At 32.0% G+C, this 72089-nt stretch overlaps 1 pseudogene; it reads left to right on the top strand.

The window, feature by feature from the left end:
- The first annotated feature begins 17464 nt into the window (after nucleotides 1–17464).
- Nucleotides 17465–40901, top strand: LOC149569678 (metacaspase-9-like; annotated as a pseudogene).
- Nucleotides 40902–72089: the final 31188 nt, after the last annotated feature.

Genomic DNA, 72089 nt, shown 5'->3' on the forward strand with positions numbered 1-72089 from the left:
GTTTCTTTGTGGACTTGGCACTAGCTTAAGAACGGACGGCTTAAATATCACATATTAAGGTTTCATTCGTAGACTAAAAGAGATACGACTATCCTTCCTACAAATTGCAACACAAGAATTTTTTTGAAATTTTAACTCTTGATCTTCATGATCTATATATTTTGTGATGAAAAAAACAAAAATTTGAGAAAATTTGGTTTGTTTTCATGAATCTGAAAAAAAATCATGTTTGACTTTTTTTTTTGTCTTTGTGCATTTTGTCAGGCGATTAGCCAAGGTCCACTAAAAGTGTCAAGTAGTCAGAATTGAGTGTGTGATGTTTAAGAGTAGTCATGTATGAAACAAAATCATACAAATGGGTGACCACAAAATCAGGAGTCTCTCACGCATCTCAAAGAAAAAAAGGTAAATTAAAAATAAAATATTTTATTTTGACTGTCGTTTTAGGCATTTGGAAGCCCAACAACTCCCAGTTTCATAATTCCAAATTTCAATATGTAATGATAATATTGATCTGATATGATCATATGTGATACTCAGAAGTCGAATATTCAATGTGAATTTTGAACTATTTGACTCTGGGGGCACACAATTTTAAATGAATAAATGAAATTACTATTAGTCTTCAACTCTTTTGTATTTCCTTTAGTTTTAAATTTTAATGTTCAATATTCATATTTAAAACTTTAATTATTCTTCTTTTCAAAGCACTATGTTATGAATCTATGATAGTTCTTAGAAATTATTCAATTATATTTATTTTTAAAAAGAATTTGACATCTCCAAGCCCTGTCTCCTATTTCTGAAAAATAATCGTACCAATACCAAAGACATGCAAGTCGCTTCATCTCCTGGTAAGATTGGTATATAATAATAGTTAGATTCCAGATCAAGAGCATGCGCTATGGCTTCTCCAAAGGCTTGATTGGCAGTATTCTAACTGATTATCATTGGAATGTTTTGCATCTGCTTGTCAAGTGAAGTGCTGACCATTGGGTGCATTCAAGTAACATCTAAAGAAACCTAGTCCAAGAGTCCTCTGCTGAGCAACAAAAATGGATGACAGCTGTAACAATATTTTTTCTAAGAGCACTTTGAATCAAGTTCAGGAGTCCACTTCCTCAACTTGCCAAAGGAAACCCCTAATTTTTCACTTATGGCTACATATAGATTTTTGAAACCTTTTTTTCCTCTTGTGCCACCCATAACTATTCTAAGACTGGCCCCAACTTCATTTACAGCTTCAATTGTGTCATTTGAGGGATGTACGTTCCTTTCCTTAAAGACATTGATATTGCTTCTTTTACACATTGTGTTCTCACATTTATGTGTTTTTCAAATTTGTTGTTTTGCTGATTTAGTGTCTTCAGGTTGCATATAGGAAATGTATTAGTTGTTGATATTCCTTCTCGTCCTCATATTTGTTAGTAATTTCAAAACCACATAAATATATTAATACAATACTTTATATACAAATTTCTTAATAATCTCATATTATTGGTACCAAAAAAGTGTGCAATTGATCTAATTTTTAATTCTTTTTTCCAAAACAATAAACAATGCTTAACCCACTATAAAAATTTTGTAATATTTTTTAAATTAACAAAATCCAAGAAAACATAATGAAAAAATTGTCCCACTAAATCCCTAAAACCACCCTTGCTAGAAGCTCTAATAACTTTACCCTGACAATTAGACACCGAAGGCATGTGCATTATTATTGGTGGGTGAGGTCCACGAACACCAACAGACCAGGAAGTTCTCTTTGTATGAACAACTAAGCATGAAAGATAACAGACAAGATAAAAGCTGCCATATAAAAACGAAGTTATAAAGGAACCTACCATAAGACCATGGTCTAGTTGTCACTTTCTGACTACAATAATTAGATCCATAAAAGGTGTGGCACCCACTCATTCACAAGTAATGAAACCTCACTTCAATGTTTAGTTAGAATGTACTCGTTTGTTGCTCAGAATCTGTTTTAACAACAGCACAAACATTAACTTCATCTGATTTGTACAGCTATTACAGTAAACCTTAGCTCACTAGCTTAGAAAGAAAACACAGTACTATAAATATTCAATCTAAAGAGCCTGGACTACATATACCTTGCCTTTATTTCTCATCTCCTCAAATTTAATAATGGTGATTCTTATTAACTGTAATAGAGTTGGAAAATTTGCAATCCTACAGATTCATTGATGTCACCCATCTTGTGCCACATGGTACCAATTTATTTATTTCTATAGATGTAAGCTTTTATATTGCCCAAATCTTCTCATTCATCACAACATTCAAATGTGTTCACTTCAAAATAATTAAGTCGATTAGATTGTTGTAACAATCCAGTAGTCTTACACAGGAAACCAGCCATCTGAAAAAGCAGACAACCATCAGAAAAAATTCTATATTCTGGTGGCTGTCTGCTTTTAACAAATGCTGGTTGGCTGGTACCCATTGTGTAAGACAACCACCAACAATCTGGCCAAAGTCTTCGTAAGAGAAAAGCCTATTGACTTAATTATAGGCAGTGAAAAGCATACAACTGTACCAACAAAGCGATGTGAACAGTAGAACTGTAGCAGAAGAAAGCCACAGTGGTCGTCCATGTTATAACAAACTATTTACAAAGTATCACCCTTGCGTTAAGCTGATTTACATGGAATGTATGAATCCTTGCTGTACAGAGATGTAATATGTAATGGATGCAGCTCTGGATGTGGCTCCCTACAAATTACACGATTGACTAAATTTCAAAAAAAAAAAAAATTTAAATTAAATTAACATTTGATCTTCACGATTCTGTATATTTTTGAGATCGAAAACAAAAAAGTGTTTTCAAGCATATTTAATTAAATAACTAGACTACCAGGCCATTTTGGTAATAATACAATATAACTAATAATAATAATAAGTAGTTTCAATGTATGAAATTGGCTATTAGAAACGCTCTCTTAAATAACATATCTATTCGTTTGTAAAGTATAAGTAGAAACGAGCCAAGTTTTCTTTTTATTTACTTCTTGTGCAATTTAGAACTAGAGTTTATACTTATTTTTATGTTATTATTAGTATTTGCTAATAGCTAATATTACTACAATCAGTTTTATTAATTCGTTATTAAAATAAATTATATTAATCAATTATAACTAAGTATTTTTTTCATTTTTAAATAAGATTTAATTATAAATTATTGGCTAAAAAGCTTAAGATGTTATATATAATTTTGTAATCATAAATGTGTAATCACTACATCCATTGCACATTTTGGCGCAACTTTTTTTTAAAATGGTACGTTATGTTTGAATTAGATGACATAAACACTATATTTACTTAAGTAACTATTTTTAATTTAATTGTAAAAATATGTAATAGTTATATTATAATTAAAATAATTTACGTTTCACAATTTTATATTATTATTTTTTATTATTTTATACAAATTATTTTATAAATAACTATTATAATTCAAAAAAAAAATCCATGTAAATTAATTATTATTAAATTATTCTATTTTCATTAAATTATATTTAGTATTATTTTAATATTATAACTATAAGAGGCAAATACTGAAGTAGAATGCACTACAAGTTTTTAAAATAAATATTTAGATCTTCCAAAACATTGTGATTTTTTTTCAATTTTTTTTGTTATTTTCAATTACAGAACATAACATGAAGAACAAATGTTGAAGTAAAATTTATTCTTTTTTCAATTTTGATCAAAGGTGCATTATAGTTGCATCCAGTTTTGAATTTGTGTGTAGTTTTCTTTAGGGACTCCATACAATCTAAATTAATAGACAAAAAACTCCAAAAATAAAGTTTAATTTTTATAAAATGTAGACAGCATTAAAAATCAAAGCAAAATACCAATGCTGCACAAATATATTCGTTTACAGCTTCTATGATTATTGACCTAACTCAATAATATTATAATGTTTTCTAATGTTTCTAAAATATTTTATGCTTGGTACAAGTTCACGGCTTTTCTTGCAGGCTTTCCTTCAGACGCCATCTAATCAGTTAACTATCTAATAGGCCAACCACATAAACTAATTAAACCATAAGCTTACACCCCAATTTGCTCAAATTTTTGGGCGGTCTGACACTGTGAACAAAGGTTTCACCGGCTGCAAGCATATTACGGGAGAGGTTCCGGTAGTTAATCATGTATGGATTGTTGTGAAGGTAGTTATAATTCTTTAGTTTAATTATTGTATCAAAATAGTCTATTAATTGAACAAAAAATATTGACTTTTATGTATTTATTTATAGAAGAAAATAAATCATTAACAATTTGTATTGCATGTATCTTTGATTTACTAAAAATGAAACAAGTTGTGAATGAGGTGCATTCATTATATACTCTAAAATAAAGGAAATAAGATGTTAGTTCAAGAAAATAAATCATTATCAATTTATATTGCATGTATCTTTGATTTGCTAAAAATGAAACAAGTTGTGGATGAGGTGCATTCATTATATACTCCAAAATAAAGGAAATAAGATGTTAGTTTTCATAAATTAAATTATTTTGTACACAATATATAAAAATATGTACAAAATATTATATATAATTTTGTTTCCTTTTACAAAACAAGTTGATCAAACACATGGACAAAACATACTTCATTACTTGGTTTGTAAGTAATAATTCTTGTACCCTTGTTCAACTTCCAATACCATTATAAATAAAAATATATAAACATCTCTTCTGGAAGCTCTCCAATTGATGACAATTTGTAACAAGGGCCAGTTAGTGGCTAAGTACTTGCTTGTAGTTATGTAGTGATGTAGATAAGTATAGTTATTAGAATTATTTTAATCAATATTGAATATAGTAACATGTTAATAATCTCTACTTATATAGATAAAGTATCTATCAGTCTACATATCACTAAGTGTATATTAATGTTAATTATATTTTTTAAATGAAATTCAAATTCCTTAAATTAGAAACATGGAAAAAATTAAAAATTAAATGACATTCAATTCTATTTATATATAATATACATCTTAATATTCTATATGATATTACATTATTACATTATTAAATATTTATATATAACAAATAAATCATAATTAATAAATAATTATTTTTAAGAATATCAATCAAAATATACATTATAATTAATTATATAATTAAAACAAAACATTGATCATTAATCTTAATTCCTTGGGTGTCTTTAATTTGGGTTCTTGTAATTTAGTGACATTTTATTGGTTAATTTTTTATATTGTGTACAATGAATATATATATAATGGCTACAAAAATGAAGTATGGTGTAACAACGTATTATTTTAAAAAATTCATGTCTCAACAACACATGATTCCACATATAAGATATCAAATCATTCAATCAATTAGATAATTAATAAATTAATAAAAGTTAAAAATTTGTCACGTAGCTTTTAAGAACGTGATATGTATTTAAAATAATCAATTGTAATAAATTTTAATTGATACATTAAAACCTATTTAATAACTATTTAACTTGAGAAATTCAAAAAATGTCACAATAGTACTTAACCTAATTGAAAAGTACTAATAATAAATGTACAACTTCATTACATAATGGAGAATGATCCACCTTTGGTGGACATGTGATTAAATATTGTATAGGTGATAGCTTATGTAATTTTTATCACTATCACTTATCGCCTTTCCTATAAATTTAGGCCTATTTTGTAAATATCATAACTATTAATTTATATTATCTATAATATCACTTTTGCATCTTAATCCAATTATCTTTTCATTCTCTTGTTGAAGTCATCTTGCTCCTTTATTTGGTTCTACGATGTTGTAGAGTCATCTAAAACTCTAAAACTGTATAAACAATATTACCATGGTACTAGAGCTCTCAAGAAGCGAAAAAATCTTCTCAAAAAGTAGCATCATTGTTCGATTCAATTATGGGTATAGAATTTGGTAATTTGGGCATCATAATTGTATAATCTATTTGAAGAAGAATTTGGTTTTGGATTTTATGACTTTCTATTGCAGGTCAAAATTAGAACTTGTTGGCATAAATTAAAGGTTGGTATCATAATAAGGAGGTATAAAAATCCCTAAATTGACTATTATTTCATCCATGTCAGGCACCATAGACCAAATCTAGATCTATTTGGATTTTGGAGGTGAGACAGTGGTGATTCAAAAAAAAAAAAATTTGGAGACATTTTTCAAACAATGATATATGAATCATTCATACTCCTTTTTCAAGAATTTGTTTTATTTTTAGGGTAGAATTGCATGATCTGGACAGTGATGTAGGTGATTTGTAGTCAAGTTATTCCTATGTTTTAATGAAAATCAAAAATCCTAATTTTCATAACTTTCAAGGCGTCATTTGGGTTCATATGAACTTTTCAAGTATTATTTTTTTGAAAGTGAGTATTTTTTCAATTTTTTTAGATCTTCTATTAGTTTATAGTGACTATGATCAAAAATTGTAATTTTAGAACTTGGTTTAATTTTGCATTTGTAATGTATATAACCTAATTTGGTCATTTGTGTAGAGATCTAAGTCAACTATAGGATGATTGTGTGGTATAATCATTTGTGATCTCAATTTGTAAGATGAGAAGTCTGTCATTGATGTAAATATGAGATATGATAAATATCTCACTATAATATCTTTAACTAGGGATAATTATGAGTCATGGGAAAAGGGAATCATCACTTATTGTAGATTGCTTAATCTCTCACCTTATCTTTATGGACTTGTACCTGAGCCAAAGACAAAGTGAAAGAAGATAGCTTGGGAAGATAAAAATGATCATATTAAAGGAGAGATTAGTGTAAGTCTTGGTTCATATTTATACCATTCATTTTACTCCAAAATCAAGGGTATTTATTCCCCACACATAAGTTGGACCATTATTAGGGACCATTTTGGAGATCCACAATTTTCTCCACTCCTAGATGATTCTATTGCATATTGTCTCATTCAACCTAATGATGTAGATAATATTCCTTATGATGATGATACATTAGATGAGATTGAATATAATGCATAAATTGAGAGTAAGGATGGTCTGGTGACTCCACTCATAGCTCTTACTTCTCTAGTTGAGATCACACATTCATATTTTGTTGATGATTCTAGTGAGTCATTGATGGAGATATATATTAGTCTTTCTGATTGGGATTCTTTCTTGCTAGATATTGGCTCATTATGTATGGAGTCTTATATTTCAGATTTGGCAAACATATTTGAGACACTTTCTCTTCTCTTTGATGACAGATTCATCACAAATGGAGTTAGAGATACTTCTTCACCTTCTTTGGAGATTGGCATTGCCTAATTCTTCTTGTTCGCTTGGTTTTTCACATTTCATGTTTCAATTTGATGATGTGATAGATTATTTGAGTTTGGAGAGACCTATTAAATCTTTAGAGATGCATATTTGGATACCTTCTCTCTCCTTTAATTTGGATGTGGATTTGCTTTGTGGCATCAACACCATACTATAGATTTCACTTCCTAATTCCTACACAAAATGAGAATTTTTTCTATATATTTTTTTGGTATATCTTTTTCCCAAGGAAAAAAATGTTACTTGTAAACATTGGACTATGCTTTATCTTTGACCACTCCCAATTCTTGCAAGAGATTCTTCAATATAGGGGGATATCATTTCTATGATCTTCTTATGAGAGGTTCAATGCTTATCTACAATTCCAACTATATTAGTTAATAATTCATTTACCAAACTTAATACAACCCTTTCAACAACATTCTCTATTTCTAAATTACTTTTTTATTAATAAAAAATAAATTATAAATTGCAGCAGTTACGAATTCGATCAAAAGATAATTTTTGCTCACACACCTTTATTCTAAATTGCTTTATTTTATTATTAGAGAACAATCCATAGATTGTTGATTACAAATATTGAAACTTGTATAGATGAAAGTTTAGCTATGCCAATCCATCAATTTATAAAAGTTGACTGAATGATATCATTCACCTTATTGTATTTGTCGTAGGCTGATACTATTGCAATCACTTAGGTTAAGTAGTGATTAATATTTTGTATTTCAACAAATCAAATATAAGTTTTTTTTATTTTAAATTTTAGGTTTTAATTTTAATAATGTTTATATATGAAAAAATTTAATTATAAAATCATTTTTTTAATTGGTTTGTATAATTAGGGTGTCATAGAAAAGGATTTTCATGAAACACTACCCTATTTCTATGTCAATATTTTATATGCACATATCTATAAATTTTTTTAAAAATATTAAACATATTTAATAATTTTTCAGTTCAAACAAAAGTTTAATACAATTATAATAGTAACATGATAATTCAAGAATTTTTTTAAATTATAAATATTTTTTTAATTAAAGTAAAAATATTAATTTTTAAATTTTTAAATATACTTTTTAAAATATTAATTTTAAATATCATTATAAATAAATAAAAATTGTGAAATCTCCATATAAAAATATTACTAAATTTTAAAATATCAATGAAATATTAACTAAATGATATTACATAAAAAAATTCTTATAACTATTAAATTTTTATTTTTACTACTCTACTTTAAATACAAGTCACTATATACACTTGTTTACAAAGACCCTCACTATTAATTCCAACATGGCATAATTTCCTTATTCAAAACTTTGGACAATATCATATCACAAACTTCTACTACCGCTACCAATAACATACATGCATTCGTTGAGAATACTTAAACTAGTCATTAAAAGAGGTCTGATTGTGTTTGTTTTGTGGTGATTATGCATCGGCTGTTTTGAACCACAAATCTCTATTTCCATTTAAGCTCCGTTTAGAAAATTTTAGGGCTCAAAATTCTATGGTTCTTCTTCTCAGATAGTCATGGTGATTCATATATTATGCTTTTTAAGGTTCTTCTTAGCTACAAGTCAACACTGAAGGCCGATTTTCTTCTCCCAATTCCTTTAGCCTTTACTCAATCCCAATCCATCATCAATATCGGAAGACCTATTGGTTAATATCATATATATTAATAAAGAACAACATTTGATGTACTACAATCAATTAGAATAAATTACAAATCCCTTATTCCAACCAATTGTGTTGGGGTGCCTAAACGTGCACACCAAAGTGCCTTAATCTCTAAGAATGGGCTAAGAACTTAAGGATTTGACCTGAAGCTTCCGCCAAATGGGTTCAGTAAACCTTCTGAAATAGTCTGCATTGCATTTTCAGTGTTTCTTTGTGGACTTGGCACTAGCTTAAGAATGGACGGCTTAAACATCACATATTAAGGTTTCATTCGTAGACTAAAAGGGACATGACTATCCTTCCTACAAATTGCAACACAAGAATTTTTTTGAAATTTTAACTCTTGATCTTCATGATCTATATATTTTGTGATGAAAAAACACAAAAAATTGAGAAAATTTGGTTTGTTTTCATGAATCTGAAAAAAAAATCATGTTTGACTCTTTTTTTTTGTCTTTGTGCATTTTGTCAGGCGATTAGCCAAGGTCCACTAAAAGTGTCAAGTAGTCAGAATTGAGTGTGTGATGTTTAAGAGTAGTCATGTATGAAACAAAATCATACAAATGGGTGACCACAAAATCAGGAGTCTCTCACGCATCTCAAAGAAAAAAAGGTAAATTAAAAATAAAATATTTTATTTTGACTGTCGTTTTAGGCATTTGGAAGCCCAACAACTCCCAGTTTCATAATTCCAAATTTCAATATGTAATGATAATATTGATCTGATATGATCATATGTGATACTCAGAAGTCGAATATTCAATGTGAATTTTGAACTATTTGACTCTGGGGGCACACAATTTTAAATGAATAAATGAAATTACTATTAGTCTTCAACTCTTTTGTATTTCCTTTAGTTTTAAATTTTAATGTTCAATATTCATATTTAAAACTTTAATTATTCTTCTTTTCAAAGCACTATGTTATGAATCTATGATAGTTCTTAGAAATTATTCAATTATATTTATTTTTAAAAAGAATTTGACATCTCCAAGCCCTGTATCCTATTTCTGAAAAATAATCGTACCAATACCAAAGACATGCAAGTCGCTTCATCTCCTGGTAAGATTGGTATATAATAATGGTTAGATTCCAGATCAAGAGCATGCGCTATGGCTTCTCCAAAGGCTTGATTGGCAGTATTCTAACTGATTATCATTGGAATGTTTTGCATCTGCTTGTCAAGTGAAGTGCTGACCATTGGGTGCATTCAAGTAACATCTAAAGAAACCTAGTCCAAGAGTCCTCTGCTGAGCAACAAAAATGGATGACAGCTGTAACAATATTTTTTCTAAGAGCACTTTGAATCAAGTTCAGGAGTCCACTTCCTCAACTTGCCAAAGGAAACCCCTAATTTTTCACTTATGGCTACATATAGATTTTTGAAACCTTTTTTTCCTCTTGTGCCACCCATAACTATTCTAAGACTGGCCCCAACTTCATTTACAGCTTCAATTGTGTCATTTGAGGGATGTACGTTCCTTTCCTTAAAGACATTGATATTGCTTCTTTTACACATTGTGTTCTCACATTTATGTGTTTTTCAAATTTGTTGTTTTGCTGATTTAGTGTCTTCAGGTTGCATATAGGAAATGTATTAGTTGTTGATATTCCTTCTCGTCCCCATATCTGTTAGTAATTTCAAAACCACATAAATATATTAATACAATACTTTATATACAAATTTCTTAATAATCTCATATTATTGGTACCAAAAAAGTGTACAATTGATCTAATTTTTAATTCTTTTTTCCAAAACAATAAACAATGCTTAACCCACTATAAAAAATTTGTAATATTTTTTAAATTAACAAAATCCAAGAAAACATAATGAAAAAATTGTCCCACTAAATCCCTAAAACCACCCTTGCTAGAAGCTCTAATAACTTTACCCTGACAATTAGACACCGAAGGCATGTGCATTATTATTGGTGGGTGAGGTCCACGAACACCAACAGACCAGGAAGTTCTCTTTGTATGAACAACTAAGCATGAAAGATAACAGACAAGATAAAAGCTGCCATATAAAAACGAAGTTATAAAGGAACCTACCATAAGACCATGGTCTAGTTGTCACTTTCTGACTACAATAATTAGATCCATAAAAGGTGTGGCACCCACTCATTCACAAGTAATGAAACCTCACTTCAATGTTTAGTTAGAATGTACTCGTTTGTTGCTCAGAATCTGTTTTAACAACAGCACAAACATTAACTTCATCTGATTTGTACAGCTATTACAGTAAACCTTAGCTCACTAGCTTAGAAAGAACACACGGTACTTTAAATATTCAATCTAAAGAGCCTGGACTACATATACCTTGCCTTTATTTCTCATCTCCTCAAATTTAATAATGGTGATTCTTATTAACTGTAATAGAGTTGGAAAATTTGCAATCCTACAGATTCATTGATGTCACCCATCTTGTGCCACATGGTACCACTTTATTTATTTCTATAGATGTAAGCTTTTATATTGCCCAAATCTTCTCATTCATCACAACATTCAAATGTGTTCACTTCAAAATAATTAAGTCGATTGGATTGTTGGAACAATCCAGTAGTCTTACACAGGGAACGAGCCATCCGAAAAAGCAGACAACCATCAGAAAAAATTCTATTTTCTGGTGGCTGTCTGCTTTTTCCAAAGGCTGGTTGGCTGGTTCCCATTGTGTAAGAAAACCACCAACAATCTGGCCAAAGTCTTCGTAAGAGAAAAGCCTGTTGACTTAATTATAGGCAGTGAAAAGCATACAACTGTACCAATAAAGCGATGTGAACAGTAGAACTGCAGCAGAAGAAAGCCACAGTGGTAGTCCATGTTATGACAAACTATTTACAAAGTATCACCCTTGTGTTAAGCTGATTTACATGGAATGTATGAATCCTTGCTGTACAGAGATGTAATATGTAATGGATGCGGCTCCCTACAAATTACACGATTGACTAAATTTCAACAAAAAAAAATTAAATTAAATTAAATTAACATTTGATCTTCACGATTCTGTATAATTTTTGAAATGGAAAACAAAAAAGTGTTTTCAAGCATATTTAATTAAATAACTAGACTACCTGGCCATTTTGGTAATAATACAATATAACTAATAATAATAATAAGTAGTTTCAATGTATGAAATTGGCTATTGGAAACGCTCTCTTAAATAAGATATCTATTCGTTTGTAAAGTATAAGTAGAAACGAGCCAAGTTTTCTTTTTATTTTCTTCTTGTGCAATTTAGAACTAGAGTTGATACTTATTTTTATGTTATTATTAGTATTTGCTAATAGCTAATATTACTACAATCAGTTTTATTAATTCGTTATTAAAATAAATTATATTAATCAATTATAACTAAGTATTTTTTTTCATTTTTAAATAAGATTTAATTATAAATTATTGGCTAAAGAGTTTAAGATGTTATATATAATTTTGTAATCACAAATGTGTAATCACTACATCCATTGCACATTTTGGCGCAACTTTTTTTTAAAATGGTACTTTATGTTTGAATTAGATGACATAAACACTATATTTACTTAAGTAACTATTTTTAATTTAATTGTAAAAATATGTAATAGTTATATTATAATTAAAATAATTTACGTTTCACAGTTTTATATTATTATTTTTTATTATTTTATACAAATTATTTTATAAATAACTATTATAATTCAAATATATTCAAAAAATGTTTTATTTAGATAAAATAATCCATATAAATTAATTATTATTAAATAGATAAAATAATCCATATTAATTAATTATTATTAAATTATTCTATTTTCATTAAATTATATTTAGTATTATTTTAATATTATAACTATAAGAGGCAAATACTGAAGCAGAATGCACTAAAAGTTTTTAAAATAAATCTTTAGATCTTTCAGAATATTGTGATTTTTTTTTCAATTTTTTTTGTTATTTTCAATTACAGAACATAACATGAAGAACAAATGTTGAAGTAAAATTTATTCTTTTTTCAATTTTAATCAAAGGTGCATTATAGTTGCATCCAATTTTGAATTTGTGTGTAGCTTTTCTTTAGGGGCTCCATACAATCTAAATTAATAGACAAAGAACTCCAAAAATAAACTTCAATTTTTATAAGATGTAGACAACATTAAAAATCAAAGCAAAATACCAATGCCACACAAATATATTCGTTTACAAATATATATTATAATGTTTTCTAATGTTTCAGACGCCATCTAATCAGTTAACTATCTAATAGGCCACCCACATAAACTAATTAAACCATAAGCTTACACCCCAATTTGCTCAAATTTTTGGGCGGTCTGACACTGTGAACAAAGGTTTCACCGGCTGCAAGCATATTAGGGGAGAGGTTCCGGTAGCTAATCATGTATGGATTGTTGTGAAGGTAGTTATAATTCTTTAGTTCAATTATTGTATCAAAATAGTCTATTGATTGAACAAAAAGATATTGACTTTTATGTATTTATTTATAGAAGAAAATAAATCATTAACAACTTGTATTGCATGTATCTTTGATTTACTAAAAATGAAACAAGTTGTGAATGAAGTGCATTCATTATATACTTCAAAATAAAGAAAATAAGATGTTAGTTCAAGAAAATAAATCATTATCAATTTATATTGCATGTATCTTTGATTTGCTAAAAATGAAACAAGTTATGGATGAGGTGCATTCAATATATACTCCAAAATAAAGAAAATAAGATGTTAATTTTCATAAATTAAATTATTCTGTACACAATATAAAAAAATATGTACAAAATATTATAAATAATTTTGTTTCCTTTTACAAAACAAGTTGATCAAACACATGGACAAAACATACTTCATTACTTGGTTTGTAAGTAATAATTCTTGTACCCTTGTTCAACTTCCAATACCATTATAAATAAAAATATATAAACATCTCTTCTGGAAGCTCTCCAATTGATGACAATTTGTAACAAGGACCAGTTAGTGGCTAAATACTTGCTTGTAGTTATATAGTGATGTAGATAAGTATAGTTATTAGAATTATTTTAATCAATATTGAATATAGTAACATGTTAATAATCTCTTCTTATAAGATAAAGTGTTTATCAGTCTACATATCACTAAGTGTATATTAATGTTAGTTATATTTTTTTAATGAAATTCAAATTCCTTAAATTAGAAACATGGAAAAAATTAAAAATTAAATGATATTCAATTCTATTTATATATAATATATATCTTAATATTCTATATCATATCACATTATTACATTATTAAATATTTATATATAACAAATAAATCATAATTACTAAATAATTATTTTTAAGAATATCAATCAAAATATACATTATAATTAATTATATAATTAAAACAAAACATTGATCATTAATCTTAATTCCTTGGGTGTCTTTAATTTGAGTTATTGTAATTTAGTGACATTTTATTGGTTAATTTTTTATATCGTGTACAACATATATATATATATATATATATATATATATATATAATGACATGATAAATGAGAGATAATGAGGGATAATATCGTTAAAAAAATTATACTGAGAATTAAAATATTAGTTGAAGAAAATAATGGCTATAAAAATGGAGTATGGTGTAACAACGTATTATTTTATAAAAATTATATTTCAACAACACATGATTCTACATATAAGATATCAAATCATTCAACCAATTAGATCTTACAAAAGTAATAAATTAATTAATTAAAGTTAAAAAATTGTCACGTAGCTTTTAATAACGTGATATGTATTTAAAATAATCAATTGTAATGAATATTAATTGATACATTAAAACCTATTTAATAACTAGTTAACTTGAGAAATTCAAAAAATGTCACAATAGTACTTAACCTAATTGAAAAGTACTAATAATAAATGTGCAACTTTCAAAATGCAGGTAGAAAAAGCCATGGATCAACCAAATTTCAAAAATCAAATCAAAATGAAGATTTTCAAAAAAATCCATAGATGAAATAAAATTGAATAACTCATATTCAAATTGTTGGATGGAAAAAAGAACTATTAATATGCCATATGGTGAAAGGGTTAAATTGTTACAATAGCAATTACATTCTTTGTGATGAATATGTGCATAAACATTCTCTGTGAACACAAATTATCAGAGGGACTATAGAATAGTGAATATCAAAGTACTCAACATATCAGAGGACTCATTTAATCATCCAGGTATTTTATCACAAATTTAATGGTTGATTATCCATTGTTGTAGTTACTCAATATAGTATTGATTATTCAATCTTATAGTTGTTGAATATAGTAGCTTATAAGGCACTAGTAAATAAATCTTGTCATAATCCATACTTATATGTTATAAGCCATATAGTATGTTGTTATTCCTGAGAAAAAATTATATCAATAATAATAGTTATAATCCATATAGTATGCTATCATTTCTGAGAAAACAAATCTATCAAGAACAACATACTATTGTTTTTTGTAGCTATGAATGTTGTAATAGTTATAATCTATATAGTATGTTGTTATTTTAAGAAAACAAATCTATCAATAACAACATACTATACATACTATTTCATAACCCACTATAATATGTTGTTATTGATAGTACAAACTTTGTTTGTCCCCAAAATAACAAAATACTATATAAATTATGTCATTGTCTACAGTTAAAATCTATTCAAACTATCATTATTTCATCTATGAATGTTTTTTCTCCCAAAAATAACAACATATTATATAGATTATTTCAAAATCCACTATAATATGTTGTTATTACTAGTACAAATGTTGTTTCTCCTAGAAATAACAAAATACTATATAAATTATGTCACTGTCCACTATAAGACTATGTTCAAATTCATAAAGTACGTTGTTATGTCTACAAACAACTGTTGTCCAGGTATTTTACCATATATTTGTAGATCAACTTTTCAATGTTGTAGTTATAGAATATATCAGTGCATAAGCCACATATTATGAATAGTCTAAATTTTGTATGCATAGTCCAGATTTAAACAACATGCATTTATGATGTTAAATTTTATGCTATACTAATAATAGCATCGATTTGCATACTCCAAATTTGCTACTTGTATTCAAATTTATGCTATATTAACAACATCACCTGATGTTATGTCTGGAAAAAAATATTATCTAAATATTTTACCATATATTTCTAGATCAAATTTTCAATGTTCTAGCCACAGATTAAATAGGTTTATAAGCCACATACTATATCAAGTTTTATGCTATACTAATAGTTGTTTCTATTTCAAATTTATGCTTTACTAACAACATCTATGAATTTTATGCTATACTAACATATCAATTGTGTGAAGATAAATGTTCAATCTTAGGAATGTTATTTTCTTTACAAAACTATCTTTAATAATTCAAGAAGCAAGTGATCTCTCCAAAATATGTTTTTAGTTGATTAATATGTGATGCTTTGTATTTAGGCATTATGACAGCAGGAAAGAGAAGAAGCAAAAGAACTACTAGAAAATTGAAACCTCATTATCCATGAGGTGTTAAATTGTATGTGGTTGACTTTTTTGATGTGGATCATTCTGCCAAGCCAAGTCCTAATAACACAAATCAAGATCTTGTTGGCAAGAATACAGATAGTCTTGATGGAGTTGTCAAATCTTTTCAACATCAAAAAATAAAAGAAAAAATTCCAAGGCAACCAATGGACAAAAGAGGATATTGAAAATGTCATTGAAGGTGTTGAAGATAATTGTTTTTCAATAAAAGGGGCAACATAGAAGTGGGGAATCCCTATGAGAAGCTTATCGTATTGGCTAGGAAGACTCACAACAATAAAAACTAGGGGACCACCAACAATTTTGTCCTTGCAAGAAGAGCTAGAAATTATTTAGTGGTATAAAAATTTAGTTCAACTAGGTTGTGGATTATACGTTATTCATCTCAAGTCACATGTGGTCTAGATCTTCCAAACAAGGCCAAATCTATTCAAAGATGGCTTACCAGGTAGATCGTGGTGGGTTGGATTTTGCAAACACGATCTAGATTTGATAATAATGATTGTAGAGGGTGTAGATAGGGATGGAGCAGTTGTAATGCCTTACTTGGAGATCCTTGGAACAAATATCCAATACAAGAAAAAAAAATTATTTATTTTTATAAGTATGAATGCACATGACAACATCATACAGGGATCACAATGATCGCAATGGAAGACTTTACCAACTATCCTAGTAGCAACAAACAAATCTCCAGACACCACAACCAAACTAACATGCTCAAACCCAACAACAAAAATCCAAGATGAAAATAGAACCTAAAATCTCTAATCTATAGAAGCATGGAACCACTAGCATTCCTAACAGGTACTCAAAAGTCCAAATTGTGTTCTCTAAAAAACAACAACTCAATGCCCGCTATTTTTCACACTAGACAAAATCAACTAACAGTCTCACATGAGGAAGTACCTCTTCACATGAGAAAGTACACTAAACCATGCCAGGAAACACCATCTCATGTGAGGAAGTGTTGGGTTCTGCAGCCAAAAAGCTCTGCACTAGTGCTGAGGTTCGCATGAGGAAGTGCCAGGAGCCATGTGAGGAAGTGCAAGGCCCTATGAAAAACTTCCACAATCTCATGTGAGGAATTAAAATCTCACTCAAGGAACCATAACATCACACCAAAAAAATAAATGATACAAATCTAGAAAAGGAAATTCCTCCATATCAGGAAGTACTGGATCCACAAATCGAGGCTTGGATTCTCAAACACAAGAAATACACAACACCATTCAATAGGGAGTAGAATAAAACTATCCATCTAATCCATAACAGCATATGAAGGAACATGTGAAAAGCAACATTACAATGTAAAAACATGGTTCATAAACCAAACATCATAAGTAGGAAAACATAAACAATAAAGCACCAATACAAAAAAAAATTGTGTGTGGTTCCTCCCAACCATAATAGCATCATGAGACCTCAAAGGTCCTAGCCATCTCTTACACATAACATCCCAAACTATCAACTAGATCGTCAGAGCTATCTTATGAGGACGTCACTACTAAAATATACTACATCATAAGAATAAGGAAATCTAACATGCTAAAAAGAAAAGCATTAGGTATTCCAACTAAGAAAATCACATCATCTAATAATATGCTAAACATCATAATAAGGGAATGTGTCGATAAAACTAACATCATCTAAACATGATATCTAATCAAAAACCTATAAAACCTATTTATCTAATCAAAAACATAGATGTCTATGGCTAACACTTATGCCAAACAGTTAAGAGGATTGCAAAAAAGAACATGAGACAATGCAAGTACAATAGGTCCGGGTTAGACACTCTATGGGTCAACTATGTAGGGACTCTAGTGGAGAGTTGGTGAACATGCTAAAAAACCATTCTCCTTGGTACTCCCTCAGAAGGCTGACATGTTGTGTCCTCGCCTAAACTACAAGGACTAAGAATCGTTGACCATACCCGTCAACACCACCCTTGGGAAGTCGACTTTACTTTTCTTATCTTATTTAATTTTCTATCAATTAATTAAGTTATCACTTATTAGAAACTCCTTAATGCCAACCTGGGCTAGGACACCACAGTTGCAAGAGAAGCCCCTCCACCAACCTTACCCTACATACCCATACTCATCATGCGTGATGAGTGCCCATAGGCATGCATATTTTCGAACTCAACCACAAATGAACATAACTCCACCAAAATACAAATGGGAGATCGGGCCTCACAAGTTACCTAACAAATGCACGCACGCACGTGCTTGTGTGTGGTACACCACCATCATGAATATCATTACATAAGGGCTGGATGAGAACACAAGAAAAAATCACACTCAACTGAATACAATCTTTGAAGTATAGATTCTACATGAATCCTAACATGAACAATAAAACCATGTATCATGAACTCACTCAACCGACCTTAGTCTAGGAGTATGGATTCTACATGAATCCCAATAATGCAACAAAACCAAACATCATGAACTTACTCAACTAGCCTCAATCTAAGAGTATGGATTCTACATTGATCCTAGTGTCCACAAAATAATAACAAGGGTCCAAAAGAAACAATAACGCAAAGTATACAATCGCTCAACTGAACACAAAGTTGAAATTACATATGCAACACCCATCCCAATGCAAACATAAAAGTGCAAAAATGGTCTAACTAACATCCTACAAATTATTTAAGTCTACAACCAACATCATGCCAAGAAAACCAAAGAAAATTGAGCGACACATAAATTGAAGCAAAACCTCAAAAAACCCAACATTGACAAAAATCAACGAAAATAAAACCCATTCACCCCAAGGCTAAATAAGCCACAAAAATCAAATCAAATTTGGGTTCAAACAACATATGTAAAAAACAACCAGCATAACGGTGTGAAACCCCAAACCTACATCCCAAATATCAGGAAAATGCTCATACCTGCCCAACCGGGTAGAGCTAACATACAGATTTCGAGGGGACACTAGTTCTCAGCCTCCTAACAAATGGCTACCAAAAACATAAGTACAAATGGAGCTGAAAATATAAAATAGGAGAGCCCTACCTCATATCCAAAAGGACAAAATGGGAATCTAAACCATAAAATCAAAATCCCACAGAAGTAGCTGAAAATCACAACAATCTAAGGTCTCCCCAAGCTAGATCCAATGAGACTGGTCTTGTAATGATCCCACACCCATAGCTCCCACAACGAACAAAATAGTAATTCCTCAAGAAGATGATTTTGGGTTTTATTCTCAAATTTTTTAATTCAAAAGTGAGAAGTGAGGAATTAAATTCCTTTTTGGATACTTATTCACTTTTCGAGCGAATAATGAATTAGGGCAAATAACTAGGTAACTTGGTTAAACCTTGAATCAACTGAAATGAAAACAAACTATCTCAAGTGATTAGAATTCATCTATGGAAAAGCTACCAAAAATTAAAATTAAATTAAATTAAGCTTGAAAACCCAAAAACCAAAATCACCGAATCCTTAACAACTTCACAACAATGTGAAGCTCTAAATGCACAGACATGTTCACTGGTCTAATAACATAATGCAATTGAGTCTGGATTTATCAAATCATTGAAAGGTTTAATTTAATTATTTAAATAAGATACATTGAACATACAGGGATAACATTGGTAAAATATGAATAGTTGAATCACTTACTCCATGTGCCACTGCCAGGGATATAAATCCTACACACTAAAACACACGATCAAGTGCAATTGCATATAATAGTATAGCCAAAGCAAATAAAATTAAATATCCAATTTAAACATTTATTCCAATATATTGAAATAATTTATTTACATCACTCATGTTCGCATAAAGCACATCAAAACAAGAATGATTTAAATAACCATAGAAATAAATGCAAATCTAACATAATCAGAGATATGTTGAAATACCAAATAACTAGATATCATCATAAAACGCATTTTCATCTCAAAATGGCATCAACATGCAAACATGATCAACTGCATAGCATAGTAGTCTAACATCTATCATACTAAAATCAAAGTATAACATCTAACCCTCAAGTCATCTCAAATGTAAAACCTAACATGAGTAACAAGTATCTTTCAGATCAAAATATAAAAAGGTAAATATCCACAGCACATAACTAATGAATTGAACATGTACAATCCATTTCTAATTATTTAAGCATTTAATAATGGTTGTTTAAACAACATGAAAATGCACTTAAAACACATAAGCGAACATTTTCATATACATGACTAACCATTGCTACATGAACCTAGTCCAGTGTAGCTGGGTAATAGTACATAGTGCAATCTCTACACACATCTCAGGGTAATCATGGAACAACATAATGATACCACATCGATCCTACTAACCACTGGGACAAACCTCACTAAGCCATCTACCAAATCATGACCTCATAAATCAGCCATGAGCATAATCAAAGCAACTAATACAATAACATAAATCTAATCACCTCAAGGGTGTAGACCACTCATGGTCCCAATTATGATCCCTTTTCAAGGAGAGATCAACAAGGTTGCATCCATCAAGATGACTTACATAAATCAAATGGGAGAGGCACTATAGCAGTGATGCTATGACCAAGTATTGTGGCAGATTTTTATGATAACTTGAAAATAGTGTATGATGCTAATCATTATGAACAAACACACATATGGAATTGTGATGAAACAAGGGTTCAAGTAGGTAGAGATTTTGGTATGAAAGTGATGGCAAAGTTGGGAAGTAGGAGTATGCCTCAAATCTTATCAAAAAATAGAGAATGGATCACAGTACTCTGTTGTATCAATGCAATAGGTAAGAGCATTCCAAGTTTCTATCTTTTCAAAGCACAATGAAAACTTAAAAATTGCATTGCAAATTGTGAACTAGAAGCTTGCATGGTAGCACAGGAACATGCTTGGATGACAAAAGAGTTATTCTTAAATTGACTACATCATTTTGCTAGATCTATTCCAGGTGATGTTTCACCTACAAATAGGCATCTCCTCATTTTTTATGGACATGGAATTCATATTGCATTTTCCACAATTCAAGAGGCAAGATCTCTAGGCATTGATCTTCTTAAATCCCCTTCTCACACAAGTCATCAACTCCAACCTTTATATGTTAGTGTATTCTCTCCATCCAAAGGATATTTCAAATCTGAAAGGTCAAAATGGATAGCCAAACATCCACATAGAAATAAGGAGAATAAAATTGGTAGAACTTGTGAGCAAAGCTTTCAAACTTGCCCTTGTGTCTGGCAATATTATTGTTTGTTTTTGAAGGACTAGAATTTGGCCATTGAATAGAGATGCTCTTTGTAATGACATGAAGCCAAGTGATGCATTCAAAGATGAAGATGAAAATTATGCTACAAGAATTGAAAGTATTTTAAGGTTAGCTAGTTATGATGATGATGTCATTGAAAAATGTATGGCACAAATTGAAAAACAACAACAAGATGATCCAAATGAAAAAACAAGTTCACCAATAGATGATGTGTTCTCACCAACACATATTAGCCATACACAATTTGAAAATGACCTACATGATGAAATGAGTTTTTCAACACAGTTTGATCCACCTATTTGGATTAAAGAAGTACCTAAAAGAATTGGGAGAGCAAATTGAATTTCAAAATGAAGATATTTCATTATCCATTCCTTCTCCACCTTAAATGACAAGAGATAAGGTGGTTCATTATTATGCTGAAATAAAAAATTGAGAAACTTCTTATTTGGAACATAATGAAGATAAAGATGGCTACATTGAACATAATTTAGATGCATTGAAGACATCTATAGGTTTTGAGATAGAAGATGAACAAATGTTATGTATTCAAGGATCATTAGGAAGTTTTTTGAAGCTACCAATTGAAAGGGTTGCAAAGAGATCCATTTCATCTTGTACTACTACTCTTAGATTGGGAAGAAAGTCCCAAATATTAACATCTAATGAGTACATAACATTGCAAGAGTAGCAAGAAGCAAGGAAGGCTAAACTTAAAGAGTTGAAAGAAAGGAAAAATAAAACTATGGAGGAAAAGAAGATTCATCAAATTGAGTTGAGAAAAAAGAAAGATGACTAGAAAATTTAAAGATATCTTATTAAAAAAAGAAACAAGAGGGAAAAGTGCAACAACAGAAGGAGGAGTAGACAAAGAAAGAAAACTTGGATTCTAGAAAAGGAAAGCTAGGAAAAGATAAAGCCAATAAGGGACTTGCAAATATTGGGGAGGGGAGTTCTCCATTAATTACTTCTCTTGAACACCATTAGACTATAATTGACATATTCAACACTATACCCCTATATACCATACTGTAGATAACCAACAACTTGACCTTATGGTAGTGTTTCATAATCAAATGTAAACAGAGTAGGCTAACACAATACTCCATCAACCCTCTTACCTGAGCATCATCAAATTTTGAGGGATATGTACAACATTATATCCCATCACTATGATTCCCTTCACAACAATTAGGCAACTAGTAGCCAAAGCCCCCTTCATTCTACAATCAAACAATTTCAAATTGGTAGACTATTGGATCAAAACATGTTTAGGCATATGACTCCCATCACCCCACAAGTTGATTCAGCTATTCTAGAGAAACCTACAACATATAGTGTTGACGAGGAGCTAGAATATCATTCAACTGATAGTATTGAGGAGGGGTCAGAACCCTTCCCTGGCTTCTATTGGAAATAATTAATTAATTGTGTATTATTTTTGATGTTACAAAAAATTTCATATCATTGTCAGTCTATGTATGTCAAGCTCACTTAGGCATTGAAGATAGTTTTCTATGTCTGTTGAGCATTCCAAAGTTTTCCTGGTTTAGAAGACATAGTTTTCTATGTTTGTTGAGCATTCCAAAGTTTTCCTGGTTTAGAAGACATTGTCTACTGAGTTCACTTGGGCGACAAATGAAAGTTTGCAGAAGTTGAGTGTTAACTAAGCTCACTTGGTTAATGAAAGAAATTTTAGATGGAACCAATGTTAATCGAGCTCACTTAGTTACCAAAGGAACTTTGTGAATATGCAGTGTTAACCGAGTTCACTTGATTAACATAGGAAAATCACTTTGAGTTAGTATCTACCGAGCAGGGTTGGCTAACACAGAATTTTTTTGTTTTGGCATATTGAGTTCAATTGAATTGTTTGTTGGTTCTAGCCAACTAAGAAGATTAATATTAGTTATTCTAAGTTGTATTCAAGTTGACTTGATAATATATAAAGTATAAATATAAGGTAAAGTTGAAAATTGAATGTGTGGAACATAATTGAAGATTTGATGATGCTTAGAGGAAGAAAATTAAAAGGATAAGCATAATATCTTTGTTGAGCCGCAAAGATACATTTGATCGGGAAGGATCAAGTATACAAGCCAAAATTGAGATCTATAATCAACAATTTAGTTGCATCAAAAATTAGGCCATCTCATTGTTACCTTCTAACCATTGTAGCAGTGATCTAAATCTCTTAACAGAGTTGGCTTAACAACTATTTGTAAATCCTCTAAAAAGGTGGCACTTCTATTGAAGTGTCTAAAGACCTCTAACAAGGTCATTCCTAACAAGGTGATTAAATCCTCTAATAGGGTCACACCTAATAGTGTTTTTTATAACCTTAAACAAGATTTTCTCCTAATATGGCTCACTTCAGAAGAGTGAAAATCAGTAACTAGTTGCAATTGGTGGTTTTTTCCAAATTGGGTTTCCACGTTAAATCTTGGTGTCAATTATGTTCATGATACTCATTTTATGTGTATGAAACTAAGTTAAAGTAAGATTAACCATAGATAATATCTTAAAGATTTTTATGTTAATCATTTGCTGAGTTATGTTAGTGTTTGCCGAGTTATAGCATTTTACCTTTGTGTTTGTCAAGTTAGTTAACACATAGTTTTGATTTGTATTGACATCTAAGGGATCTGGGATTTATTTTTGTGGTAATTGATTCACCCCTCCCCTCTCAATTACTCCTCTTATATTTTCAACAATTGGTATCAAAGCTTTGGTTCTTGCAGAGAAGGTCTCAAGGACCTAAGCTAAAGATCGGGATGTCTTACAAAAGAGAGATTCCCAAGTTTAACAGAGAAAACTTTGCAACATGGAAAGGAGTTATGAGGTTACATCTGGCAACTATCAGTGATTCAAGATGTAAATATCTTAACAGTGAATACAAGACTCCTACTAGAACATTATTAGTTGAAGAAATTGTTGAAAAGAAAAATCATAACATCATGATGATTGACATTATTTTTGCTCTTAATTATGTTGAGAATTTGATGAAGTCAAAATTTTCACTATAGCTTATGATATGTGAACAAACTAAATGCCATCTATGGAGGAGATGATAATGTAAGAAGAGCTAAAGCTGAAAGTCTCAAAGGAAATTTTGATCAGAAAGTGAAGAAGAGGAAAAAAAGTTTAGACAATGATCTTGGAGTTGTTGAAGCCCTACTTCCAAGGAAATATTTCAAATGCAGAGGAAAGTACAAAGGTAAAATTCCTCTAATCTATTTCTCTTGTGAAGAAGTTAGACACATTGCTACTAGGTGCTCAAATAGAGAAGAAAATGATGAAAAGAAGCACAATAAATTCAAAGTCAAGAAGGAATTCAAGAACTACAAAGACTACAAGGACAAAGGTAAGAAATATTGTTTTATGACTAAAGATTCTAATAACAATGAAGATGAAATGGTATATATTGTTGTACAAGATGAATCTAATAATGAAGGAGATAAAATGACACTTATCTCTCATGTTAGTAAAAATGATACATGGATTATTGATAGTGGTTGCTCAAATCATATGACTGGTGATAAAACAAAATTTGAATACATGGAACATTATGATGGTGGTAGTGTGAGATTTGGAAATAGTGAAACATGTTGCATAAAGGGAAAAGATTGTATCTCACTAACCAGTAAACTTTGATGTGACAATACTTATTGGGTTGAAGAACTAAAGCATAATCTACTGAGTGTGGAACAATTGAATAACATTGGATTCAAAGTAAATTTCATGAATGGGAAAACCAAACTACTAGAAAGAAAAGGAAATCTGGTTGGGTCTGGCAAACAAACAAAAGGTAACATATTCTATCTAGATCTCAGTGAAAGTTCATGTTTTATTCCTCAAGTAGAAGAAAGTTGGTTATGTCATAAAAGATTATGTCATGTGAACTTTCATAATCTAGTCAAGATAAGAAAAAATAGAAGAGTAAGAGGTATTCCTAGCTTGAGGAAAACTGATATGGATCTATGCAAAAGTTGTCAAATTGGTAAGATGGGAAAAACTAGTTTCAAAAGCAAGAATTATCATTCTGAAGAAGTCTTAGAGCTTGTGCATGCAAACTTATGTGGACCTATTGAAATAGAGAGTTACAATGGAGATAAGTTTTTCATTCTTTTTATTGATGATTACTCTAGAATGATGGCTATAATGTATCTAAAAGAAATTTAAGTGGTATTTAGCAAGAGTAAAGAAGGAAACTAGAAAGAAACTAAAATTTTTGAGATCAGATAGAGGTCATGAATTCATTTCCAATGAGTTCAATGAATTCTACATTGAAAAAGGAATTAAAAGACAAGTATTAGCCCCTAGTACACCATAACAGAATGGTATAGCTGAAAGAAGGAATAGATCCATCATGAATTGCGCAAGAACATTGATGATAGAAAAGAATATTGCAATCAAATACTAGAAGTAAGCAATCAGTATTGCAGTGCATACGTTGAATAGAGTACAATTGAGAAAGATTCAAATCAAACTCCCTATGAACTATGGTATGGCTACAAACCTAATGTAAGTTACTTAAAACTATTTGGTAGAAAATGTTATATCTTGAAAGAATCTAGGAAAGAAAATTTTGATGTCAAATGTGATGAGGGCATATTCCTAGGATACTCATGTAGAAGTAAATCATGCAAATGTTTGAATTTTTCTACTCATAAAATCATAGAAAATGCACATATGAGAATTGATGAGTTTGCAAAAAAGAGTGAAGAAGAGAGAGAAAAAAAAGTCTAAGGATTAAAGAAGATTTTTTTACTTTGAACCTGATACAATGCCAAATCTATTTGGAAGTCAGGAGGCCTCACCTCTCGAGTCCCAAAAATCTCCAAAAGCTATTGAGTTGCAACTAGTGCAACCTGAGTCACAATCTGAAGGACCCGAGTTGTAGTTAGAAGCTACCAAGATGCTGCCACAGCAAACTGAGTCTGATGCACCTAAGTCACAGAGAGTGGGACCCAATCTTAATATAGAAGATCATGAAGAGGTTAGTAGAACAAAATCCAAATCCAAAGTACCCATGTTAACAAAATATGTCAGTAGGCATCATGCACCTAATCAGATCATTGGAACAAGACAGATGGAACAATGACAAGAAACAAATTGAAAGGTACATGTTTGCTTGCTGAATTTGAACCTAGAAATGTTAAAGATGTTTTGGATAATGAAAGTTGGATTGAAGCCATAAATGAAGAAATAGAAAAAATAGAGAAGAATAAGACTTGAACTCTTGTTCCAAGACCCAAGGATAAAAATGTAATTGGCGCAAATTGGGTATTAAGAAATAAGCTAAATGAAGATGGAGAAGTTTCCAGAAACAAAGCAAGATTAGTATGTAAAGGTTATTCTCAATAAGAAGGTATTGATTATGGGAAAACTTTTCCTCATGTTTCAAGATTAGAAGGTGTCAAAATTTTACTATCATATGCAGCACACAAAGGATTTAAAGTTTATCAAATGGATGTAAGATCTGCATTCTTAAATGGAATTCTTGATGAGGAAGTCTACATAGAACAACCTAAAAGTTTTGTAAATCCTATCAAAAGAGATATGGTCTGCAAATTACATAAAGCATTAAATGGTCTCAAGCAAGTTCCCAGAGCTTGGTATGAAAGAATTCATAACTACTTGATAAAGATTGGTTTTTAAAGAACAAATGATAACAACAATCTGTACATCAAAGAAGGACCATACAAGAAGACTGTGTTGGTAGAAATACTTGTGGATGACACTTTATTCATAGGAAATGATGACTTGTGCAAAGCATTTTCACAAGAAATGAGTAAAGAATCTAAGATGTCTATGTTTGGGGAGATAAAATTCTTTGTTGGATTATAGATCCAACAAAAGAAAGATGGTATCTACATTACTCAATCTAAATATATCAAGGAGATACTAAAGAAGTTTGGAATAGAAGATTCAAGACTAGTTGGAACTCCTATGTCTATTGGACATAAGCTTTCCAAAAATTATGATTCCAAAGAAGTAGACCAGACCACATACAGATCAATGATTGAAAAATTATAGTATGTAGTGCATACAAGGCCTGATATTGCATTAGTAGTTGGAATGGTGGCAAGATTCTCAGCAAATCTAAAGAAAATCACATGATGACAATCAAGAGAATCATGACGTATCTCAAAGGTACTGAAGGACATGGTTTATGGTAAAAAAAGGAGGCAATTTGGATTTGAAAGTATTCACAAATGTTGATTGGGTAGGAAGTGTTGATGACAGAAAGAGCACAAGTGGTAGAGTATTCTTTCTCAACAAAAGACTAGTATCTTGGACAAGTAAGAAGTAGAACTGTGTTTCTTAGTCCACAACAGAGGTAGAATATGTGGCAGTAGTAATTAATTGTTCTAATATTGTTTGGTTCAAGTAACTATTCGTAGTTATAAAGATAGAGATCAAGGATCTAATGGTTATATACTATGATAATACCAGTGCAATCAATATATCAAAGAATCTTGTGATGCATACCAAAACAAAACACATTTCTATAAAATATCATTTTTTGAGAAAATTGGTATGCCATTAAGAGGTAAGATTGGAATACGTGAATACTAAAGAACAAGTTGTAGATATATTAACTAAGCCATTACCTAAGGATGCATTTATGTATCTAAGAGGTAAGTTAGGGGTCATTCCCCTATCTAAAGGTCACTAAATTTAGTTTAGTGATGCATCAACCAAAGCATGTTGAAAATCAGTCAGTTGATGAAGTATTGACAAGGGCACACTGCAAATGAATTAGTACATAAGGTACATTGATATTTACTACATATTGTCTTTGGCATGAACTGTCAAAGAGGGAGAATTTTGCTATCATATCTCATAGAAATTTTATAAAGATATAGAGAAAGAAATGTTAAAGACGTAAAATGACCTTGGTCTAATATCAAACACAAAGTTTCTATTAGAAGAAGATATTGAAGGTGGAGTTTTGTTGACAGAAGGAGAAACTGAAGGCAAAGGGAGTTCTCATGGATGAGAATTAGAATGAAACTAAGGATATGTTCCTTATTTTATTCTTGCTCTAAAATTTCATTGCGATATGACATGTTATGTTGCCATTAATGCCAAAGAGGGAGATTGTTGGAAATAATTGATTAATTGTGTATTGTCTTTGACGTTATACACAATGTCATATCATTGCCAGTCAATCTATGTTGAGCTCACTCAGGCATTGATGATAGTTTTATGTGTCTGTCAAGCATTCTAGAGTTTGCCTAGTTCAAATGATAGTGTCTATAGAGTTCACTGGGGAGATAGAAGAAAGTATGTAGAAGTTGAGTGTTAACTAAGCTCACTTAGTTAATGAAGTAAATGTTGGATGGAACTAGTGTTAACCGAGCTCATTCAGTTACCAAAGGAACTTTGTGAATATGCAGTGTTAACTAAGTTCACTTGGTTAACATAGAAAAATCAATTTGAATTAGTATCTACTAAGTAGGGTTAGCTAACGAAGGATTTTCTTATTTTGGCATATTCAGTTCAATTAAATTATTTGTTAATTCTAGCTAACTGAGAAGATGAATATTAATTATTCTAAGTTGTACTCAAGCCGACTTGACAATATAAGGTATAAATATAAGTTTTGAGGATTGAATGTGTGGAACATAATTAAAGATTTGATGATTCTTAGAGAAAGTAAAATAGAAGGATAACCAAAATATTCTTATTGACCTGCAAAAGATACATTCGATCAGGAAGGATCAAGTATACAAGCCAAAATTTAGATCTCTAATCAGCAATTCAATTGCATCAAAAATGAGGTCATCAGTGTTGCCTTCTAACCATCGTAGCAGTAATCTAAATCTCTTAACAAAGTCGGCTTAACAGCTATTTGTAAATCCTCTAACAAGGTGGCATTTCTATTGAAGTGTCTAAAGACCTCTAACAAGGCCACTCCTAATAAGGTGATTAAATCCTCTAACAAGGTCACACCTAACAGTGTGTTTTGTAACTTTTAACAAGGATGGCTCCTAATAGGGCTCACTTTAGAAGAGTGAAAATCAATAACTAGTTGCAATTGGTGGTTTTTCTCAAATTGGGTTTCTATGTTAATATTGGTGTCAATTGTGTTGATTCTATTCCTTTTATGTATATGCAACTAAGTTAAAGAAAGATTAACAAAAAATAATATCTTAAATTTTTCCATGTTAAGCATTTGCTAAATTATTTCATTGCTTGTTGAGTTACAGCATTTTGCCTGTGTGTTTGTCGAGTTACAGTAGAGTTTAGCTTACTCTGAGTTTTGATTTGTATTGACATCTAAGAGATCTAGGATTTATTTTTGTGGTAACTGATTTAGCCCCTCTCAGTTACTCCTCTTATATTTCCAATAGCTTCATGGTGAACTAGTGATGCTACAATGAAGAATGACAAACTATTTCTTTTTTTTGGTGAGCCAATGATTTTGCATTAGAGACATAATTTTTTTGGATAGCAAAACAATACCTCTATAGACTGGTCATTTCACTATTTCATAATATGTAATTTCTTTTTCTATGGTTGTTGTCCAACTAATTAATGCTTGTGTTGTTTTTCAATATATCAATCAATAGAAATTTACTATAGCTCTATATTTTTGTATCTTGTAATGACTAAAATGGAAATGTTTAGAGATTGGTTATAGCTCTATAGATTTAGATCTTGTCATGACTAAAATGGAAATCTTTTCATGAATTACATCATTTGCATGTTAATACTACTATCCATTCATTCTATTTATTATAAGACTCTTCAAATAATTAGAAAACCAAAAAAAACTAAAGATTACAAATTTCTATAAATTTAATTAGAGAAATCAACAAAGCTTATACTTTAAACTACAAGACAAGACTCAAAAAAGAATGTACCAAACAAAATCCATTGTAAAAAACTTATGAATACCAAAAACAAGAGAAAAGAATGGAACAATCATTTCCCAATAAGGACTAAAAAAACCTTACCTACTCAAAAAAATCTCAAATTCTTCATAATACTTGTATCAATAAACACATTTTACACGTAACTGAAACCCTCTTTGCCAACATGCATGTGCAGAAAATATATCAGTGAAAATATATCAATTTACATTTTACTATTAACAAATTTTGTAATACAAAAGCCATATGATAAAAAGTGTGTGGATCTTTAAAAAAAAAATTGCATACTCAAAACAATTGTGGTAATGTATTCTCCTTCTTGTGACCATCTGAACATGTGAAGGGCCCAGTTAACCTGGCTCTCAATAGTTTCAAAGCGCTACAACTTGATTGATAGTGTCCATTCCATGTAGGTTTACAGTGATGACAAATGCCACACTCTTGAAAGCATGACCAGACCTAGGACAAAAATCCTCATAGAGGTTAATTATTTTATAACGGACTCTCTTCTAAATTTTTGTATAATCCATTGAAGACAAAACGTGAGTGACTAATTTGATTATTTGTTTGTTTGTTTAAAAAAACACTTGTGCTCTATCCAAGATTGAAAGTGAAGCACCAACATAGGGTTTTTCTTTTTGACCTTGAGTGGAGAATGAGGGCATTGTGAATCGATATCCTTGTGTGTAGAATGGTGGGATTCATTGGAATAGAAAAGGCAACATTCTCTGAAATTAATATCTACACCTTCAGTTGAGCATCCTCAGATTTTAGGGCTTGAAAAATGGCTCAGAAACCTTCCAACTATTGTTGTTTTTTTCCCTAAAAAACATCTGCACAAGATGAATTTGTATGAGAGAGACAAAATTATGGACTGTACAGGATGACAGCCATGACTAGTTTTTAAAAAATAATAATAACCACGAAGAAAATTTAATACTTTCCTCGCCATACCGAGATGAAGATCCCCTCTTTCGTGTCACTCCTAGTCGAATCCTAGTAGCCTTGATCACAAATTTGTCGAGGTTGTAAAGGATTTGGTAAGGGTTTTCTAAAAAATTGAAACCCACCCTTGCTAAGTTTTGGAGTTTTCTAAGTTTTCAATTACATGGGCCAATACCTAATACCCTAATATTTTATACTTTAAACATTGGCCCTTGAAAAACTTTAAATATACTTTCAATTATATTTTGCCTGAAACTTAGAAAATATTGTCCCATGTGATTTCAACTTCCTCACAGGTCGCTCATTTCAATTTCTCTCTTCACTCATCATAATGTTCAATTATATTTTGCCTTAAACTTTCAATTTTCAATGACTTGTATATCAAGTCATTAGGTTGTGTAAACTACTTCCATCTTCCACCTTGTTATTACAACTAATTTGATGATTGATGATGTATTAATGCAGACGAAGACTTAGGGAGATAGTGAATGGAGTAGCGGAAGGGGCGTCATTCACCATGGTCTCCGACTCGTGTCATACAGTGGAGGGCTCGTTGACAAGGAAAAAGAGCAAATCGGTCCTCATCATGTTGACGCGGCTGTAGCCACTTCTTCCACATCTGAAATTGAAGAAGAAGCTGTACCACTGAGAGAAAGGAGCAAGTTTTTGCCATTGGAATGTATCCTGCAAGTGTTAAGAGAGAAGACGGGGCGAGCCGAATTGGAGGCGGGAGACATAAAGAAGGCCCTGTTTGATATGTTTGGGAGAAACAGCAGCAGCAAAGTGAAGAGGCAGTTTAATGAAGGTGGTGGTGAGAGGGAATTGATGAAAACGGGGGAGGAGGGATGCGTAGATGAAGACGTGGGAATCCTGTTGAGTGGGTGTCAAACGGACGAGACATCAGCGGATGCGGGCCCATCTTGTAACTTGGAGGAGGCGTTTGGGGCATTCAGCAACGCAATTCAAAAGGTGTTGGCAGGGCATCCGAGGGACATAACAAATAAAGTACTTTAATATAGCTGAGGTCCACAAACACCAACAAACCAGGAAGGTCTCCTTGTATGAGCAAATAAGCATGAAAGGTAACAGACAAGGAAAAAGATGCCATATAAAAACGAAGTTATAAAGGAACCTACCATAAGACCATGGTCTAGTTGTAGTTCAGCGACTTTCTGACTACAATAATTAGCTCCATAAAAGGTGTGGCACCCATTCATTCACAAATAATGAAACCTCACTTCAATGTTTAGTTAGAATGTACTCGTTTGTTGCTCAGAATCTGTTTTAATTAACAACAGCACAAACATTAACTTCATCTGATCTTGTAGAGCTATTACAGTAAACCTTAGGTCACTAGCTTAGAAAGAACACACAGTACTTCAAATATTCACTCTAAACAGCCTGGACTACATATACCTTGCCTTTATTTCCTATCTCCTCAAATTTAATAATGGTGATTCTTATTAACAGTAAAAGAGTTGGAAAATTTGCAATCCTACAGATTCATTGATGTCACCCATATTGTGCCACATGGTACCACTTTATTTATTTCTATAGATGTGAGCTTTCATATTGGCCAAATCTTCTCATTCATCACAACATTCAAATGTGCTCGCTTCAAAATAATTAAGTCTATAAGCTTCTTCTCTTGGAAAGACTTTGGTTGGAACAATCCAGTAGTCTTACGCGGGGAACCAGCCATGAGAAAAAGCAAACAACCATCAAAAAAGATTCTATTTTTTGGTGGTTGTCTGCTTATTCTGAAGGCTGGTTGACCGTTTCCCATTGTAAAAGACAACCACCAACAATCTGGCCAAAGTCTTCCTAAGAGAAAAGCCTATCGACTTAATTATAGGCCGTGAAAAGCATACAACTGTGCCAATAAAGCCATGTGAACAGCAGAACTGCAGCAGAAGAAAGCCACAGTGGTCATCCATGTTATGACAAACTATTTACAAAGTATCACCCTTGTGTTAAGCTGATTTACCTGGAATGTATGAATCCTTGCTGTACAGAGATGCAATATGTAATGGACGAGTCTCCCCACAAATTGCACGATTGACTAAATTTCAGAAAAAAAAAATTTTGAAATTATAATTTGATCTTCATGACCCTGTATATTTTGTGATGGAAAACAATTTTTGTCTTTGATGCATTTTGTCTCGAGATTAGCCAGCGCCATATGTAATCAAGCATATTTAATTAAATAAGACTACCTTGCAACTGATAATGGAGAAGCAACCTAGCCCTTTTGGTAATAATACAATATAAATAATAATAATCAATTATAACTCAGTATTTTTTCATTTTTAAATTATATTTCATCATAAATTATTGACTAAAAAGCTTAAGATATTATATATAATTTTGTAATCACAAATGTGTAGTCACTACATCCATCTGCCGCAACATTTTTAAAAAAGGTAATTTTTGTTTGAATTAGATGACATAAACAATATATTTATTTAAGTAACTATTTTTAATTTAATTGTAAAAATTATGTAATAGTTATATTATAATTAGAATAATTTATGATTGTTTCACAATTTTATATTATAATTTTTTTATTAATTAATTATTTTATACAAATTATTTTATAAATAACTATTATAATTAAAATAAATTCAAACAATGTTTTATTTAGATAAAAATAATCCATATAAATTAATTATTATTAAATTATTCTATTTTCATTAAATTATATTTAATATTATTTTAATATTATAATTATAAGAGGCAAATAGTGAGGCTAGAATACACTAAAAGTTTTAAAAATAAATCTTCAGATCTCCCAAAACATAGCGATTTTTTTCAATTTTTTTTGTTATTTTTTATTACAGAACATAACATGAAGAGCAAATGTTGAAACAAAATCCGTTCTTTTTTCAATTTTGATCAAAGGTGCATTATAGCTGCATCCAATTTTGAATTTGTGTACAGCTTTTCTTTAGGAGCTCCATACAATCTAAATTAATAGACAAAAAATTCTGAAAATAAAGTTTAATTTTTATAAGATGTAGACAACATAAAAAAGCAAATTTATATAAATCATGAGCAGAATACCAATGCCACACAAATATATTCGTTTACAGCTTCTATGATTATTGACCTAACTCTAAAATTAAGAAAAATAATATGATATTTTCTAATGTTTTTAAAATATTTATGCGCTTTTCTTGCAGGCTTTCCTTCAGACGCCATCTCATCAGTTAACTAGCTAATAGGCCACCCACATAAACTAATTAAACCTATAAGCTTACACCCCAATTTGCTCAGATATTTGGGCAGTCTGACACTGTGAACAAAGGTTTCTTCGGCTGCAAGCATATTAGGGGATTGTTGTGAAGGTAGTTATAATTCTTTAGTCTAATCATTGTGGCAAAATAGTCTATTGATTGAGCAAAAAGATATTGACTTTTATGTATTTACTTATATATATTTACAAGAAAATAAATCATTAACAATTTGTATTATATGTATCTTTGATTTACTAAAAATGAAACAAGTTGTGAATGAGGTGCATTCATTATGTACTCCAAAATAAAGGAAATAAGATGTTAGTTCAAGAAAATAAATCATTAACAATTTATATTGCATGTATCTTTGATTTGCTAAAAATGAAACGAGTTGTGGATGAGGTCCATTCATTATATAGTCCAAAATAAAGGAAATAAGATGTTAGTTTTCATAAATTAAATTATTCTGTACACAATATATTAAAATATGTACAAAATATTATATATAATTTTGTTTCTTTTTACAAAACAAGTTGACCAAACACATGGACAAAAGATACTTCATTACTTGGTTTCTAAGTAATAACTCTTGTACCTTTGTTCAACTTCCAATACCATTATAAATAAAAATATATAATCATCTCTTTTGGAAGCTACAATTTGTAACAGGGGCCACTTAGTGGCTAAGTACTTGCCTGTAGTTATGTAGTTATGTAGATAAGTATAGCTATTAGACTTATTTTAATCAATATTGAATATAGTAACATGTTAATAATCTCTACTTATATAGATAATATATAATATATCTTAATAATATCGTATATAATATAATATAATATATCTTAATAATATCATATATAATATAATATAATATATCTTAATATTCTATATCATATTGCATTATTACATTATTAAATATTTATATATAACAAATAAATTATAATTATTAAATAATTATTTTTAAGAATATCAATCAAAATATACATTAGAATTAATTATATAATTCGAACTAAACATTGATCGTTAATCTTAATTCCTTAAGTGTCTTTAATTTGAGTTCTTGTAATTTAGTGACATTTTATTGGTTAATTTTTTCACCAAGGAATATATATATAAATAGATGGATAATAATGACATGATAAATGAGGGATAATAAGGGATAATATGGTAAAAAATAATTATAATTAGGATTAAAAAATCAATTAAAGAAAATAATGGCCATTGGAGTATGGCATAACACTTAAAGTATTATTTTATAAAAATCATATCTCAACAACGCATGATTCCCTATATAAGATATCAAATCATTCAACCAATTGGATCTTAGAAAAGTAATAAATAAAAATTAAAAAGTTAAAAATCTGTCATGTAGCAATTAATACATTAAAACCTATTTAATAACTGGTTAGCTTGAGAAATTCAAAAAATGTCACAATAGTACTTAGCCTATTGGCAAGTACTAATAATAAATGTACAACTTTAAGTCTTCTACAAGCAAAATTGGAGTACCTGCATCATAAATATGGAGAGGTGTGAGCTCAATCCATTCAAATCAAACGATTAAAGCAACACGGTTCAAAATTTGCTTAGAGAAATCACTTCATCAATTGTGAGCCAATCAAAATGCAAGTAGAGAAAGCCATGGATCAACCAAATTTCAAAAACCAAATCAAAATGAAGATTTTCAAAAAAAATCCATACATGAAAGAAAATTGAATAACTCATATTCAAATTGTTGGAGGGAAAAAATAGCTATTAATATGCCATACAGTGAAAGGCTTAAATTGTTACAAAAGCAATTACATTCTCTATGATGAATATGTGCATAAACATTCTCTATGAGCGCTAATAGGTGCATAAACATTTTCTATGAGCACAGATTATTAAAGGCATTACAGAATAGAGAATATCAAACTACTCAGCATATCAGAGGACTCATTTAATCATCCAGGTATCTTACCAAAAATTTAATGGTTGATATCCAATGTTGTAGTTACTCCATGTAGTATTGATTATTCAATGTTGTAGTTGTTGAATATAGTAGCTTATAAGCCGCTAGTATATAAATCTTGTCATAATCCATCCTTTTATATGTTATAAGCCATCTAGTATGTTGTTATTTCTTAGAAAAAAACCTATCAATAATACTAGTTATAATCCATATAGTATGCTATCATTTCTGAGGAAACAAATCTATCAAGAACAACATACTATTATTTTTTGTAGCTATGAATGTTGTAATAGTTATAATCTATATAGTATGTTGTTATTTTTTAGAAAACAAATCTATCAATAACAACATACTATTGTTCTAACAATCAAGGATTTGTAATGAAAGTGGACATTGCTAAGGCTTATGACAGAGTTGATTGGTCTTTTCTCTCAACCATTTTGATTGCCTTTGGCTTTGACAAAAGGGTTGTTGGACTAATTCATCAGCTGATCTCTACTTCTTCTATTGTTGTCCTGGTTAATGGTAGCTCTTCTCATTTTTTTAATCCCTCTCGGGGATTGAGACAAGGGGACCCTTTATCCCCCATCCTCTTTGTTATTATGGCTGATTGTTTGGGAAGGTACATTGGGGATCTGCTGCATAAGGAGTTATTAAGGGATTGCAACCCTCTTCCCATCCTCTTATATGTTCTCATGGCCAATTTGTTGATGATACCATCTTTATGGGGAAATCTGAAGTCAGGGAAGCTAGAAATTTGAAGCAAGCAATAAATCTTTATTCTTCTGCCTCAAGCCAACTGGTTAATTGGAATAAAAGTGTTGTGTTTTTTCTCAATACCCCTATTCTTAGACAACATAAAATTGCCAAAATCCTTGGATGTTCTATAGGTTCTTTCCCTTCTTCCTATCTGGGTCTTCCTTTAGGCTTGAAGGCTCTGGATTCCTTCTAGGAAGACCTTATTAACAAATTCAGCAAGAAGTTGGCTAGTTGGAAAGGGAACCTTTTAAGCTAGGCTGGTAAATTAATTCTTCTTAAAGCTTCTCTCCAAAGTATACCAACTTATGGTTTAAGTCTTTTTAAAATCCCCACTAAATTTGCTGAGGCTATTGACAAAATTCAAAGGAATTTTTTATGGACTGGTTCAGAGGAAAAAAAGAGAATGCCTTTAATTTCTTGGGACCAAGTTTGTAAACCAGTCAGGGAAAATGGACTAGGCATCCAGGAAATCAGAAGCATGAATAAAGCTCTTCTAGCTAAACAAGGATGGTGTGTTTTCCATGAAAACAAAGAGTGGAGTGCTATTTGGAAACACAAGTACCTTCTTAATTATGTTTCTCTTTCTGATTTCTTCTCTTCTTCTGATGTTATTCATCCTTCCTCCATATGGGGAGCTGTGCAGGGAACAAAGAAAATTCTTGGAGAAGGGTGCTCTTGGAAAATTGGTAATGGGATTAGGGTGAGATTTTGGGAAGATGTCTGGCTTAAGGATTACCCCCTAATTGAAGATGTTCAAGATATGACACAAGTTGATGCAAGCAGAGATATGGCACTCTTGTTAGTCATTACTGGTAGAACGACTCTTGGGTGAACTTGAAGGACATTGATCAAAGCTTCAATTACATCCAATTATCTCTCAATGCTATTTCTCTCCACCCTTCTTTTGAGGATGAGATTATTTGGTATGTTGATCCTAGTGGGCAATTCAAAGTTTCTTCTTTCTTTGTTTCTAAGGAGAAGGAAAATCTTCCCTTTTGGTCTCAGGCTTGGACTAAGGGTCTCATTCCTAAAATTAACATCTTCTTTTGGATCCTACTTCAAAATAAAATTCTAACCCTTGATAACTTGCAGAAAAGAGGTATAAATTTGGTGAATAGGTGTATTTTATGCAAGAATGGATTTGAAGATAGAGACCACCTGTTTCTGAACTACTCTTATACCCAGCAAGTCTGGACTGAGATCCTAATGTATTGGAACTTGACCTGGGTTCATCAAAACAATGTGGAATCTTCTTTTAAAAGCTGGAAATGCCCTTCTAAGAATTTTGATGTTCAATTCCTTTGAAAAATTACTCTTCCTCATCTCTGGTGGGGTATTTGGAAAGAAAGAAATAATAGAATTTTTAGAAACAGAGAGGTCCCAGGATGGGTGCTTGGTCAGAATATTATTAGAGCTTTTATGGAGAATTTCAAATTTCTGAAGAACCCTAATCAAACCTTTCCTATTGATAATCCAATGGTTTTTGAAAATCCTAAACTTCAAACTGATAACCCAAGATTGACCATCACTTAGAGCTCCCCCCCTAATGGTTGGATTAAAGAAAACTTTGATGGTGTTGCTAAGGGCAACTCGAGAAGTGCGAGTTGTGGAGGTGTGTTGAGAGATCATATGGGAAATGTTAAAGATGCTATAGCAATCCCTATAGGCTAGACTAATAGTCACATTGTTGAAGCAACAGCAACCCTTTATACTATGAAAATTGTCGTGGATTTGGGATGTCTGAATTTATGGTTGGAAGGTGACTCTTTAAATATTGTTAATATCCTAAATAATAAAAGTTATATCTCATGGTCGATAGAGGCCACAATCAAGGAGATCAAATACCTTATTCAAAAATTTGAAAAAGTTGTCATATCCCATACCTTTCAGGAGGCCAACGGTGTTGCTGATTAGATAGCCAACTATGTTGTCCTAATGGGACAAATGGTGAGGTGGACTAATGAATTAACTAACCAAGTTGATCTCAAAGCAATTATTCATTATGAAGCCATCCATGCGCAAGTGGGAAAGATTTGTAAAGATTAGAAAGTTAATGATTTCATGGAGTGATCATATTATTGCCAGATTTTCTTCCCCAAGGAAGTACACTCAAATGAATGTGATGTGGTTTTCACATGTATCTCCAAAAAAGGGAGTCTCTTTTGATGGGACGAAAAATAGTTTTCATTTTAACCCTTTCATTCTCTGCGTTTGGTTACTTTGGTTTGAGTGTATTCTCTATTCTCTACAGATGGGGGGTGAACCGCACAAGCAGGAACCAAAAAACTTTGATGCCTGGAAGGCTCGTGAGGATGTATGGAAAATTTTGCAGAAAGGAAATGTGACTTGTTATCTAGAGTGACTCAATGGTTTTAAGCCACAAATCACTACGGCTTTCTTTAAGAACTGGTCCAATGACAAAGTCACTCTCCATGGTGTTACTGTGAAACTTACAGAGGATTTTATTGAAGAGATCATGGGGCTCCCCACGGCAGGCATAAAATTCACCAAGAAAACTAGTATTTGAAATGCAGCCTACAAAAAGTTTTCGAAAATAGAAGATGAGGAGAAGCAACTGGAAAAGAGTGGTGATTTCTTCGATGTGCATCAAATAAAGGAGATCTAGAGGGATGTTCTTTGTTGTATCCGTGAATATTTCATACTTGATGGAAGAAGAAAAAGAGTTCATAAATTCCACTTTATTTTTTTAAATCACTTTAGACACAAAGATAGAATATCTTTCCCCTTCTTTTTGCGGTTTTCTTTACTTCATAGTTTAGAAGCCCATAAGAAGAAGGAGTCCAGACCCATTTTACATGAAGGGCTGATTCTTCTTATTGAGGGGTATTGAAAAAATAAACACATTGCCTCTACTCCCTCTAAGGACAAGAAGAAGGACTCCATTAAGAGCAAGAAGGGTGACTCTGTTAAAGGTAAAGATAAAGCCCTGAATTTGAAACCCTCAACTTCTCAAAAATATGAAGATGAGGAGTTTGAGACCGAGAAATCAGAAAGCTGTGAGAATATTAACCCTAAGGATGAGGATGATATTGATGCCAGGGATTTAAGCTCTAATTTGGATGGGTACCCAGAGACTAAAGGTAATAATGAAAAAGGGAAAGAGGAAGCCAATAGTGAAGGTAATTTTGAATAGAGTAAATCTATTAATGAGGGTAACCAGGCTATATCTAGTGGGGGTGATAAAGCGGAAGATAACACTGTCGGGAATCCTATTGAGAATAGTAAGGAGGACCATACGGCTAAGACTGCTTCTCCTGTCAAGAAAATAGAGGAAGAAAAAAGGAAGGACTCTGCCCACATAAAGGACTTTGTCGGGGCTTGAAAGGAGGATCAAACGGAAATGGAGGATAACAATGACAATGTCTGCTCTCCCCCTCACGAGACGACTGAAGATGATAGCAATTCAATGCAGAGGGATACCATGCTCACCTTCCTACATTCTACAAAGGTTAAAGTCGACTCCATGCTCAAAGTAGATTCTTGGATCTACAATGAAATGATGGGTTTGAAGAAAAAGGTGGAAATTCTGCAACAAAACCAGGATACTATCAATGCCAAACTTAGCCAACTGAAAGGGCAGATGGGAGACATCCCTGACAAACTTAACAACTGTGAGCAGAAAACCTCAGAATGTTAATCAAAGAGAGTGGCACTAAGATGGAGCAAGTCACCTTGAGTATATGTGCGGCCGCTACAAGCCTGGACAAAAGGGCTAATGAAGAAATCACTTCGGCTGAGGGTCCGAGCAAAAGAACAAGGCAGAGCTCGAGGAAGAGTGCAATGAAAGTTGTTGCTGCTTTGATTGCTGATACCATTCAAGAAACTATAGCAATTGGTAAGGAAGCTGCTAAAATGATCTTAGAGTTGTAATAGTGGCTCTGGGTTGGGTTCTTTGGTTTTGTTCCTATCTAGTGTTGGTTATTGGTTGGGGTCTCTAGTCCTGGTTTTTGGTTTTTCTCATTTAGACTGTTAGTGGTTCCAGGTCCCTGTAAAACCTGGGTTAGTTTGTTTTTGGACTTTTCTAGTGATTTCAGGTCCCTATAAAACCTAATTTTGATACTGTTCTACAGTTTGTTGCAAGTTTCTTTTTCCTATTGGGCTGTAATGCTTTATCTTTCTACTTTTTGTTAAAGGGTTTTGGGGTCCCTTCAAAACCTACTTTTACCGTAATCTAAAATAACATACTATTGTTATTCCAGCTATGAATGTTTTTTCTCCCAAAAATAACAACATACTATACAGATTATAATCCACTATAATATGTTGTTATTGATAGTACAAATGTTGTTTCTTCAAAAAATAACAAAATACTATATAAATTATGTCATTCTCTACTGTAAAAATCTATTCAAACTATCATTATTCCATCTATGAATGTTTTTTCTCCCAAAAATAACAACATACTATACAAATTATTTCATAATCCACTATAATATGTTGTTATTACTAGTACAAATGTTGTTTCTCCTAGAAATAACAAAATACTATATAAATTATGTCATTGTCCATTATAAGATTGTTCAAATTCATACAGTACATTGTTATGTCTAGGAACAATTGTTGTCCAGGTATTTTACCATATATTTGTAGATCAACTTTTCAATTTTGTAGTTATTAGTTCATAAGCCACATATTATGCATAGTCCAAATTTTGTATGCATAGACCACATTAAAACAACAGTGTGCATTTATTATATTAAATTTTATGCTATACTAACAACATCACCTGATGTTGTGTCTGGAAAAAAAATATTATCTAAATATTTTTTCATATATTTGTAGATCAAATTTTCAATGTTGTAGCCACAGAATATATTAGTTTATAAGCCACATACTATATCAAGTTATATGCTATACTAAGAGTTGCTTATATTTCAAATTTATGCTTTACTAACAACATCTATAAATATAAATATTAAGCTATATTAACAACTATGAAGATATATTTTATGCTATACTAACAACATCTATGAATTGTATGCTATACTAACATATCATTTGTGTGAAGATAAAATATTCAATGAATCTCTTAGGAATGTTATTTTCTTTACAAAACTATCTTTAATAATTCAAGAAGCAAGTGAATCTCTCCAGAATATGTTTTTAGTTGATTAATATGTGATGCTTTATATTTAAGCATTATGACAGAGGAAAGAGAAGAAGCAAAAGAACTACCATAAAATTGAAACTTTGTTATCCACGAGGTGTTAAATTGTATGTGGTTGACTCTGATGATGTGGACCATTCTGCCAAGCCAAGTCCTAATAACACAAATCAAGATCTTGTTGCCAAGAATATAGATAGTCTTGATGGAGTTGTCAAATCCTCTCAATGTCAAAAAACTAAGAAAAAATTCCAAGGAAACCAATGGACAAAAGAGGATATTGAACATGTCATTGAAGATGTTGAAGATAATTGTTTTTCAATAATATGGGCAACAAAGAAGTGGGGAATCCCTCTAAGAAGCTTATTGTATTGGCTAGTAGGACTCACAACAACAAAAAGTAGGGGACCACCAACAATTTTGTCCTTGCAAGAAGAGCTAGAAATTGTTTAGTGGTGTAAAGATTTAGCTCAACTAGGTCATGGATTATAGGTTATTCATCTCAAGTCACATGTGGCCCAAATCTTCCAAACAAGTCCAAATCCATTCAAAAATGGTTGACCAGGTAGATCATGGTGGGTTGGATTCTATAAACACTATCCAAATTTGATAATAAAGATTGCAGAGGGTATAGATAGGGATAGAGCAATTATAATGCCCCACTTGGACATCCTTGGAACAAGGATTCAATACAAGCCAAGATTTTTAGTTTTTTTTACAAGTATGAATGCACATGACAACATCATACAGGGATCACAATGATCACAATGGAAGACTTTACCAACTATCCTGGCAGCAACCAATGAATCTCTAGTCACTAAAACCAAACTAACATGCTCAAACCAACAAGGAAAATCCAAGATGACAACAAAACCTAAAATCTCTGATCTATCAAAGCATGAAACCACTAGCATTCCTAATAGGTACTGAAAAGTCCAAATTGTGTTCTCCAAAAAATAATAGCTCAATGCCCCTTATTTTTTGTGCTAGAGAAAAATAACTAATAGTCTCATGCAAGGAAGTACCTCTTCACGTGAGAAAGTACACTAAACCATGTGAGGAAATACCATCTTACTTGAGGAAGTGTTGGGTTCAGCAGCCAAAAAGCATTGCACTAGTGTTGAGGTTTACACAAGGAAGTGTTAGGAGCCACATGATGAAATGTAAGGCCCTATGCAAAACTTTCACAATCTCACTTGAGGAAGTACAATCTTACTCAAGGAATCATAACAACACACCAGAAAAATAAAGAATAAAAATCTAGAAAAGACAATTCCTCCACACTGGGGAGTATTGAATCCACAAATCGAGGCTTGGACACTCAAACGCAAGAAATATACAACATGCAATAGGGAGTAGAATAAAACTATCCATCTAATCCATGATAGCATATGAAGTAACATGTGAAAAGAAACATCGCAATGTAAAAACATGGTTCATAAACCAAACATCATAAGAAGGAAAACATAAACAATAAAGCAACAACACAACCAAAACTCGTGTGTGGTTCCTCCCAACCATAATAGCTTCATGAGACCTCAAAGGTCCTAGCCATCCCTACCCATAACATCCCAAACTATCGACCAAATCTTTAGAGCTATCTTATGAGGATGTCACTACTAAAATGTACCACATCATAAGAATAAGGAAATCTAACATGCTAAAAAGTAAAGCATTAGGTATTCCAACTAAGCAAATCACATCATCTAATCATATGCTAAACATCATAATAAGGGAACGCATCAATAAAACTAACATCATCTAAACATGATATCTTGGAAGCATTCCAATGAAAGCATAAATCACAAGAAAGCATATTCTAGAACCTAAAGTACCAAGTGAAAATATCCAGTAACAGATGCACTAGGACAATAGATTGTCTCTTTACACTAGCCCCCAATAGTGGTGAAGTAGCTACGCCTCCCAACCATGTGGAAACCATATGTCCACTCTCGCCATTCTAATGGAGATAATGATCCAACCACAAACACACAAAACACAGACATTCATTGCTAACATTCACGCCAGACAGTAAAGAGGATTACAACCAAGAACATGAGATAATGCAAGTACAATAGGTCCTGGTTAGACAGTCTATGGGTCAACTATGTGGCGACTCTAGTGGAGAGTTGGTGAACGTGATAACAAACCATTCTCCTTGATACTCCCTCAGGAGGCTAACATGTTCTGTCCCTAGCTAAATTGTAAGGACTAAGAATCACTAACTGTACCTGTCAGTACCACCCTTGGGAAGTCGACTTTACATTTTTTATCTTATTTAATTTTCTATCAATTAATTAAGTTATCACTTACTAGAAACTCCTTAATGCCAACCTAGGCTAGGACACCACAATTGCAAGAGAAGCCCCTCCACTGACCTTACCCTACATATCCATACTCATACACGATGAGTGCTTGTAGGCATGCATATTCCCAACCTAACCCCAAATGAACATAACTCCATCAAAATACAAACGGGAGATTGGGCATCGCAAGTCACTTGACAAATGCATGTGCACGTGCTCGTGTGTGGCATAGCACCATCACAAAGATCATAACACAAGGGTTGGATGAGAACACAAGAAAAAATACACTTAATTAAATACAAGCTCAAGAGTACAGATTCTACATGAATCCTAATGAACAATAAAACCATGCATCATGAACTCACTCAACTAGCCTCAATCTAGGAGTACAAATTTTACACAAATCCAAATGATGCAACAAAACCAAATATCGTGAACTCACTCAACTGACCTCAATCTAAAAGTATGGATTCTACACAAATCCTAGCGTCCACAAAATAATAACAAGGGTCCAAAAGAAATAATAACACCAAGTATACAATCGCTCAACTGAACATAAAGTTGGGAGTATAAATGTAGCATGCATCCCAATGCAAACATAAAAGTGCAATAGTGGTCTAACTAACATCCTACAAATAATCCAAGTCTGCGACTAACATCATGCTAAGAAATCCTAAGAAAATTGAGCAGTACGCAAATTGAGGCAAAAACCTCAAAAAACCCAAAATTGATGAAAGTCAACAAAAATAAAACTCATTCACCCCAAGGCTAAATCAGCCACAAAAATCAAATAAAATTTGAGTTCAAACAACGTATGCAAAAACAACTAGCATAATGGTGTGAAACCCCAAACTCTCATCCCAAATATCAGGGAAATGCTCATACCCACCCAACCGGGTAGAGCTAGCATACAGAAATGGAAGGGAGAACTAGTTCTTAGCCTCCTAACAAATGACTACCAAAAAAATTAGTACAAATGGAGCTAAAATAATAAAATAAGAGAGCCCTACCTTGCAGCCAAAGGGGAAAAACGGGAATCTGAACCATAAAATAAAAAATTTGCAGAAGTAGTCAAAAATTGAGATTATCCAAGGTCTCCTCGAGCTAAATCCAATGAGACTTATCTTTTAATGATCTTGCACTCATAGCTCCCACAATGAACAAAATAGTAATTCCTCATGAAGAGGATTTTGGATTTTACTCTCAAACTTTCTAATTCAAAAGTGAGAAGTGGGGAATTAAATTCATTTTTGGATATTTATTCACTTTTCAATTGAATAATGAAATAGGGAAAATAACTAGGTAACTTAGTTGAACCCTAAATCAACTCAAATGAAAACAAACTATCTCAAGTGATTGGAATTCATTTATGGCAAAGCTGCTAGAAATTAAAATTAAATTAAATAAAGCCTAAAATCAAAAAACCAAAATCACTGAATCCTTAACAACTTCACGACAATGTGAAACTCTAAATGCACAAACATGTTCATTGGTCTAATCACATAATGCAATTGAATCTAGATTTATCAATCACTAAAAGGTTTAATTTAATCATTTAAATAAGATACGTCGACTATACAGGGACAACATTGGTAAAACATAAATAGTAGAATCATTAACACCATGTGCCACTGCCAGGGATATAAATCCTACAAACTACAACACACAATCAAGTGCAATTGCATATAATAACATATCCATAGCTATAAATGCATTAAATATCCAATTTAACCATTTATTCCAATATATTGAAATAATTCATTTACATCACTCATGTTCACATAAAGCATATTAAAGCTAGAATAAAGTAAATAACTATAGCAATAAATCCAAATCTAACATAATCAGAGATATGTCCAAATACCAAATAACTAGATATCATCATAAAATGTACTATCATCTCAAAATGGCATCAACATGCAAATATGATCAACTGCACAACATAGTAGTGTAACATCTATGATACTAAAATGAACATATAACATCTAACCCTCAGGTCATCTCAAATGTAAAACCTAACATGAGTAACAAGTATCTTTTGAATCAAAATATAACAAGGCAAATATCTATAGCACATAACCAATGAATCCAACATGTAAAATCCATTTTTAATTACTTAAGAATTTAATAATGGTTGTTTAAATAACATAAAAAGGCACTAAAACACATAAGAAACCATACTTATATACATGACTAACCACTGCTACAAGAACCTAGTCTAGTGTAGTAGGATAATAGTATATAGTGCAATCTTTGCACACATCTCAGGGTAATCATGGAACAACATCATGATACCACATCAATCTTTGTAACCACTAGCACAAACCTCAGTGAACCATCTACCAAATCATGATCTTGTAAATTAGCCATGAGCATAATCAAAGCAACTGATACAATATCATAAATCCAATCACCTCAAGGGTGTAGACCACTCATGGTCCCAATCACAATCCCTTCTCAAGGAGAGATCAACAAGGTTGTAACAATTAGTATGATTTACATAAATCAAATGGGAGATGCACTATAGTAGTGATGCTACGACCAAGTATTGTGGAAGATTTTTATGATAACTTGAAAATATTGTAGGATGGTAATCATTATGAACCAACACACATATGGAATTGTGATGAAACAAGGGTTCAAGTAGGTAAATATTTTGGTATGAAAGTGATTACAAAGTTGGGAAGTAGGAATGTGCCTCAAATCTTATCAAAAAGTAGAGAATGGATCACAGTACTATGTTGTATCAATGCAGCAAGTAAGAGCATTCCAAGTTTATATCTTTCCAAAGCACAATGAAAACTTAAAAATTACATTGTAAATTGTAAACTAGGAGCTTGCATGGCAGCACAGGAACATGCTTGGATGAAAAAAGAGTTATTCTTAAATTGACTACATCATTTTGATAGATCTATTATAGGTGGTGCTTCACCTACAAATAGGTATCTCCTCATTTTTTATGGACACGGAATCCATATTGCATTTTTGACAATTCAATAAGCAAGATCTCTAGGCATTGATCTTCTTACATTGCCTTCTCACACAAGTCATCAACTTCAACCTTTATATGTAAGTGTATTCTCTACACTCAAAGGATATTTCAAATATAAAAGGTAAAAATAGATGGCCAAACATCCACATTGAAATAAGGAGAATAGAATTGGCAGAACTTGTGAGCCAAACTTTCAAACTTGCCCTTATGTCTGGCAATATTATTGTTGGTTTTTGAAAGACTAGAATTTGGCCATTGAATAGAGATGCTCTTTGTAATGACATGAAGCCAAGTGATGCATCCAATGTTGAAAATGAGAATTATGCTACAAGAATTGAAATTATTTTAAGGTTAGCTGGTTATGATGATGATGCCATTGAAAAATGTGTGGCACAAATTGAAAAATAACAACAAGATGATCCAAATGAAAATACAAGTTCACCATATAATGATGTGTTCTCACCAAACATATTAGCCATACACAATTTGAAAATGAGCTACATGATGAAATGAGTTTGTCAACATAGTTTGATCCACCTATTTGGGTTAAAGAAGGAGAAAAGGAATTGGGAGTTTAGATTGAATTTCAAAATGAAGATATTTCATTATCCATTCCTTCTCCGCTTCAAATGCCAAGAGATGAGGTGGTTCATTATTATTTTAAAATAAAAAACTAGGAAACTTTTGATTTGAAACATAATCAAGATAAAGATGGCTACACTGAACATAATGTAGATGCACTAAAGAGGGTATGTGCAGGATCATGGTCAACCAAATTATGGCCTTAAGTGGCAATGAAAAACCAGCAAACCAAGGTTATGTCAACTTGACAACTAATTTTGAAGTGGTTATGGACTTTATATCAAAAATTTGTAAGAAAATAATCTGTAGGAAATTGAATGCAGTTTCTAAACTACTAGGCCTTATCTGGAGAAAAAAATAATTGATTGGTCAAAAGTTTGGATTTTAATGCAGTACTACGAAAATTTCAGGGTGAAAATAAAAAGTAGGTGTATGTCTGACCACCTTAATCAAAATCAAATGATAATATTTTTTTAATATAATTATAGATATAAAAAGAAGACTCATGCTCGGATGTGATGCATATTTTTGGGTATTTTTATTCCAAATAAATAATTAAATATGAATTTTCTACTAAAACTTTTTCAAAAAAAAATCCCATGTCTAACCACCTTAACTAATAGAAAAATTTACCAAATTTTATTTTTATTTTATTTTTCTTATACTAGGCAAAGCATAGAATGTGATGCAAATTTTGGATTTAAATAATGTTGTACCATTTGAAAGTTATAGCTATTTTCCAATCAGTATGTCAATCAGCACTTTACAATCATCTTCATTGAAAATTAACTAATAAATACTTATCGAATTCAGAATTTGACGGCAATAATATCAATGGAATCTCGAGTGTTATAAAAAATTACTTTTAATTTCATTCAACTTCGATGAAAATAACATTGACAGATGGCTACCTAAAGTATGAGTGTCAGTGAAACCCTTCTCAAACATGTTTTTTTGGTTGACCGAATAGGCTTGGTAAATACAAACGCTGATCAAATACCCAAATTCAAATCGAATATCCGATTAGGTCCAGGAATTTTCAATTAAAATTTGGAGGGAAATTTGAGAGGAGAGATTTTCCAATGTTAAATTTAGAGGGAGGGAAATTTGAGAGGAAATAAATTTAAGAGGGAAACTTTAGTTAGAATTGCTTTAGAATAATTGAGAGGGGGCGGGGGGGGGTAAATTAGTTATTCAAGGTCCAAATGTCCTATTCAAACTTTTCACTATGTATAGTGAACCTTTTCAACCATTCATTCATCTAAATTCTAACTCATCTAATTAACAAGTTACTGTAAATCAACATGCAAGCATAACACATAAGAAATCAACACATGACACAATGATTTACATGGAAACCCAATTTGAGAAAAACCACCAGTAACATGCTACTCAATTCTCACCCTTTTGAAGTGATGCCCTGTGAAAGGCCTACCCTATTAAAGGCTTACAACACACTGTTAAGTGTGACCTTGTTAGAGGATTTAACCACCCTGTTAGAAGTGGGCCTAGTTAAAGGACTTTAGAACATTCGCTTGGAATGTCACCCTATTAAAGGATTTACAAATGGTTGTTAAACCGACCTAAGTCCATAAGATTTTCAGATCTAATACAATTGCTAGAGAGTATTAGAAAATCTTGACCTAACTACAATACACAACTTATCTTGCAGATCTCATATCACTTCTCAACTCATACCCTTTCCTGGCCTTCAATCTCTGCAACTCTTGACAGCTTGTCCTCCTTTCAAGCTTTGTCCTCTTGAGTCTCCATACTCAAAATACCAGTGCAATCATCTCTTCATGGCCACTTGTAGAAGTAGAGCCTCTGTGCTCTTCCTTCTCCTAGATGTCACCACCTTGACACCCTTTCAACTACTTTGCAGATTTTGGCTCTTCAACAATAACAGTATTAATAGCTCTTTGCTTCTTGGTCTATGACTTCTTTAAAAGAGGTCTCGGAGTTCCTTTTCCCACTTAATTCATCCTTTCTTCAATTTCAATTCTCATGGATTAAGTAGGATTATTTGCATCTAACCCATATTTTGTTTCCTCTAGAAACTTCTTGAATAATCCTTTAAAATTTGCCCAAAAATGATTTACATAGGATTCTGTGCCAATAACTCATCATCCTTATCCTCCAACTCGTTCAATAAATTCAATGTAACCACTAAGTTAGCTTAGATTTGGTGAATCTTCGTCACTTGAAATAATGTAGCAGCTCGGCATTATTGAAATACTAGTGCTCGGCACATACTATGTTACTTGAAATCAACTAAGTTTTTCCTGATGCTTGGCACCTGAAGATTACTTGGCACATGAAGATCACTCGACACCAACTAAAATTTTTTTGATGCTTGACACCTGATCTTCACTCGGCACACACTAGATTTTTTTGTTACTTGGCTCCTACTAAGAATTTTCTTGGCTTCAACTAACTCACTCAACACCCACTAAAGATTTTAGTCTAAGCTTTGTAGTCAACCTTGTTACAGCTTCTTCCTCCAATGTTTCTAAGTGTGACCAACCTCTGTGTCTATGAGCATGTCATCAATACATTACTTAACCATTTTCTTAACTGATCCTTGCACTTCATTACAACATCATAACTCAAGCTTTCCCTTAGGTGCTCTTGTTACATCTTGTCATGGGGTGAATCCACAATAGTGGGTTACACTTTTTTGCCTAAACTGACACTGAACTATGAATTTTCAAGAAAACTTTCACTTTTGGATGCAAATTGTCATTTAACGGTTAGGAATTTGTAGATGAAGTAAACTAGAGTCTTTTAGGATATTTTGTGTAGAATCTAAATATATATATATTTAAAAAATTTGACTTGATTTGATTGAATTATTTTTTCTCCCATGAAAACTAGTATGTTATCAAAAACCTGATTTTTCAAAAGTGACATTGTTTTTGACACATATAACTTTTTTTCTACAATAAATATCAACATGATTCTTTCAAATTTAGTTTGCTAACATGCATACCAAAACCATAGAGGTGATCTAATGTTTTTAATCTTAGTATTTCATATATTATTAGCATTTAAAGTTGACCTAACATGAATCTGGCCATACATGGCTTTTGATACGCGTAACTTATTAAATATTTACCTGATTTCAAAATTTCTTTTTTTGATTAATAGAGGACTTGAGTACAAAGACTGTAGTTCTTTTTCAAAAAAAAAATTCTCTTAGTTACTATTTTTCCATGAGCATTTAATATAGAGATTTATTTTTTATAATGAACCTTTGTTCAATTCATGTGCAAAAATGTATACCTAAAAAATTCAAAATGTAGCAAATTCATAGTCATTAGAAAGCTCATTCAGAGTACTTCTATCATGAAAAATGACATGATTTCAGTGCTCGATCCTGACCTAGTAATTGAGCCTGGAAGCCATGAAAACAACTGAAACTATTATAGAATTTGCAATTTAGTTTTCTAGTTTCGATAGAAACTAACTTTCTATCGAAAGTTTTTAGATAGTTTTGATAGAAACTATTAATATTTAGTTTAGATAGAAACTATTTAGGACCCTTTTTTTCATTTCCCTAGTTTCGATCAAAACTAGGTTACAAATTAGTTTTGATAGAAACTATATGAGTACTTTTTATTGAAAGTTTTTGGGCAAAAAAATTTTCTTTCACGATTTTGGAGGAATTTTTTCCTTCGAAAAAGTGTAACCCACTATTGTCGGTTCACCTGTTGATCAAATCCTCTTCATCAATCAACTAAGTGATAGTACTTCGATCTTATATGAAAATGTCATTCCTACAAATGGCAAGTTTGACATCAATGACAAAAAAATGATTGAAAACATTCGTTTACAACAATCTCCCTCTTTGATCTTCAACAACAATAAGCTTTTCAATCAAATTTCCAACAATCTCCCTCTTTGGCATTGATGGCAATCCAAACTGATCAACCATCAGACTAAACTATTCAACCACAAACTAACTAGGTTAGAACAATAAGTCAAATGCCAAAAAGTAAATTGTAACATCGCATCTCCTTCTACTATTTTGATTGCTTTATTTCAGCTTCTCCCTCTTTGTTGTTGTATCCTTGTTCTTTGTCTTTCTCCCTCTATAGTGTTCATCTTCTATTGTTCTAATCAACCTCTAAAATCTCCCTCCATCTTTAACTTCTCTCCTCTTTTCTGATTCTTTATCTTCAACAGTTGTTGATTGGTTGTTTAATTTTCCTTCTTTGACAACAATTCCAAAGACATATTAGCATCTTAATATGAAAATATAGCTCTTACAGGTTTATTTAATGTCTCCTTCTATCACCTTGCTTGTGACTGATTTGGAATTTCATCACTTCTACTACTTCAGGTATGAATCCCAAAGTAAACATCCTCTGCATCAATGTGTAAAATCTTCAACATTCAGCTCATTTGATGTACAGCATTCTTGTTTTTGTTTTAAGTAGCCTTAGCTAGGGGTATTACCCCTAACTTACCTCTAAGATACTCAAAAGCATCTTTAGGTAATGCCTTTGTGAAGATATTAGAAATCTGTTCCTTTGAGCTAACATATTCCATCTTCACCTATTTGTCTTCCACCAATTCTCTTACATAGTGATACCTGATTGCAATATGCTTGGTTTTGGCATGCATTACAAGGTTCTTTAATAAGTTAATAGCACTTATATTATCACAATAGAGTATCACAGGCCCAGTTATCTCTTCCTTCATACCTTGCAGCAAATGTTTGATCCATACAATATTGGTGCAGTTTATAGTAGCTACCACATATTCAGCTTTAGCAATGGACTGTGAGGTGCAACTTTCCTTTTTGTTTGTCCATGTAATCAACCTTCTTCCTAAGAAAAGTGCTCCTCCACTAGTGCTTTTTCCATCATCAATATTGCCTCCCTAATCTGCATCGATGTAGGCTCTTAGTTCAAATTTCTCATTCCTCTTGTAGTAAAAACCAAAGTCATCAGCTCATTTCAGGTATCTTAGTATTCTTTTCACTACCATTAGGTGATTTTCTCTTGGATTTGTAGAAAATCTAGCCACTATTCCAATAGCTAATGCAATGTCTAGTCTACTATGTACAACATATTGCAGCTTGCCAATCATTGACCTATACAATGTCTAATTTACTTTAGTAGACTCATCATTCTTGGATAGCTTATGTCCAGTTGCCATTGGTGTGTTGACTGGTTTTGAGTCTTCTAGCCCAAATGTTTTGAGTACTTCCTTGATGTATTTGGATTGGGTCATAAATATGCCATGCTTCAATTGATGTACTTGTAATCCAACAAAGAATTTGATTTCTCTAAACATTAACATCTCAAATTCATTCTTCATTTGATTAGCAAAATCTTTCCAAAGAATATATTTTCCTCCAAATATTATATCATCAACAAATATTTCTAAAGCCAAAATGTCTTTACCTTCTTCATCTTTGATGTACAAATTGTTGTTGTCATCTATTCTTTCAAATCTTATTTTTACAAGATATTTGTGCAATCTCTCATACCATGCTCTTGGTGCTTGCTTTAGTCCATAAAGTGATTTGTGTAGCTTGTAGACCATGTCCTTGTTCTTCTCATCAACAAATCCCTATGGTTGTTCTATGTAAACATCCTCTTCTAGTATACCTTTCAGAAAAGCAGACTTCAAATCCATTTGGAAAACTTTCAAACCTTTGTATGTAGCATATGCAAGTAATGTTCTTACTCCTCCCATTCTTGCAACAAGGGAAAATGTTTCCCCATAATCAAGTCCTTCTTCTTGTGCATAGCCTTTGCAAACTAGTCTGGATTTGTTTCTTGTTATCTCACCATTCTCATCAAGTTTGTTTCTAAACACCCACTTGGTACCAATCACATTCTTATCAGTTGGTCTAAGAACTGGAGACCATGTTTTGTTCTTCTCAATCTGATCTATTTCTTCTTTCATGGTTTTATACCAATCATCATCTTGTAGTGCATATTTTATAGTTTTTGGTTCAACCTTGTTCAGTAGACATGATTCACTTCTGAGCCTATTCCTTGTCATGGATCTGGCATCCTTATCACCAATGATTTGATCTGTAGGGTGATGTCTTCTCACATAAATGGCTAATCTGGGTTCAGTCCTTGTTTCCATGTTTGATCCTTCAACTTCAGAGTCATTTTGTTCTTCTTCATCTATCATTTCATCATTCCTTTCTTGGATACTATTCTCAGAACTAGAATGTGGAATTTCTACATTCTATAGCTCGGCTTCTAAATGTAGCTCGACATTCACAAGCTAAGACTTGGCAGATATTATAGTTTCTTATTGATTCCCAACTTGATTTGTAGCATTGTTTTCAACAGTCATTCCTTCATAGAAGTATACAAAGGATCTATAATCCTCTAGTTGCTTGGACTCATCAATCTGAACTTTTGCATGCTCATAAATATTTACATTTGCACTCTCCACAACCTTGTTAGTGTTAGCATTCAAACACTTATATGCCTTACTTCTAGTGGAGTATCCAAGGAATATACCATCATCACTATTAGCATCAAACTTACCATTTCTAATATCTTTGAGAATATAACATCTACAACCAAATACTTTGAAACGTTTAACATTAGGTGAATGACCATACCACAATTCAAAAGGTGTTGCATTTGTACCTTTCTTGACTTGAACTCTATTTAGTGTGTAGACTGCAATACTTATAGCTTCTCTCCAGTACTTTAGTGCAACATGTTTCTCTATCGTTAAGGTTCTAGCACAGTCAATCACTAACCTATTTCTCCTTTCAGCAATACCATTCTATGGTGAAGTTCTTGGTGCTGATGTTTGCCTTTTGATACCTCTGTCATTACAAAATACTTCAAATTCTCTTGATGTGAACTCACCTCCTCTATCTAACCTTAGGAATTTTAGGTTCTTTCCTATTTCCTTCTCAACTCTAGTCAAATACCTCTTGAAAATTTGAAATGCATCAAATTTTTTCTTTAATAGCATAGCAGTCATCATCCTCGAATAATCATCTACAAATAGCATTATGTATCTATCTCCTAGGTAGCTTTGCACTTCGATTGGGCCACATAAGTCTGTATGAACTAACTCTAGAATTTCATTGGAAGTGTATGCTTTGATTTTGAAACTAGACTTAGTCATCTTCCCTAGTTGACATTGTTTACACATTGTGTTTTTAGGTTTCTTCAACTTGGGCAAACCTCTGACTTTGTTCTTCTTGCTAATGCTGATCAGATTATCAAAATTAACATGGCACAACCTTTTATGCCACAACCACACATCATCAAGTCTAACAACAAGACATGTTGCATCTTCCATATCAAGATAAAATAGATTACTCCTAGTTTGTTCACCTTTTCCTATCAGATTTTCATCAATATCGTAGTTCTTGGCAGTTTTGTTTCCAAATTCCACTTTGCAACCTACATTGCCTAACTGTGATACACTCAACAAGTTGTAGTTCAATCCTTCAACATACTATGCATTATCACATGAAATTTTCTCTTTAAGTTTGATAGATCCTTTTCCTTTGATTTGACATGGGGCATCATTACCAAATCTAACACTATTTACATCATATTGAGTAAAGGTAATGAACTCACTTTTATGTCCTATCATGTTATGTGAGCATCCACTATCTATGATCCACTTGTCATTCTTGTTCACACAAGTAACCAATGATGTTGCCTCATCTTCATCTTTGTCTGATTCATCCTTCATGGCTACATAGACTAACTCATGATCATTCTCATCATAATCTTCTTCAACAATGTAGCATCTCTTGCCTTTCTCCTTGTAGTCTTTGCTATAATCTTCTTTCTTGTTCATGTACTTGTTTCATTCTTTGTAGTTCTTCTTCTGTGTACATCTTGCAGCAATATGACCTACTTCATTACAATTGAAACATATGATAGGGAACTTACCTTTGAATTTTTCTTTACCTCTATGGAATCTTCTAGCTAGTAGTGCTTCTAATTGTTCCACATCTTCCTCATCTATGATGCTATCACTGGATGCATGTTTTCCTTTTCTTCTCTTCTTGCTTGATGTGTCCTCCTCAGTGTCTTTCATTGTCATCATGGCCTTGAAAGAAGATTCAAGGTTCTCAAGTCTGTAGTTGTCAAAATCTAATAGCTCAAATGCAGTCAATCTTCCAACTATTCCTTCAAAGGTTAGTGTGTTCCCTTGTACACACCTTAGCTCTTGGATGGCTGAAACTCTTATAGCATAGATAGGGAGTAGAGTTCTTAAGTATTTTCTAATAGATGTTTCTTCTTCCAACAGACCACCTAGACTTCTTATTGCACTCACCACTTCTTTCATTCTTGTAGCATACTTGGCAGCATTTTCATCTTCCTCCATCTTCATGTCATCAAACTTTCCTCTTAGGCTTTCTCTTTTTGCTCTTTGAACATTTTGATCTCCTCTATAGATATCTGACCAAGTTTTTCACATCTTGAATGTCATGTCATAGTCTTTGACATCATCACATTCAACATAGTTAAGTGCAAATGCAATCTCCAACATTGCTTGATTGTGCTCCTTCTTTTTGTTCAAATCATCTGCAGTAAGAGGTCCTGCTAGAGTTACATGTTCTGTTCTAATTGAAGTTTGTGCATAGTCACCTATTGATCCAAGGTAAAATTTCATCACACTCTACCATGTAGCAATTTTGTCTTTGTTGAGCTTGGGAACTTCTCTCTTGGACATCTTCATCATCCTGTTTCTAATACCTTGAAACTAAATCAATAGATGGCTCTGATACCAATTGTTAGAATTACTTTAGAATAACTAAAAGAGGGGGGGGGGGGGGGGGGGGGGTGAATTAGTTATTCAAGGTCCAAATGTCCTATTCAAACTTTTCACTAAGTATAGTGAACCCTTTCAACCATTCATTCATCCAAAATCTAACTTATCTAATTAACAAGTTACTGTAAATCAACATGCAAGCATAACACATAAGCAATCAACACATGACACAGTGATTTATGTAGAAACCCAATTTGAGAAAAACCACCAGTAACATGCTACTCAATTCTCACCTTTCTAAAGTGATGCCCTATTAAAGGCTTACAACACACTGTTAAAGGTGACCTTGTTAGAGGATTTAACCACCCTATTAGAAGTGGGCCTGATTAAAGGACTTTAGAACATTCACTTGGAATGTCACCCTATTAAAGGATTTACAAATGGTTGTTAAACCAACCTAAGTCCATAAGATTTTTAAATCTAATACAATTGCTAGAGAGTATTAGAAAATCTTGACTTGACTACAATATACAACTTATCTTACAGATCTTAGATCACTTCTCAGCTCATACCCTTGCCTGGCCTTCAATCTCTACAACTCTTGATAGCTTGTCCTCCTTTCAAGCTTTGTCCTCTTGAGTCTCCATACTCAAAATACTAGTGCAATCATCTCCTCATGACAACTTGTAGAAACAGAGCCTCTGTGCTCTTCCTTCTCCTAGATGTCACCACCTTGACTTCCTTTCAACTACTTCACAAATTTTGGCTCTTCAGCAGAACTAGTATCAGTAGCTCTTTGCTTCTTGGTCTATAACTTCTTAAATAGAGGTCTTGGTGTTCCTTTTGCTGCTCAATTCATCCTTTCTTCAATTTCAATTCGCATGGATTAGGTAGGATTCATTGCATCTAACCCATATTTTGTTTCCTCTAGAAACTTCTTGAATAACCCTTTAGAATTCACCCAAAAATGATTTACATAGGATTATGTGCCAACAACTCATCATCCTTATCCTCCAACTCATTCACAAAATTCAATATAACCATTAAGTTGGCTTAGATTTGGTGAATCTTCATCATTTGAAATAATGCAGCAACTCAGCACTATTGAGATACTGGTGCTCGGCACATACTGTGTTACTCGGCATCAACTAAGTTTTTCCTAATGCTCGGCACTAGAAGATTACTCGGCAGATGAAGATCACTCGGCACCAATTGAAAATTTTCTAATGCTCGGCACATGATCTTCACTCGGCACACACTAGATTTTTTTTGTTACTCGGCTCCTACTGAGAATTTTCTCAGCTTTAACTAACTCGCTCAGCACCCACTAAAGATTTTAGTCTAAGCTTTGTTGTCAACCTTGTTATAGCTTCTTCCTCCAATTTTTTAAAGTGTGACCAACCTCTGTGTCTATGATTATGTCATCAATACATTACTTAACCATTGTCTTAACTGATCCTTGCACTTCATTACAACATCATAACTCAACCTTTCCCTTAGGTGTTCTTGTTACATCTTGTTGATCAAATCCTCTTCATCAATCAACTAAGTGATAGTACTTGGATCTTATAAGAAAATTTTATTCCTACAAATGGCAGGTTTGACATCAATGACAAAACAATGATTGAAAACATTCATTTACAACAATCTCCCTCTTTGATCTTCAACAACAATAAGCTTTTCAATCAAATTTCCAACAACTTTAGACAATGTTTTAGAGGGAAATTTATTTGGAGAAGTGTGGACATTGATATTATTATTATTATATATGATTATAATTATTATTATATTATAGTAATATGTATGATTATTATTATTAAATATAATATAGTTATAAATATTATTATTATTATTATAACTAAATATAATATAGTAATATATATGATAATTATTATTATTATTAAATATATAGAGTAATATTATATGATTATTATTATATATAATAATATATATGGTTATTATTATTAAATCTATAATCTAGTAAAATATATGATTATTATTGTTATACAATCTAATAATATATTATTATATTAAAATATACAATATTATATTATTATTAAATATAATATTATCATAAAATGCAACAAAAGGGGTCATAGGTTAACCTATGACCACTTTTGATGCATTTCATGACAACATATGTTTGTAGGGCCCCTAGTGACCCCTTTCGACGCATTTCCAATCGGTCCCTAGGGGTCCTCCGGGTCCTAGGGATATACATTGTCATGAAATGCATTGAGAGGGATCACAGGTTAACCTATGACCCCTCTTGATGCATTAGAACCAACCAAATGCATCCCTAGGGGTCCTACATAGGTTGTAATGAAATGCGTAGAGAGGGGTCATAGGTTATCCTATGACCCTAATGCCTACTATACAGTTCTATGAGAGATGAGGTAATGAACAACTCAACTATCCAACATTTAGAACCCAATTTCTATTTATTTTCATATTATTTATAGATAAGATATTTGATATAGTATTTTAAATTTTCTTCTACAGATACCTGGTGAGCCATAGACTACATCAAAGAGGCTCAATTTTGATGATCCAGCACATTCATAAATATTGATAGTGATATACATATATAGTTGTAGTCATTACATGATATTGACATATATTTGACTTTTGTATTGTATATATTCGAGATTTGTATTGTGCACATTTGACATTTCTATTGTACACATTTGACATGTGTATACATTTGACTTTTGTATTGTATCGATGAGACATAACATCTTTTTTAACTATATGATTGATATGGCACAATATATTGTTCATTTTGATATACATTAAACTTGAATTTCCATCCAAATTGTTCAGTGCTTGCATACAAATTTGTATTTTGTTGGTGTAAATAAGTATTTACTTATTACACTTACTTAAGTTTACTTAGGTCAATGTATTATTTTATTATTTCTTAGGTGAGACACTTAGGAGTTTGCATAATCATATGAGTTGTCATGTTGACAACACTGGAGTAAGCAACTCTAATTTAGCACATGGTGTCTACAATACTGGAGTTTGCATAATTAACTAAGTTGTCATGTTGACAACATAGTTATTAGCACTCTTATTTTAGCGCATGGTGTCTACAACATAATTTTACATGCTACACCTTTGTAGGCTTATCCTCTCATCATCACACTTACTCCTGTGCTTAATGGAGGATAATCCATTCCTGGTGGACATGTGTCTTCTTGTAAGACTTATTAGTTGCTAACTTCTAGACATTCTAGAGGCCCTTATATATAGGCACTCCTAGTGTACTTGAACATGACATGAGAGAACATTGAATGATAATAAATCAATTTTGGATATTGTTATTCTGATCATACCTTGTTGGTCTACTATTGTGCTTGTGCTTGAGTTCCTTTATCTTGGGTGATTTTTCCCTAAGGCGAATTCTTATTTGGTATCATAGCTATACCAAATTCTTACATATTTCATCTTACTTTCTTGCAATTATCAAACACATAAACATTCATTATTTTATAAAGAAAATGTAACATGTTTACCAAATCCATTATAACATGTAATTAAACTCATATGTCACTTATGTTAATTTAATAAGACATGAACAGTAGAAATATGTCATGATTTTTGCATTTGTGTCAAAGATCGCAGCTCGATAGTGCTTAGAGACCCTTAGGGACGCTTTTTTTCAATGTGGTCTATACCGTTAGAGGGACATTATGGCTCAAATGAGTTTGGAACTAGCCTAAACCCAACCAACCAAAGTTAACTGGGTAGACAATTTGATCTTAGGACCAACAATTTAAAATATACACAACCTTGCTCATTTGACTTGAGCAACATTGCAACTTTTGGCATTAGGCAAGAAAGGGATGCCAAATCCAAACAAAGTTGAATCTCTAAAAATAAGATAGGTTGTTGTAGGGCTAGACAATTTGATCCTGCAGCACCTAACAGTTTGTCAATACCTTGTACGAACTTAGAGATATGCTCACTCAAATATCACAACCTGATGGTGATTAGAGACCATTAGGAATGCTTTCATTCAATGTGGTTGATAGCATTGGAGGGATGTTGTGGCTGAAATGAGTTTGATCCTAGCCTAAACCTGACCAACTGAAGCTAACAAAGTAGATGATTCAATCGTAGGACCAATGATTTGAAATATACACAACCTTGCTCATTTGAACTAAGCAACACTACAACTTTTAGCATTAGGCAAGAAAGGGATGTCAAATCCAAAAAAAATTGAATATCTTAAAACTGAGATAGGTTGTTGTAGGCCTAGATAATGTGATCATGTAACACTTAACAGTTTGTCAATACCTTGTACAATTTTAGAGAAATGCCTACTCAAAGATCACAGTCTGATGGTGCTTAGAAACCCTTAGGGATGCTTCTATTCAATGTGGTCAATAGCATCCAAGGGACACAATGTCCGAAATGAGGTTACTCCTAGCTTAAACATTTCCAACTAGAGCTAACAGAGTATATTATTCAATCCTAGGACCAACAGTTTGAAATATACACAAACTTTCTCATTTAACTGAGAAACACTGCAACTTTTAGCATTAGGTGAGAAAGGGATGCAAAATCCAAACAAATTTGAATCCCTTAAAACTAATTTAGGTTATTGTAGGCCTGGACAATGTGATCCTATAGTAGTTCATCAATACCTTGCATGAGTTCAGAGAAATGCTTGCTCAAAGATCGTAGCCCAATGGTGCTTAGAGACCCATAGGGACGCTTCCATTTAGTGTGGTCGATAGTGTATAAGGGAAGTTGTGGCTAAAACAAGGTTGATCCTAAGCTAAACCTAGCCAACTAGAGCTAACAAAGTAGACAATTTTATCCTAGGACCAACGGTTTGAAATATACACAACCTTGCTCATTTGAACTGAGAAACACTGCAACTTTTGGCATTAGGCAAGAAAGGGATGTCGAATCCAAAAAAAATGGATCTCTTAAAACCGATATAGGTTTTTGTAGGCCTAGACAACATGATCCTATAGCACCTGACAGTTTGTGAATATCTCGTACTAGCTTAGAGATATGCAAGAAAGAAAGATTGAGGGTTGTACACCATGAGAAAGCATTGTTGGAGGGTATAAAGTTGATGCAAGGGTATACCAGCAAGTGAAACGCCTTAACAAGGGATAATTTTTTGAGTTGATGTTTACTATATATGTTGAATTAAAGGTGTACATTGAAAGAATCAATTTTGAAAGTGATTGGAGAGTGAATTTGTAGAAGGCCCTAGTTTTTAGGAGAAAGTGGCGAGTATTTGATGGATGGGAATGTAAACAAGGCCAAGGGGATGTTAAACCTATTGAATCTATGTTTTGATACCTAAGTAGGTATTGTAAAAAGTTGGGGACTCAAGGATTAAGGATAAAGAGTGGTTGCTTTGTAAAATTGACATATTTTAAGCCTAAAAAGGAGTGTCATAGTGTGACAGAAAGGACACGGTCCAAAAAATCCTTATACAATCTTTTCATATGCTATAGAGAAGCCAAATGGGTATCCAAATCTATAATTTATTTTCCTAATGTTTTGGGAAAGTAAGGAGAAAAATGCAAGAGGACAATAATCTAACTGTCATTAAGCCTATTAGGTGAACTTTGTATTTCCCTTATAAATCCATATAAGTTGAAGATAATTGAATTTTTTTAAGGAGACATTGTCATCAAACCCATGAAAAAGACTTCAAGAGTTATAACCATAACAATAAATTCAATGCACAAATTTATAACAATTATGTACAAAATTTATATTTTTTATCAGTTTTATATACAAATCTCTGCATCTAAATATGCACACGTGACATCTCTTATCCAATTTTAATAAAAAAATATGGCATATAAATATGCACATTTTATATGTCTTATCTTTTTTATATACAAAATTTAGCATCTACATATGCACATCACTACAAAGTTGCAACATTTTGCATGATATATATACACAATTTTCAAAATTATTCTACCATATGTAGAATGATTCAACTATAAACACACAATCAATCAAGGGAACCTTTTGGATCAGCACTAACCCTTATTGTATCAAGTATTTCCTCGTGATCAGATTCACAGGCTTTCCACAACTTCATGTTAAGAGGCCTAAGGTGATACAATATCAATTGAGTATTTGTTGCAACAATAATGTTAGAGTAATGAATAATATGTCTATGTGTCTCAAATCCTCAAATAATCGCGTGCTATAATTCTTGATAGGGCACCTGCATTTAATTGTAAAGATAATTTAAAGTCAAGATTGATACATTATAAATGAAAATTTGACTTAATGAGATCTTCATGGAAGGGGACAAAAATATACTAACTCCTAAGCCATGTTCCTATCACAATGATGGATCTTATTGGGTACTCAATATCCTCACCATTAATGATCGTAGCTATTAGTTTCTTTTTGGCCTCAATACACTAATGCAGAAAATAATGTGTTCCTTCATCATTATTCTCATATGCAATAAGTGCATATACATGGCCTGCATTATATATAGAAGGATAATTTAATGGCAAAATTGAAAGTAATCTATTTTAACCAAGTACTAAGTTGATTACTTAGTACTTGGTTCAACTAGGTTAGATACATGCTCAAAATTTGTTGATGCTTCAATCTAGTTGAGATGTAGTGTTGTAGGAAGTTGATATGAATCAGCCGGATGCAAAGGTCTACAAGATCATTGGTCAACCCACACTTTTGATTTTCATTTGTCCCATAAATGATGCATACAAGAAGAGAAAAAGCATAAAAGATTTCTAGTATGAATAGCTAGTGACATTACATTTGAACTTTGAAAAGAATGCATCTCACTTGATCATGTAAGTTTACAACAATCTTGCAAATTTTCAATGTTAGGTTCACGTATCAACCAAAAACATCTAGAAGCCATAGACTTTCCTATATTACATGGTCCCATCATAGAATTGCACCATTGGACAATTGTTTCAATATTTTCTAATATTGCACTACCTTTGTACTTTAATTCTTCTTTACTAAGGGCTCTTTTCACACATGCTCCAAAACCATCATGCTCTCCCTTTCCATGTCTCGCCTCATTTAAATTTTTCAAAAATGTTGTACTCCACTTGTCACATGCATCCTACTCAACCAATAGAACATCCTTGAATCCTTGAATTGTGCGATGTAATTGTCTGACCATATAATGTGTTGATTATATCTTACATCTCTTTCCCTCAAATTGTCATAGAAAACTCTAAAACATCCTTCCGCAAAATCTAATGAATGATTTTGCTCATCGCTAATATAGAAGTGATATTCTATTAATACCTTTATGTCCTTCTCTGTGCTATTATGTGCATGAATACATGCTATGTGTAGAAAAATTGACACTTGTATAGAGTTGTAATACATTGGTCATGTATAGTTTTTAGCAAAGTCAACAATTAGTCCATAATCGTACCAAGGGGAAAATTATCCTTACACAACTTGAATTGCTCATCTAACCATCTAGCTCTATGTATATGACCTATGTACTCATAAACTATTTTCTCTTGAAATGATTTCATAAAATCAGCTAAACATGTACATCACTTTATACTAATTCACACCTCTTTAATTATTTTTCATCTTTAACACCATATATAATTGACTTGTACTTTCCAAGAGAAACTAGTGTCTTACCAATTTCATTTGTGCTATCTATATGTAGGCATTTATGTAACTTTTTCAAACCACCACATTGAGGGAAAAAACCTTTCAAACACATAGTCTTAGAGTAAATGCACCCATCATTTCATTTACATAGTACACTTGCAATAGATTCTCTTGGTGACTTAGGAGGTAATTGTAGACCACATTCCTAAAATATGTCATTAGTATGCAAAGTACAACATGTATAATGATAAAAATCATAATGCATAGAAAACTCAACATGAACCCTACAACATGTAGTGTGTGTATGATTTATCTTAACATGGAAAGGTTTTTTCATCTCAAAAAACCTTTGGTTGATTTTAATTTGAAGAAAACTTTGAAGAAAAATTTCAGAAAATTGTGTTTGAGTCATATCCAAAAAATAATTTACATGTGGCTCATAGTTTGTTTTTCCAATTCATCTTCTGACAACACCTTTTTCATTTGGTGAAGCCCTTGTGTTATCATGCCAAAAGTTTTCAATTAATGTTCTTAGTGCATCAACAATAAATTTATCCTTATGCAGGAGTCTACCTTGGAATGACCAAAAATAAGTCTCATTAGAATTCTCAAATTTCTCTCGCCTCACTAAGGCTTTGACTAACATTTTTCTACTTATACTTAATGATTTACTTGCTTGTCTTATCATATGAGATTTTGCCATTTCCTTTCCCATTATGGTTGATGTGAGAACCCATCGACTTGTATTAGCATCTTTACTACATGCTTTTGAACCAAGGGATTGGTATGCATCAAAGATATTTCTAAAAATTCTTCTTTAACTACTATTTCCAAATGTTCTTAACCCCAAAGTTCTCATTGTCTCTCTACATTTCAGATTTTTAACCATTTCAACAAGTTGGCATCTTCCAGTTTGATTTAATTTTTCAAAATAGTTATTCCAAATCTTTCGAACAATTCTTCTACCATCTCTTTTTGGCATTTTATCATGCATTGGCTTCAAAATATTTTCATCAATATCAATTAGAAACTTTGGTTTTCTATGAATTATTATAGGAGATGTTGATGTATGTGCATGCTCTATATTTTCATTAATTACATTATGTGCATTCATCATCTCAAATTGAGATGTCACATTAGGGGCATTAGGTGATGTAAGTGTATTTGTCATAATCATTTCAATTGGGGTATGTTGAACATTTTTGTTTGTCAAATTAGGTGTATTTGTGACATCAATATCAATAGGTAGATTTCCATCACTTACATTAGAGGAATTTGATGATGTACCTTCACATGATCTCCTCATATGCTCCCTTGTATGTGCCTTTGTTGCCTCTCATTTTTCAATTGTTCCTCTCTTGTTCTTTCCCACAATCGTAGATGCAAACAATAGCATGAATAAAATACATAACTAAACAATTTTTCATCATTATTTTATGCTCAATCACAAGATACAAACATAAAATTACATGTGGACAGAAGAAAATAGAACAAATTCATCATTTCCAAGAAAATTACCCTATAAACAATAACATGAACAAAATACATTATCAAATACAAAATAAAACAAAATTGCATGATTATTTTATGCTCAATCACAAGATACTAACATAAAATAAGATGTTGGCAAGTGAAAACAGATCATTTCCAAGCACAAAAAGCCTTGATACTTGCATACCTAGTACAAAAATACATATGTAACAACATCAAAATCTTGTGGACCACACTGAAACAACATAATAACCATTGACATGTTTTATTTATAGTTTTCAATATTGAGTCCTAACTAAATTATCCATATGGACTAATAACCTGATCAGGTTATGTATTACTACTACACAAAGGTAGATTGTGTGTGTGTGTGTGTGTGTGTGTGTGTGTGTGTGTGTGTGTGTGTGTGTGTGTGAGAGAGAGAGAGAGAGAGAGAGAGAGAGAGAGAGAGAGAGAGAGAGAGAATGCTTAAGAGTAACAAGCTAGAGAGAGATAGGATAGGATTCAGTGAGAGAGAGATCATAGGATTTATTTAGTGAATGAGTGAGTGTGTTTATGTTTGAGAGAGAGAGAATTCATGTTTACCTATTGATTGCGTATTTAGAAAATAATTACTACATATTTTAGACTATGCTTAATTCAAATCGATGGAAAATAAAAAAATTTATGTCATAGTATTTATTTATCTACATAATGTTGTAGATCTCTTTAATATCTTTCTAATGCATTTTTAACAAAGTCAATTGGACTCTGTATATGAAAGTTATGGTCTCCAGAGTAAAGCCTACTTTTAGTTCTTCAAAACCCATTTGGGATTTGAAAAGATAAATTTTACTTCTTCAAAACCCGATTGGGTTTTTGATACTTTTATTTTTCATAACCCGATTAGGTTATTTTAATTTAAAAAAACTTGATCAGGATATGGCTTGGTGATAGCCTAGGGAAACTACCCAAAAGCTTGGGAGACTATTTTCCCTCCATTTCTTTTTCCTTTAGACATTTTTTCATCTTCTAAGATGAATTCTCATCTTCACATTCTTCAAGTTTGCCAATGGTGAAGTAGGTGTCTCTAAAATAACCACCATAGTCTTACAGTCTTCTTAGCTTTCTAACCATATATTTTTTTCTATTTTTGGACATCATTAACATTGTAAACTTTAATTACTTTTACCAATGCCTTGACAGTCCTCACAGACATATGTCTACCAATTTTCTTAAAACTTTTGATATACTTAACCAAATTTAAAATAAATTACATATTATTTTTCTACACTTGATTCTACACATTTAAAAATAATAATTCCATTTTTTATTATTTTGATGCAAGTTATGCTTAGCACACGAACATGTACCAAAATTTCAGGATGTAGTCAGTTCAATAATTCATAAAAAAATAAAATACTCATCAAAAAATTACAAAAAATACACAACTTCTAGATATGACTCTTGACTATCATTCTACTAAAAGGATTTGCAAAATACTAAATATAACTATGTCTTTTGTGTTGCACACGAAAATAACTACGTTATGTTTTCTAAAAAAATCAGGAACTATTTTTCGTGTGGGTTTTGACCCACCTAATCTTATCCATTTTGTAAAACTCTAGTAGTTTAAAAAGTAGATTTAGAGTACTAAAATTTATATGTTTTACACATCTTATCATTATGAGTGGATGACCCTCATAAATCTCATCCAAGTTCAAGTTTACTTGATTTTAGAAAAAAGTTATCCAATTATATCCCCCTTTTTCTACACCATCTTGGTGCACATACCTAAGAAATGCATGAATATTTTGAAAAGTAGATGTATATTATGTCTAAGAAGTACAAGGGGGAAATGCATTAATAAAGAAACATAGGAGAAGAAGAGTTATGAAAGTGGCTCTCAAATAAATCTAGATTTACCAACCCTTGCAAGGTGCACCATAAAATGGAAGATTCAAGGAGTAGAGGCAAGAGTGCCAATATCCAAGAATCAATAAAATACAATGAAAATGAAAGCTACTATAGAATGACATGAAAGCTAACAAAGAGAGTTACAAGGCCTCCCACTTAAGCTATGTGATCTAAGCTAGAGCATAAATAAAACCAAGTTGCATGCAAGTAAGCCATGATGCAAGTATGAGAATATGAATGAGAGAATGCTCCAAGCACTTCAAAGCTCCAAAGTCACTGAGAAAAAGCACTTCAAAGTTCCAAAGTCACCAAGAAAACCTACAACATAACAATAGCATGAGAGTGTAATCTTGAGAGAATGAGAAGAGAGCCTCATTTTAAAGATAAATGGACAATGCATCATAATCAAGGGTGGATATTGCATATTGAGTGATCCATGTGCATAAGCATATCACCTAAGCAAGATCATTGGTAACATTTAAGAGGAAAAATATGTGTGGAGGAGAGTTCAAGTTATTTTGAAAATAGAAGATTCATCTCACATAGAAAATTGTCCATTTATGTATAGACAAAAAAGTATTTCTTTTTTTTTTAATAGGAAAATACATTTTTATGTGAACAATTAGGATAAGTGGGACTTTGGAGACTTTATTTAATTAAAAGTGAGCAAGTTATTTCAATTAAATAAAAGACTTAGGATAAGATGTTCAAGCCATAGGTTATAATCAAATAAATAACAAAGTGATGATTTGATCAAGAATAAGCAATGGATAAATCAAGCAAAAATGCTAGAAAGGGGGCTCATAGTCTAGATGACCATTTTTGGGTGATTACAAGAGGCATATAATGAAATGTGAAAGTGAATTTTAAGCATATAATGAACCTATGAAACCTTGTTGTGAGTTAGTATTACCAAGTGAAGTGTTCCTAAAGGGCCATCTCTTTGCTTGAGGGTCTCTAATAGGGCTTTGTGATCAACATTACCAATAGTAAAAAGTTCTATATTTTTTTGTCTTCCTTGATGCTTCACCAATTTTACATTTTCTTTAGTAATAAGGTGTGAATATATGAGAATGGTTTTGTGCTTCTCATAGTCTTCAAATGCAAGAATTCCATTCCTTCTAAGCATGTATATTTGTAGCCATGTTCCAATAATAACAATAGAACCAGTAAGATATGGGAATCCATCATCATCTCTAATCATTTGTGCAAGATTTTGTTTACCTCAAATTACACAACATGCTAACCAATAATCTAATTTCTCATCATTCCCCCATGGTGCAACCAATGCAAAGACTTGTCCTGGCTAAATAAGGTATGATAGATGGTTATGCTCAATTGAACTTTCCATGTCATCATTTATGATAGAGGGCATGAGAGACAATGGAGTAAGATAATGTGGAGCCCATTTATCCACCCACACACTCGACTCACAGTGATCCCAATCACACTACAAATAATTGGGACAAAAGAAAGCTATTTGTCGTGTTCAAATGGTCGATGTACTACAATCAAGGCTACAGAATGAATACACCTTTGAAGAATCTCTCACTATAGCACAATCCAATCTATCACCTAAGGAGCCCTACCCAACCAACCAAAGGAACCTATCCACTAATAGATCAAGAGTCCCCCACTATTATAACACAAATGTACACCAATCAACTATGGTACAATCATCAAGAAGTTCTACTGCTGAAATCTTCATTTTCTCCTTGACTATAGCTCTTTTCACACATGCCCCTGCTCCATCATGCTCCCCTTTCCCATGCCCAAACTAAAAAATACTCCAAATATGAGGTACACCCCTCTCCACATACATTCTACACAACCAATAAAACATATGAGCAATCTTGAATTGACCAATGCAATTATCTGACCAAATGAGATGTCTATCCATAGCAATCTCCCGTTCTCACAAGAACTCAATATAATTTTTGAAACAATGTTGGAAAAACTCATGAGAGTGAGATCTATCATCGCTCAGATAAAAGTGATATGCTCTTATTATCTTTTTCTTATCTTCTGCACTATCAGAGGCATGTCTATATGTTATGTGGACAAGAATAGCAATCTGAGTGGAGTTATAATATTGAGATTATGTCTCATTTTGGGGTTGTGATGTAAAGTCAAAATCTATTATAGTAGTCACATTCTAAATTTTTGATCCAACCTCTCAAACATATGACTATGCCTTGCATTCTTGTAAAGAATATTTTCCTTAAAATCTAAAATAAAATTAGCCACACAAATTTTATTTTCAATCAACTCATATCTAGACCTTCACCTCCACTCTTCAATGTGCATTTCACTGTTTCACAAACATTCTTTTAAATTATTGTCTTTCCAAGATCTTCTTCGCACCCCTCATAGAAACATGTCAATTTTTTTGATAAACCACCACATTGTGAACACTTCTCATTTAAGAAATTATTTCTATAAAAGAAACAACCATCATCTCTAGGAGATAAGAATTGATCTAGTAACAATCTTGATGATTTTGGAACCCCACTAGCACTACAAATCTCCAACATTTCATTAGTAGGAGATAAGAATTGATCTAGTAACAATCTTGATGATTTTGGAAGCCCACTAGCACTACAAATCTCCAACATTTCATTAGTATGCAAAGTAGAACAGATGGAGTGTAATTGCTTATGGTGTATATAAAACTCCTCATGATATTTGCAACAACATGTATTTTGAATCTTAAGTGACACGTGATAAAATGGCTTCATAGATTCAAAAGCCATTTTGTGATATGCATAATGTTGGATTAGTCTCACAAAATTGTTTGACTTACCTCCAAATAATGTTTTGGATGTGGGGTACGTTCTTTATTGCCAATTCCCAATTTTAAAACGTCATTCACATTCATTGACACTCTTGAGCTAGAGTGCCAAAATTTTGCAATTTGTTCCTTCACATTATTAGTTAGTTTCTTATCAGAACATGGAAGTCCCCTACAATAAGCCCATGTATCAGTTTGAAGAGGATCAAGCCTCTCTCTTCTTCCAAGTTGCTCTACTCAAAGTCATATGACTTATGTTTGAGTCAACACAAGTTTGTCTAACAAATCTTGCTTTTCTTAAATGATGATTTACCAATGAAGTTGTAATAACCCTATGAGAAGTTATCTTGTCATTTTTCCTGCTATTTTTTCCTATGTTATTGAGAGCATTGAAAAGATTCTTCACAATAATGGTATTTCTCTCCATTTTTTTGTTGACACAAATTTTTAATTTGGATAGCATTGGTCTTAACTTTTGCATCCTTAACAATTGCACAAAATGTTTACATTGTTCCACCAATGTCTTGTTGCCAAAAAATTGTTCATATAGTTTTGAAGCCCACAACCTAATTGTTCTACGTGATCTCTTCCCTTCCAACATGCTAAAAATGGTTTCATCAATCTCTATTGATCACTTCAGTGTTCTACCAAGTTTAAGGTTGGATGTTTGTCCATCTTCATTACAAGGGACATCATTTTGATTATAACGAGGAGACATGTAACATTCATTTGCAACAATATCACAATCATTCTTGATTGTTACATTTTCCCTTTCAAGCTCTACATTTTCCTCTTTGATGAATACATTGTCAATCATAACATTAACTTGATTCATATTATCAAATTCAACATCATCTTCAGTGGAAACTACTGTTATGGGCTCAACCTTATTCACATTTAACATAACTTGTCTCTTTTTACAGTGATTTTCCCTACCTTTTGCCCAATATTCTTCAATTCCTTCATTCATCAACTTCCTCTTTCATTTAGACTTTCGCCTTCTA

Source organism: Cupressus sempervirens, chromosome 3, assembly GCF_028749045.1.
Source record: "Cupressus sempervirens isolate cs-2001-9-10 chromosome 3, ASM2874904v1, whole genome shotgun sequence".
Lineage (NCBI taxonomy): Eukaryota > Viridiplantae > Streptophyta > Pinopsida > Cupressales > Cupressaceae > Cupressus > Cupressus sempervirens.